We start from the raw sequence: 72,089 nt of genomic DNA, 5'->3' as shown, positions 1-72,089 counted from the left end.
CCGTTGATCATGTAGAGCATATCTTGTATCACTTTTGGTATTGGCTTTAAGCCTTTGGCCATGTAGAGCATGTCTCGTATTATTCTGGTATTTTATTTACGCCTTTGGCCATGTAGAGCATGTCTCGTATCACTTCTAGTATTGGCTTTATGCCTTTGGCCATGTAGAGCATGACTCGTATCACTTTTGGTATTGACATAGGGATAGGTATGGCTGAAAGCCTGTATATTTTAGCAAAATGATAATCCGAAATTGTATTTTTCTATACCACTTGGCTTGAAGTTTTATGATGTATATCATGTTGAAATTGTTGTATCTCATTGATTGTAAATCTTTGAATCAAATCATTGGTTGATATGGAAAGCCTGTCATATGATACACATATTCCTTCATTGTTATTTGTCCCTCTTTGTTTTTGCCATATTGTTATATACTTATATATATATGGCATAACATTATATTGTATCTATTGTTGAACTCACTAAGCGTCACCCGCTTATCCCTCTTAGTGTTTTACTATTGAAGGTGATAAGCATCCAATATAATCATGTACTATTGGAAGATTTAGAATAGTTAATATTATTACTTTTGTACTTAATGTTCCTATATATATATGGATTATAAGTTCCTGGGTAGTTATGTAATATATAGAACTTTGTAAAAACCTAAATAGTTGGTTTGTATCCAGACTTTTGTAATTAGACCACTGACGTAAATTATAATTATGAATATGCATGTAGCATGTTTGGAGTAAGATTGTAAAGTTTAGAGAAGGGATTCTCTCACCAAATGATGCCAAAAGGTGGTATGATTCTGGATCTAAAGAGCTTCACTCCTCCAAGATGGTCTCTACTTCCTTCCTTCTTCATCAAAAGCACAAAACACACACACTCAAGCTTAAAAATGCTTCATAAGATGGATTAGGGTTGCAAAAACATTTTAAGAGTATGGAGGGTGATGAGGTGAGGGAAAATGAGGCTATAATAGGGTTTAAATATGAGCTAAACCCTAAAAATTAGGGTTTGCATGCTTGGCACATACACCCTTCGTACTAGGGCGTGCCCTAGCACACTCAGCGTACGCACATACACATAGCGTAACTTAAGGAGCAAATGCAATATAATTCAATTTTAGGGTTAATAATGAAATTACCTCAAACAGGATGTTATAGAGAGTGCTAAGAGCTCAACATAGAGGTCCTCCTTCGCTCGTCTTTTGTACTCGCACCAAGATGAGATTCAACAACACTTGAAACTACTCCTAGTTCCCGAACACAATGAACATGAAGCATAAAAACAAATATGTGGTGGGATATACCACACCTTGGCTGGTGGAGGTGGGTTTCGAGAGGCTCAGGTTGTTGACGAATTATGAGTGTTTTCCAACCCCGGCAAAGTCATCCAAACACGTCTATTTATATAGATGAGATTAGGGTTTCATGAAAGTGCTTGCTTAGTCACAAAACAACTATATTTCACTTTAAACCCTTAAAGATCACTAGTTTCTATTAATTTATTAATCTCTAAAAATCAACAAACTAAATACTATGTATTTTTCTCTTGTCAGTTATTGTTTAAATCGTTCTGGCATGCAATCCAAAATAAACATACTATTAATAGTAATATTACAAACTAGTTGTGACTGTGGGCACGATCTATCTTCCAATAGACGCAAGACTAAGGAGTCACACAAATAGTGGTTCCCAACAAACATACCAACATGTTAAATATTCAAACAAGAAATAGGTTCTTGATAAACTTGCGAACATGTGGAACTTGAGCTACTGGTTCTAACCTTCCAACGATAATGACAAAGTGTAAAAAACGATCAAAGGGAGGCACGAACGAATGTTTTGACAACTTAATTGTTTTGGGTTTGGTTATAAGATGTTTATATGAATAAATATTATTTATATAATTATTAATTTAAATAAACTATATATATATATATATATATATATATATATATATATATATATATATATATATATATATATATATATAAAAGGAATAAGCTAATAAAAAGTTAAAATAAAATAAAAGGGAAAAGAAGATTAGAAAACCATAAGAGTTTTAGAAACCAAAGGACAATATTTATCAAAGAAAATTACCATGGATTGAAATTTGACTTTTCGTAAACCAAGAGACCATTTATGTAATTTTGTATAATAAATTTTTGTTATTGAAAAAGGAGAGTTGTAGATACTCTTATAATAGAACGGTGAAAATGTAAAATCAAATAAGCAATGAAGAACAAACGATTTTCCTTATCTTGTTTTCCCACCATAGAACACCACCAACATCAATCCACTCATTTTCACATGTTCTCCAATGGCAACTTTCCACCCCCAACATCCTACTTGAAATTTTCACAAAAATGGCAGCGACGGCCTGCTCTTACCATTCAGCACTCCTACCTTCTTCACCCAATTTCCGCCACCACCATCGCCACCCGCCAGTAAAAACCAGAGTTTCGACTTCAAACAAGGGATTGACACGCACAAAGTACCAAAAAGGAACTATAAAATGTGCACGAGAGTTTTCAGACTTCGTCGGAGGAGATCTTCTAAAGCCTGATCTTGGAAAATGGCTATCAGATGTCGAAGAGCACAAAGCCATTGCTATATATCCTCCACATGAGGGAGGCTACGAAGGCCGGTATCTTAATCGGCTTCGGTACCAAGGCTACCGGTTCTTGGACCTATCAGCTCGTGGTCTAGGCGACCCAGAGACGACATTAACCAAGATTCACCCAGTTTGTCCTGTGAGTTCTTCGTTTTGCACCTCATTATCTCTTCACTTTCATGGTTGTCGATAAAAAAAGGTAAAAACTCTTTGAAATACACAGGCTCATATTGGAAAGCAGCCGATTGCAAGGTGGTATTTTCCACCGGAGGTTGATTATCGGCTATCTTTGCTTCCTCCAGATGCTAAAGGTTTGGTGGTCTGGATCCTAGAAGCGAAGGTTAGTTTAAACACAACTTAACTTGAACTTTTGTGTTAATTATTATAATTTTTCTTCAAGATCCAACACATGAAGTCATGAACACAATCCAAAATTGTTTTTCTCGTTGCAGGTTCTCTCAAAAGCAGAACTGCAATTTCTTGCACTGCTCCCTACACTCCGGCCCAAAGTTAGGGTCATCGCAGAATGTGGTAACTGGTATGCTATTTTGAAAATCTTTAGCTTTAAGGTCTCATGATCATTTTACTACTGAGCTATGGGGCATAGAACCAAGTTTCTAAGCTTCGTTCCATAATTATCTAACTGAGGCGGCATTTACAGGAGAAAATTCGTGTGGACACCGCTCAAGGACATTGCAGGATTAACAGCAAATGAAGCTTTATGATCTAGCTTTATGTACGAAATCAAACTATTTTACAAGCCCAAAAAGTCAGTGTTCTTGATGAACACCATGTGTATACACAGAAATTTATGAACATGAAAGTTTATTTACGTAGTCAATGATTCATTCTTGATGCATGTAATTATGGCATTGTATCTTAAGTATTTCAATTGGAATCTGGAAATGTCTTTCTCAAATTTAAATCAATGTGAATCATTACATTTATACATGAAAGAGGGAAAGCTAAACTACTAACCAACATAACAACTTCAAGCTAACAAACAACTTAAGAGACATAAACATCCTTTATCTCTAAATTACAATAACACCCTATAATATTCCCCCTCAAGATGGAGACATTCTTGTGACCCATCTCGATGACAAAAGGTTGAAGCTTGGTACTTGGTAAAGGCTTTGTAAACTTGTCTGCAAGTTGTAATGATGATCGAATTGGAAGTAATTTGATTGTTTTTTCAACCACTTTTTCACGAACAAAATGACAATCCATTTGTATGTATTTTGTTTGTTCATGGAAGGTTAAATTGGTGGCAATTGGAGAGCAAATTCATTATCACATAAGAGCAAAGTTGGTGCTTTGATGTCAATATTGAAGTCCTTTAAAAGTTGTTGTGACCACACCAATTCAGATGTTGTACTAGCTATTGCCTGTATTCAACCACTGCTGATGACCTTGACACTGTGGGCTTCTTCTTTGACTTCCAAGATACTAATGAATCACCCAAGAAAATACAAAACCAGTGACTAATCTCCGAGAATCTCGACACTTTGCCCGATCTGAGTTACAAAAACCTTCTAATTGAAACTTTGAACTTGCAGGAAAGAATACCTTGACCTAGTGACTGATTTAAGTATCTTAGTAAGTGACATGCATCATTGAAATGTACAACTTTAGAATTCGACATAAATTGTTACAATTTTTGAACTACAAAAGATATATCAGGCCTTGTGATGTTTAAGTAGAGCATTCTACCAGTCAACCTCTTATACTACCTCCTATATATACTAGGTTGATCATGACAATCTTCTCCCATGTCAGCATTCAAAGAGCTTCGTGGTTTTATTGGAGTATTTTTCGGTTTATCTGCCAAATGCATCTTCAATTAATTGCATTGTGTAGTGAAACCATAATTACCTCCTTTGATTGTGCAATTTCCAATCCTAAGAAACATCCCAATGATCGTAAGTCCTTTAATTTGAACTTTTCTTTCAATTGTTCTTTTAGGACAAAAATACTTTTTTGTGAAGCATCGGTGATGATTATATTACCTACATACACTAGAAGGGTAATGACGTATGTACCCAATTATCGAGGTATGTACCTCCAAACCAGAATAATGATGTATGGTATTTCGAACGATTTACGTCGAGGCTATTAAACCGGACTAGGAGAGGGAAGCAAGGTCAGGAGATCAAATTCAGACAAAGGAGCAATCGTTGGATACAAGCAATAGATGCACATCTAATAATTATAACAAACTTCTACTGTACTTTAGTCTACCAATGATTCACCACTAACTAACGGACATGACCAACGACATCTCCTTAGTAAAATTCTTGTTCGGTCGGTAAGGAAAGCATTCATGAGGATTAGACCCTCATCTCCACAGTACATTTCACGTCGTCGTTTCCCGAGGTAAGTCGAACAATAAACAGAACCCTAGTAGGGTGAAGATACGTTACTGATACTTGTGACCTACACTCATACAATCTGTAACACCCCGTTTTGAAAAGTACTTTGGTTGTGGTTTCAGAGGCCCAGGGTATAAGCGATTCGGTGTTTTATGGGTCTCGGGTTTTTATTCTAAAGGTTTTAAGGCTTGGGTGTGTGGTTAGGAGTGTAGGGCTTCTCGCTACCTTTTCGTGGGTATAAAGTTCGTCGGAAATGGACTTTGAATGAAGGAATTATAGCACTTCGAAGTTGTTAGCAAAATTGATCCCTAAATGGAAAAGTTTGCATTTCAACCCATGCATGCATGGTAACAGGCAGGTGGGTACGTCCAACGTAAGCTGCAGTACGCCTAGCGTAGGGGTGTAAAGTGGATGTGGGTATTGGAGGCGTACGCCCAACGTATGAGAAGTACGCCCATGGTACGCTCAGAGTTTCTTGATGACAAAAGGTTGAAGCTTGGTACTTAGTAAAGGCTTTGTAAACTTGTCTGCAAGTTGTAATGATGATCGAATTGGAAGTTATTTGATTGTTTTATCAACCACTTTTTCACAAACAAAATGAGAATCCATTTGTATGTATTTTGTTCGTTCATGGAAGGTTAAATTGGTGGCAATTTGGAGAGAAACATCATTATCACATAAGAAAAAAGTTTCTTTGATGTCAATATTGAAGTCCTTTAAAAGTTGTTGTGATCACACCAATTCTAATGTTGTAATACCATGCATGTATTCAACCTATGCTGATGAGCTTGACACTGTTGGATTCTTCTTTGACTTCCAAGATACTAATGAATCACCCAAGAAAATACAAAAACCAGTGACTAATCTTCGAGAATCTCGACACTTTGCCCGATCTGAGTTACAAAAATCTTTTAATTGAAACTTTGAACTTGCAGGAAAGAATACCTTGACCTGGTGACTGATTTAAGTATCTTAGTAAGTGACATGCATCATTGAAATGTACAACTTTAGAATTGGATATAAACTGTTAAAATTTTTGAACTACAAAAGATATATCAGGCCTTGTACTCTACCAGTCAACCTCCTATACTACCTCATATATATAATATTTTGATCATGGCAATCTTCTCCCATGTTAGCATTCAAAGAGCTTCGTGGATTTATTGGAGTATTTTTTTGGTTTATCTGCCGAATGCATCTTCAATTAATTAGATTGTGTAGTGAAACCATAATTACCTCCTTTGATTGTGCAATTTCCAATCCTAAGAAACATCCCAATGATCCTAAGTCCTTTAATTTGAACTTTTCTTTCAATTGTTCTTTTAGGACAAAAATACCCTTTTGTGAAGCATTAGTGATGATTATATTACCTACATACACTAGAAGGGTAATGACGTATGTACCTAATTATCGAGGTATGTACCTCTGAACGAGAATAATGATGTATGGTATTTCGAACCATTTACGTTGAGGCTATTAAACCGGACCAGGAGAGGGAAGCAAGGTCGGGAGATCAAATTCAAACAAAGGAGCAATCGTCGGATACAAGCAATAGATGAACATCTAATAATTATAACAAAGTTCTACTATACTTTAGTCTATGTTACACCCCAAAATCGAGAACAACGGAAACATTCTGGGGCAGAGGACGTCATGTAATGTATCACAACAATGTAAAGTAGTAAACAAGCAACAACATCATCCATTGCATTAATAGTATAATTTTAAATACATGTGTGTTCTTTCATATCATAAACAACATAATGAATGTTCAAAATAAAAGACGAGTCTCGACTTCTCCGTCTTCACAAAACCTGGTCGTCGTAACTGTCTATTTGTGACCTGAGAATACCAGTTATTTTGAAAGCGAGTATCATCAATAAAGGTGCTGAATTCATAAGTATTAATGTGTCTTTGATATGTAAAACTCTAAAGTATAGACTTGTAAACATTTGGAGAAAGTTTGTATAAGTATGTAAATGGCTGTAAATAATTGTAAACGTTTGAAAACCCTAGAAAATCCCATATTTACTACTAGTATAAAAAGTAATCTTCTACCAAGACCTAACTGTTTTGAAAGTAGCCATCTACCAAGACCCGATTGTTTTGAAAGTAGCCTTCTACCAAGACCCGACTGTACCACTATTATTATTCAAATCTAATCTACCTCATCGATTATGTGAATATGACACATGGTAAAGGTATTAATAATATATTAACTGGAGTTTTATCCTTTTGTAATTGTCGTATATACAATGTAAGTACTGTAGTATTTATAATAAGTGACTACTTTTGTACTAATTTGCCTTAATTGAGGGTTAAGGTATAATGTGATGGCTAGATCCCATACTAAACGATCCCCTGTCAAGAGCTTTTGGGAACCAAAGCGACCCCTGCAAGATTGCAAGTTGTGAACATCCACATTATTATGATCATGTAAACCCAATATAGCTATTACAATGCATTAGTGATTCATTGGTATAGTTAGATCCTGTAATTGTTCCATGCTATAGCACCTTGTTATGTATGTTTTGTTATCGTGAATTGTAATCGTATTTATGTAAGCGTATTCATGTAAGCGTATCTATGTAAAGTATTCATGTAAGCGTATCTATGTAAACGTATTCATGTAAGCGTATTCATGTAAGCGTATCGATGTAAACATAATCATGTAGGCGTATTCATGTAAGCGTATCTATGTAAATGTATTCATGTAACATGTAATGTATTAGTATAGACTCATGAATGAACTAACTCTTGTGTGATTCCTTGTACTTGGAATGGTAAGTAGTATCTCCTAACTATACCTATTATAGTTACTTAGTAATGTACATGTATAACCGAAAGTACGCCTTTGCTACCCTAAGGTACTGAACTGACTGAGGGAACTTTTATGTCTATATATGTATACATGATATATAACTAATATTTAGACGACATTCAGACAAGCAACCGATGTCGTAAGGCCACATCCCAACGAGGAAAAGGAATAAAGCGAGCTAACCGTCCTAAGTCCTTTAAACATTATTTATATAACTATACATATCTAGGAATGAAGTTGACAATATAAAAGCATAAAATAATTTTTGTAAAACCTTTAAAAAGTTTAATACTAAGAAACGATGACTTGATGTCAGTTTATAAAACAATTTGAAAGTATTTTGTTTGAGAAGACAATTTAAGTATAAGGAGAACCTTTGTTTGAAACATATTTGTAACAGAGTTTGAAAGAAAACATATAGTATGTAAGACAGTTTGATAAAGAGTTTGAACATGTAAAAAAACATTTAAGAAAGTAATTTGAAGAAATCTGTTTGGTAAAACAGTTAACTTATAGTAAATCCATTTGCATGCTAGTTATTAATCACATGTGATTGACATAATAACTAGCATGATTCAACTTGTATCCCACCCCCCCCCCCAATAAAGCATCTATAAACATATACAAAACATTAAAAAGGTTAATTAAGGGGTATGAACTCACTTGCAGTGAGTGGATTGGATGGAAGTGTCGGACAAGTGTTCGGTGTCAAGTGAAGACTTAAACACACACAATGATCCTAATAACATATGAAGACATATGTATATGTATAATTAGTGATTATAACACTAAATATACATGTATAAACATCCTAATGTGAGGAAAAAACTTTGGTCAAAGTTTCAGGAGGCTATTGGGTTGCAACAAAGAAGTGCAAGGCCTTATAAGGGAGTTTATGGTCAATGGACTATACCTTTTGGAGTTTACGGCCCAAGGGAGTTTACTCCTGGCCATAAAATCTCCATTAGGTCACCAAATGAGGCTTAAAACTATTATGACTTACGTGGTTAAGTGTTCCAAGGCTTAAACAAGAGGTTGGGTGGGTTTAAGGTCCAAGAATGGCCTTGTATGGTGTTTACGACCTGGGGACCACTTCCCCATGAGTTTACGGCCGTAAACTCATGTTATGAAGTACCATTTCGTGTATTGAAGTCCCTAGTTCAATGGTGTAAGGTTCTATGCTAGGTTCCAAGGCTTACTAAGGTGCTAGGGTGTTGTTTTCACCCTTAAAAGGGGTTTACGGCCCAAGAACATGTCTTGGCCGTAAACTCCTTGAATCATGTGATTATTTATGTTTTCTAAGCCGTAAAAATGTTAAACCTAGTGTGCAATGAGTTAGAACAAGAGTACTTACGATCTAGGAGCTTGAATGGTCAATTTTGGCCAAGAACACTCGTGTGTGTTCTTGGTGAAACTTGAAGATCTACAAAATGGAATGATTTCACGGATGAAATCATGTAAGATTACTAGTTCATGTAAGATATCAACTAGTTAGAACAATAAACTTATGAGATTTGAAGATCAGGGATGAAGATCGGGATGATAGTTGAGAGGATTTCAGCCAAGGGAAAGGGAGGAATGAAACAAATGGCCAGAATTTGACCTTATAGGAAGAGTTTATAGCCCACATGGAGTTTACAAGGTGTTTTAGACAAGGTGTTATAGCCCAATAAACTTATCCGTAAGCTCCCATGTGGTGGCCGTGAAATCCTATTCAAGGTGTTTTAGACTTGTTCTTTGAGCTATAGATTCAGCAGATAAACCCCGACACTTATTCCTTAAGTGTACAAGGCTCAGAACGCTCAAATAAACTCCTAATTGTGCTAAAAGATAACAACAATGAGTTTAACTTTTAATGAAGTGTTTGACTGAACTGGATGGAAAATTTCGGGTTCTCACATCATCCCCCCGTTAGAGGGAATTTCATCCCAAAATTAGAATTTAGGTAAAGGAGTAGGCATGAATAATCGAGCAAGGAGGTGGGGATACTTCCTAATCGATTAGTTCTCGCACGCACAAATGAATCCGGGTCCTCGGTTGGTATCCCAACGAACCTTCACTAATGGGATGCGACGTTGCATCGTCCGCTTGACCTCTCAGTTGTTGGTCACTACGGTTCTTCCACGAATGCAAGGCTCTCGTTAATCTCAATCTCGTCAAGTAGGATTACGAGATTCCTGATGGAAAGGTACGTTTTCAAGTTCAAGACATGAAAGGTAAAATGTACGTTACTGAGTTCGTAGTGTTGGTTGGGTTTGTGAGTTACAGGGCCGATTCGGGCAAGAATCCTGGAGGTCCTAACTATCTTGGATTTAGCTTACCACACTTTCTGAAGCGTATCAAGCCTTTCCAGTGTGAGACTTCCAAAAGGATTTGGTCTCTCACTTGGAATTCCAAAGGTTTCTTTTTCTTATTTCACTTCCCAGTCAAGGGCCACTCCCTTCTGCGTCAAAGTCGTAAGAGGTTTCGTAATTCGTGTGGAGTTCTAAATGAACTACGATAGTAGGTCAGCGAGACCTAGAATTTGGCGAATCCCCGTCAGCGTATTTGGTGCTGACAAATTCTCAACGGTTTTTATTATTGGAAGGGTCCTCAAGAATTCCTACATTACTGGTAATGTGTCTTAGGAATCTGACTCTTCAAATATAAGACTCATATTTAAAGAACCTTGCGCAACACTTCCCTGATCATAATGTTTCCATGCTTTGTCGTAGAGGCTCCTTTTGATTCCCTTCTTACTACAAGAGTAGGTAAGTAAGTCATTTATAAGGACAATGACGAACTGACCCAAGTAAGAATGGTGTACCCTATCCATTAAGTTCATGAATACCACAGGCGTATTGGTCATATCCGAAGAATATCACTACGGACTCGTAGAGTCCGCATCAAGTTTGGAAGATTGCCCTCGGGACATCCTTCACTAACACTCGTAACTGGTGCTATTCGGATCTTAGGTCCATTTTTGGAATGCACTTCGTTCCTTTCGGTTGGTCAACCAATTCATCTATGCGAGGCAGAAGGTAATGATTTCTAATGGAAGTCCTGTCGAGGTCTACACCACGAGGACTTCCCAAGGTGTTACCCATCCTAGTAGTTCTCTTGCCCAAGCACATTTAATAGCGGAGTTTTGATGGGATCCAGTTCATTAGTGCTGGTATGATCGCACCTGCTGAAGTCTGTCTTCTTGAAGAATAAGACCGGAGCTCTCAAAGGTGAGGAGCTTGGTCTTCTCATTCTACTGTTGAGTAGCCGTTAAGCTGTCCGGACGATTCTTGTATCTCCGTTGGTGTGAGATTGTAGGGAGATCGGGTTACAGGAGTCGTATTGGGTTCTAAGTTTTGGTCACATGACGATGCGATCACTTGTAATCTTGGGCAGTCTCCGTCCTGAAGTTCATGTTAGAAGTCATACATGGTTCATCAATCATAGCCTCGTGTATACGAGTCATATTTAATTAAGATTGAAAAGGTAGTCAAATAAATGATTCTTCTTTAACATCACATCCCAACGAGGAAAAGAGTTAAAGTGGAATCATCAATTCTAAACCTGTAGAACCTTGATTATATACCACCCCTATGTATACATTCTTCAGCGATAGATCAACCGTATGGATCTTTGGATTGAACTTGACGTACTGTATGAGTGGTACTTCGGGGAGGTTTGTTGAGGTTTCTTCGGAAAGGATAAGAAATATGAGGTACTCTATGCATGAGTACTTCGGAGTTCTGGGATGACGACTTCGCTAGAAAGGCGATTTCGGAGAAAGAGATGTGCGCACAAAAATGGTATTGTGCGTATCAAATTGACTCAAGTTGTATGATAATATTGGACACACTTGAAAGTAAAGACACTAGATTTGAACATAAAGGTGTCACAGACAAAACATAACGGTGCAACTTTTAACAGAGTTACAATACTTTAGAGTAACTACAGGCATACCGCTGCGAACAAAGTATACTACAAAAGGCAAGTATACGCAGTACGAAGGTCCCTTAACTGATGGGATCCCGCAAAAGATAAGACTCGAGTTGCACTAGTTTTAAACATGTTTTATGGGTCTTTTAGAATGAAACGCCTTAATTACATTAACGTGAGTCCGGAGTAGTCTCTCCTGCGGTAGTGATCCTTAGTATCTTCCCGTCTGCGTTGGAGTTCTTTCTTATCGGGCAATCTTTCTTGAAGTGTCCTATCTCACCGCATTAGTGACATGTCAGGCTAGTACTAGCATTGGTGGTGGGAGTGAGGTGTCGAGTAGAGTTATATGGACACGGGTGTTTCCTTTGTTCATCCACTTTGAAAATTTCCTTTTATGGGGTCCGGTCTTTCCACTACTAACGTGTGCAGGACTGATCCCGATGTTAGGGACTTGAGAAATGGGTCGTGCCGGTGCTCCACAACTATGGGTATGGTGCCCTACTTTGTGGCAATTGCAACATTGCATTTCATGACAAGCCCCATTATGATGAAAACTACACTTGTTACACTTCGAAAGTTTTACCTCGTATGGTCTGATCGGTGCTGAAATGGCAGGAGTTGCCACTTGTTGCCGTTGCAGGGCAAGTCTTTAGGATCGCTTGCGCTCCTTTCGGATTTGGCGATTTCGTTTCCTCTTCTCGGTTTTACGGCTTTTTAAGTCCGTGACTGTTGTCATTTGTTGGCTTCCCAGATTGGTACTACAATCGGAATTGTCGACTTCTTTGCCAGTCTTGTTCGCGTTGTCAGAGTTGTTGTGTGCAAGGAAAGCTGTCACAGCAGCTGCTACCGCGGCTTGTAATGTAGCGGCGTTGATATGAAGGATAGGGGTTTCATTGCTCGGTTGGCTTTTTCTGGATGACGACATGATTCTATAACACAAAAGGATAGGAGTTCGTGAGCTATTACAGTTGAACCTATGTTATTTTGATTCTTACAAGATATGAGGTATTATACATGAAAACTTTGCTTATACACGTTATGACAAAATCAAGACTAGGCGGATGGCAAAATGTGTGATTCTACTATAGTTTCACATCCTAACGAGGAAAATAAACTAAATTAGAATTCACACATTTTATCTTCTACCAGGTCTTCGTTATATATAACTCGGGAATGTATAAGCGAGGAATGTCATAATAATAACGTTCTTGCGAATCCTTTTTAACGAACTAGAATTCCTAGTAAAGGCTAGCATTGACCCTAGATGTACTTTGATCGTTCAATTAAAGAGTAAGAGTATGTTCTCGAAGCTTTGACCTACATCCCTATGATGCAGTCCTAGTACGAAATAGGTGTATGTTCACGAAGGTGTGACCTACGTCCCTATTGTTGGGTTTTCAGCATTCTAACACTCCTAAGTGTACATGCAACCCTAAATACCTTGGATCTATGTTTTCTCTATTATACATGCAAATATGAACATCCAAGGCATTATCCTAATCTAGCATACAAAACAATGACTGTAGCAAGATAGATTACATACCTCATTGATGTAGAAAGTCTTCATGAAGATTGAGTGCCTAGTGCCCCAAGTGTGACACCTCAAATGTTTCACACAACACCAAATACACTTGGAATAACTTGAGATAATTCTACACTTCATGAAAATTGGCTAGCCCTCTCTAGAATGATACTAGTGGCCGATTTTGTCAAAAATAAGATCTTTAAATAGTGTTACAATTAGGGTAAATCCTAATTGTCATGACTTTCCATTTCCTTGGATCCATGGGTTCAAATACATCATGGAGCATCATATGGGTTTTGGCCCAACTAGATAATCCATGGAGCATTAGCCCACTATACAAGTATGGATGATTTACACAATCAACCCATATATTTAATTAGTCTTCTTTTGATCACTTAATTAATCCTAGATTAATTCTTGATCAATACTAATTAAATAATCTTATTATTCTTATTATTAATATACTAGAGCTTATAATATATTAATAACCATAAGTGTCTTATTTCTCTCATTATAGTCTTATCCAAATGCATGATGCCATGCAACCCAAATGGACCATGTCGGGTCGGGTCAAGTCTTACCAATTATAGTTATGGACTTAGACATTAATCCAACAGTCTCCCACTTGGATAAGTCTAAAACTAATATTGCGTATGACTTCAGGAACCGACTGGCAATCGTAGCTCTCAAAAGCTTTTGTCAAACTCTTGACCCTGTAGATGAACTCTGACCTTTGTCAATGACTTGTCCATTAGATAAGGGGTCATTATTCCTCCATTCTAGATATCATATGGACTGAGACATGGATTATAATCATTCTCTCTGTCCATTTTTTGTTTCCTGATTTCCGATTTATGACGACTGACTAATTGAACAAATCAAATCAGTCCTGGCCTGGCAGAGCACTTCCATTTTTCACCATCAAATCATCGAGGGGCCCACAAATATCGCTTTTATCCCGAAGGTAGAAGGAGTGGATAAACTTTGACTCATATGGCTTGTTCTACTACTTGTTGAATCATACACAAAGGCACGTTTTATAACACCGAGTTACCGAATGCGTTTTCGTGCAATCAATGTACGACCAACTCATAGTAACAACTCATATCTCTAGGTTTGAAGAATATTAGCTATTATCATCTCATGATCACTCGTGATAAAATCCATGAAGTGATTCCAATGAGCGCGGGTTGAATCCAATACTCAGAACTTATGAGCACTCATGAGTGTTGTAGCCCTTTGTCCAACACCTTAGACCTCTACAAGCCAACCCATGACAGTCTTAATTCATATCTACTTCCAACATATGACCGACTGTGGATGGTTTGAATAACTTAGTCATTCCGGAAGAATAACCTAGTTTATTCGGGAAGTCAAAACATGCAAAGTGAAACACAATAATAATTGAATCCAATATGGTATCAAAACCTGTGAACATAAATAAAACACCTTTTATTTATCACCATATGATTACACATTATTCATTGTATACTGTTTCAGCTATCAACTTTATTCTTGAATTTAAAACAATAGTTATCCCATGCCCCAAGCATGTATACTATGTTTTCTAAACACTAGTCATGCCATACACCAAGTATGCATACTATGTTTGTCTATGATCTTTACTTTGTGAACTAGATCAATTGAACATACCTTCAATGATTCTCTTTTCACACTCCCAAATCCTTACTGCAAATGCAAGAATTCCAAATCCACGCCATTTACTGAAATCTGTTAGATTCTAAACTTATATGCATTGATCCTCTTGTAATGATTATGCACAAATTCACAAAGACTTGGCAACAATCATTACAGAGCATTCCAAAGGAGATCAGCTCCTTGGAAACATCCTTCTTGCATTAAGTTTCCTTAATCTTACACAGATTGAAATTTCTGACTTTGAAACATTTCCATATGCATTTTGACTATCACTTCTGAACAAGAGTTGCCTCCTTGCAGATTATGTCAATATGGTCCTTCCAGAATTATCACTATACTTCCAATTGTCCTTGAGCAACCAATCTTTGGTAAACCTTAGATTGTCCTCGATAATTGTTTAATCCTTTTAGTCATATCCAGTTCTAAACCATTTCCCTTCTTAATGCCCCAGGCATTTGGAAATTTTTAGAAAGGATGAATATAGCACATGTAATCGATCCTATATCGGAAGCATATGGGACACGATTCATGACGTCTCACATAAAGACTAAACCAGTCTTTTGCTATAACATTTCCATTTCTATTTGCCAAGTTCTCATAATTCAGATTATGAAAAGGGATGCCATAATCATAATCGAATTTTAGAACGCAAATAATGGACCCATATACATAATTTCCTTATGTTGATCCATTCCAACATGAAATGCATATATATTTCCTTGACTAAATGATTAAAGCCTCACGATCTAAGCTTATAGATTTGAGATGAAGTATAATTTCCTCTCCCTTAATTATAGCAAAACAACTTTTTCCCAATTGAAACTTTTTGTTTTCTATAATTAACATTGCTAACTTGCAACCTTTATCATAATTATCATGCTCCCACTGACATGATGATTATTAGCATAACACTTATGCTCCTACTAGCTCTGACATGTTCTCAGAAATCAACTGACTTTCTTACCAAAGTTCAGATTTCTGATACCAGATTGTTTTGATAAAACTTTATCAAAATCATACACATTCCCTTAGATAGCACACTTGTGTGTTTACACAATTATGAAGAGGGATTCCGTAATCATAATGGTTAGACCTTTTTGCCACTTCTCACAAGTCCAGGTTAGTGTGCCGGTAAACCACACACGCTCCACTAACGACTTTGAGAATGCAAATATCACAATTGCTATCTAGCTAAAATCTACTTAGTGAAAGTGTTTCCTCACCATCATTTTCATGAATCGGAGAGAAACCGTATGACACTTATATTTAATGGTGTATGTGTTCTTATCCATGTGAATTATCAAAACCATAGTCACAAGACAAGGATAATGACAAATCCAAACTTATATGGACTGAACTCAATCTTAATTTCTTGCCACTTGGCAGCTCAAGGGCCTGCCATTGCTTCCAAGTTGTTGTGCAACCAATTGAGAACTCTAAGAACTCATATGCAAAGCCAACTTTAATTGGAATGGGCACAAAATATGTCAACATGATAGGTTATAAACCTTAAGTCGTGTGCTAGTGAAGAACTTTAGGTTTTGTTCTTGATTAGTTCTTGAGACTTTCAAGACCATTAAGACTCCCACTGTCCTCTTGACCTATAAGACTCCCTTGTCAAACATCCAAGAGATAGTGAGGATTCTAATCAAGATAAACACTTCACACCGTTGGCCTTAGTTGGTCTTTGTTTTATCCAAAACATCACAACTTACCAATTTTAAATGTACAAGACTAGAAAACTTTTACTCTTACATTTGACAAGTGTTTTAAACCTTCTTTAAGACATGTCACTCAGTTTACAATTTTAGAGTATAACTCCAAGACTTGTATTGGAACGAAGTATGACTCATCTTCTTGATTTAACCACTTCAACAATTCATCACTCCTCTTCTTAACTATCAAAATCCACTTAGAGGATGAATTGTGATAAGGTCTCTAAATCATTAAGATGATCATAAAGCTGATACTAAAGTAGTCTCCCATCTTTTCAGATTTGAGAAACTTTAATCTTTCTGCCTAAGTTGATTCTTCTTATTCGCTCTGCCATACGTTGGAACCTCTTTCCAATATCTCAGAATTACACTTAAGCTTGTAAGTATAACCATATATATTGAGATATAGTAAATTAGTGCTTGTGTTTATTCAAGTGTATTACCTAAGACACACTCCTCACAATCATTGTTTAGCATTCTAAGTTTAAGTCTAGAAATAAACCCATATTCCTAGTTCGCTTAAACTAATGCTTTGATACCAACTGTGACATCCCCATTTTCACAGCCAGAAAAGACCAATTTTGTTTATGCTTAATAAAAATCAGAGTATCTCTTTCAATAAAAACGTTGCGGAATTTGTTCCTAGAAAGACATGATAATTTCATTATCAGAGCTGTCACACCCCCAAATCGGAACAGCGGAAACGTTTGGGGGGGAGGACGTCATGTTCAGTATCATAACCATAGTGAAGAAAGTAAACACAACCATCATAAATATAATTCAAAAGTTTACATCGTTGAAAAATACATGTTTCCAAATAAATTACATATGATGTCAAAATAGTTCAAAAGAAATCTACGCCTTAGCGTCATGCCTTCAAAAAAGTCTTATGATTTCCTGTATTACTGATTAACTGAGAATACAAGTTGTTTTTGCAAGATTATCATCATTAAAGCTCGTAAGTTCATAAGCAATTTATGAATGAAAAATGCATGTTGTTCTTTAAAGTTTGTTATAAGTTTGTTATAAGTTTGTTTCCAGAAAATCCAATATTTTCTAAAAGGTTTAGTGTAGTCTTAATTGAACCAAGACTTAATGTATGTAAGTAAATCATCATACTTATATGTGGTTTTATATTTAAATAAAACTCCTTTTCGTGAAATCATTAAATTCCTGTGAACGGTGTGCTTGTTAACTTTCCCATGTGAGTTGTTATAACCATACTATGACTCGAGGATCTCGTACTCGACGTTCTTCACGCGTTGGAATGTTATGACACTTGTCACCCCAGACCTGTTGGTCTAGCTGTTGCAAGCAGCTCAGGTGCGGGTTGTCAAACCCAATATAGATCTATATACAACTATCACGCTCTCCCTACAAGAGATTGTAGCTATAACTACAAGACTTTTCTGTAGTACTAAATAGTACTCCGAAGATGAATGTCTCACAAATTTATTCATTAACATGTTCACGTAGATTGTAACAAAATACTCATTTTGTAAATCGATAGTATTATCATCTGAGGTGTCCAAACTATACCTATTATAGTTTTATAAGAATTTTTTATGTTGTAAATGAAACCTTGATAAGCATGACATTGTATTTCAATAGAATGATATTGAAAATGCTAAATATAAAATCTTACACACCTTGCTCAACATATTACAAGGTGTGAATAACACTTATCTTGTTTTGATAGTTTAATTCTTAACTGTCACTTTTTTAGATTTTTTATAGAAAAATTATCGTAAATCGAATACTAAATCTGTAAACTCGAAGAGTTTGGAAAAAGAGTCTACTATGCTCAAAAATTTTCTTATAATTTTTGGTGGTCTCAAACCATTGTGAAAATGTTCGTTTTCACAACCTGGTCCGATTTCGTTGCTGCGGTGATAGGCCGTTTTGTAAAAATAACCAAAAATTGTAGAAAACTCGTTTGAAGATGTGCAAGTATTCATTTTAAAGGTATAAACCATTTGTCTATTGAAAAATTTTGAAAAATACTAAGTTTAAGTTGGGTAAAACAGTTCGTGAACAGATCACAACATTTCTGTTGTAAGCTGTCAAGTTAAGTTTCAAATATATTTTTGTGTTTTAACTTTTAGTGACTTTTAGTGATTCTTGGAAGAGTGGAAGGTCAAGACGAGGAGTATCAAGTCAAGATCACTTGATGAGCACGTAAAATCTTGGGTGATCCTAAGAACGATTCTTTGGCATTAGAATGTGTGTAGACGATTCAAGGATGTTATGAAAACATGGAATGACACTTGATTTTAGAGGAAATACTTACCAAAAACTGAAGTAATAGCTCAAGAACACTTCTAAAAGTGGCTGGAAGTTGGGAGAAAATAAGATCCTTTGTGTGGTAAGAAAGGTGTAAGAGTGTGGGAATGATCAAGTAAATCAAGAAATCCTCCAGGAATTTATTTATATAGGGAGTTGTTGGAGCAAGTTGTGAGTTTGTGGTGATATGTGCATTGGTTTATGTGATGTGGATAAGGTGGCAAGTGAGAGGGTGACACATGGAAGGCAAGTGGGCACACTTGACCCACTTATGGGGTAATTATCCTCTTAATATAAAATAATTATTTTAAATTAATAAATCCTTGAGAAATAAATAAAATATGAGGCCTGGGAGTTTGAAATAGTAAAATATGAATTTGGTGAAAAAATCCCATCAAAAACGTCAAAAACGGGCTTAGGAGGTGAAAGTAGTCGAAATTGGGACATTAGGGATGGAACCTGCGAGGTTCGGCTCTAAGGAGCTAAGAACCGAGAGGGAACCGAGAGTAGGAGGAGAAAACCAAAAGTCCGAAATGGGGGATGCGAGGGTCTCGGATGGGGGGGAGGTTCAATCCTCGCTGTTGGCTTCGATCCTCACTGCTGGTTTCAGTCCTCGCTGTTGGCTTCTGACACTTTCTGTTCTGACACTTTCGTCTCCTAAGAGGAGTTTTGGCTCCAAAGAGAAGTTTCAGCTCCTAAGAGGAGTTTCGGCCCTAAATGGCTATTTCTCAATATAACTCCCTGTTTTGCGAGATTTTTGGCTACGTTAAGGGTCGGGATGATCCGGATGACTATAAAAAGTTGAGAGAGATTTTGAGAGAGATTTGGGAGAGATTTGGGACCGATTTGAGAGAGATTCTTTTTTAGCCATTTCTATCGAATAATCTTGCAAAGCAAGGTCCGTGGACCCCGTTATACTTTGTTTATGATTATTTTAAGTCTCTAAAAGGGTCCTTAGTCGTGTTTTGATGCGTTTAACTCCCGTGTTAGGGTTTCAAATTGATAAACACATAGATTTACCGAGACACTTGAATTTTTGACATACAAATGTACGTTTTCATAAAAAAACTTTTAGTCATACAAGTATTACACAAATTGACTGGTTTGACTTGTTCACTTGACTTTGACTTGTTGACTTTGACTTTGACTTGAATATTCCGGTTGTCACATTATCCCCCCGTTGGAAGGAATTTCATCCCAAAATTTGCATTTTTGTGAGGGACCTTAGGGGTTGGGGAATAGACGTGGATACTTTTGCTTCATTTGATCCTCACGTTCCCTTGTAAATTTGGGTCCTCGCTTGGCATTCCAACGGACTTTTACGATGGGGATGCGGCTTTGTTTCGTCGATTTGACTTCTCGATCGATGATTTCAACAGGTTCCTCTATGAAGTGGAGGTTCTCATTGATCTCAATGTCTTCCAAAGGAATGAAAAGGGTCTCATCAGACAAACATTTCTTTAAGTTCGACACATGAAAGGTAGGGTGCACGTTGCTGAGTACCTGTGGTAATCGAAGCTTGTATGCCACCGGGCCAATCCTAGCGAGGCTTTCGAATGGCCCCATGTACCTTGGATTTAACTTCCCATGTTTTCCAAAACATATTAATCCCTTCCAATATGATACTTTCAGTAGTACTCGATCTCCAATTTGGAACTCCAAAGGCTTCCGTCTTTTATCGGCGTAGCTCTTTTGTCGGTCTTGTGAAGCCTTCATTTGTTCTCGAATTTGGACGATCTTTTCTGTTGTTTCCCTTATGATCTTCGGGCCAGTGAGTGTGCTGTTAGGAACTTGTCCTTTTGCTAGTTGCGTATCGCCCACCTCAGCCCAGTACATGGGTGATCATCATTTACGGCCATAGAGGGCTTCGAACGGAGCAACTTTGATGGTAGTGTGATAACCATTATTGTATGAGAATTCGATAAGGGCTAGGTGGGTATCCCACGCTTTCCCAAAGTCCATCACACAAGATCTTAGCGTGTCCTCTAACGTTTCAATGGTCATTTCACTCTGCCCATCAGTCTGTGGGTGGTAGGCTGTACTCATGTCCAACCTAGTTCCCATAGCTTTCTGCAGTGACTGCCAGAATCGTGACGTGAACCGACTATGTCTATCGGAGATAATGGATATCGGCACCCCGTGAAGTCGCATAACTTCTTCAATGTAGATCCTCGTTAGTTTCTCCATTTTTTCAGTTTCCTTTATTGGCAGGAAGTGAGCGGATTTGGTTAATCTATCGACGATTACCCAAATGGTGTCAAGTCCACCCGTTGTCTTAGGTAGCTTGGTAATGAAGTCCATTGTAATTCGCTCCCACTTCCATTCGGGTATCACCGGTTGTTGAAGTAGTCCCTCGGGCTTCTGATACTCTACCTTAACCTTTACGCAAGTCAGACACTTACCTACGAAGGTAGTTATTTCGGCTTTCATGTTCCGCCACCAATACAGCTTCTTGAGGTCTAAATAGATCTTGTCTGAGGCGGGATGCACTGAGTAACGAGTTTTGTGAGCTTCATTCTTGACAACGTCCCTGAATCCACCAAAATTTGGTGTCCAGATCCTGTTCATGAGACAACGAACTCCGTCATCCCTGACTTCAAGATTTTTGTCCATTCCTCTCAACGCTTCGCCTGCCATGTTCTCTAGTTTTAAGGCTTCTTCTTGTGTCTCCTTGAATTGCATGGATAGGTGTTAATGGATGGTCATGGTTAGTGCCTTTACTCGGCAGACAGAGTATTCCTTTCTGCTTAAAGCGTCTGCCACCACATTGGCTTTTCCTGGGCGATAACTGTTGGGTTTTGAGCAATCTAACACTTCCTAAGTGTTCATGCAACCCTAATAAACCTTGGATCTATGTTTGTCTAAATACATGAAAAAAAATTTTTTTTCCACGGTTCATAACCTATCTAACATGGCATGGGGTACTTTTAAACATAAAAGAATTATATGAGATTACATACCTTTTGATGATGAGTTTGATTCCTAAGGAGTTTGAGGGCCAAGCACCAATAGTGTAAATGCCTCAAATGGAATCACAAATCACCACAAACTCTTGGAAAACTTTGAGATAGTGTATACACACTTATAAAATCGGCCACACACATACACATACACACTAGTGATACTAGTGTCTACTCTTAGAGCCGTATTTCTTGCATCATATGCTTCTTTATATAGTGTGGATGGTTAGGGTGAAACCCTAATAACCCATGACCTTTCCTTTTCCAAGGATCCATGGGTTAAAAGCTCCATGGATCATCCATGGACTTCCATACAATCCTAGCCCATTAACAAATGAGTGTTAGCCCACACCATATAAAACCAATAGCCCACAATCTAATTAGTCTTCCTTTTAATCTCTAAATTAGTTCATAATTAATTTAAGACTAAGACTAATTAAATAACATGACTTCATATTAATATATTATAACTTATAATATATTAATAATCATATGTGTATAACTCTCATAAAACTATCCATAAATAGTTTGGATGAAATGCAACCCAAATGGACCATGCCGGGTCGGGTCAAGTATATACCAAATAAGTTATGGACTTAGACACCTTATCCAATAGACTCCCACTTGGATAAGTCTAATAACTATATTTGTGTATGTTACTTCAGGAACCAACCAGCAATCGTAGCTCTCGAAAACTCTGTTGAACTATGAAGCGCCATTTTAGATAAGTGATCATATAATCCTCTGTTCTCATGATATCAGCCGGATAAATACATGGAACAACGTCATACTTATTGTCCAGCAGTTTGTTTCCCTATTTTCCGATTTGTTTGACAAAGAACATAATCGAACACATCAATTTAGTTCTGACCGGCCGGTACATAGGTCACAACAAAATCATCGAGGGGGCCAGATATCGCTTCTATTTCTAGAAGGAACAGATAAACTTTGACTCATATACTTGTTTTACTACTTGTTGAATTGTACACAAAGGCACGTTTTATAACATCAAGTTACTGATGCGTTTACGTGCAATCAATGCACAACCAACTCATAGGTAACAACTCATATCTCTAGGTTTGAAGATTTATATGATATTACTGTCTCACGATCACTCGAGATAAATTCCATGAAGTGACACAAGTGAGCGTGGGTTTAATCCAATACTCATAACTTATGAGCACTCATGAATGTTGTAGCAACCATTGCTATGACTAAACCCATTTAGCCATCTACAAACCCGATTCATGATAGTCTTGATTCATACCTACTTCCAACATATGAACGACTATGGAGTGTTTAAATAACTTAGTCATTCGGAAAGAATAACCTAGCTATTTTGGAAGTCAAAACATGCAAAGTGAAACACAATAATAATTGAATCCAATATGGTCTCAGAACCCTTTTGAATATAAATAGAACCACCTTTTATTTATCACCATATTGATTACACATTATTCATTGTATAATGTTTCAAACAATCAACTTAAGACTTGAATAAAAACAATAGTCGTCCCATGCTCCTAGCATGTACACTTTGTTTTCTAAACAATAGTTATGCCATACTCCAAGTATGCACACTACGTTTGTCTATGATCCTTACATTGTGATGTAGATCAATTGAACATGATTCCAATGATACTCATTTCACAATCCCAAATCCTTATTGTAAATGTGAGAATCCCCGATTCCTATCATTTACCAAAAAAAAAATATGTTAGATTTTAAACTTTTATGCAATGTTCCTCTTGTAATGATTATTCACAAAGTCACCAAAACCTTGTCACCAGTCATTACAGAGTATTCCAAAGAAGGTCAACTTCTATGGAACGGAAGTCTCATATTCACAGTACATTGCTTTGAACATCCTTCTTGCATTAAGGTTTTCTAATCTTACATAGATCCAATAACTTCCACCTATGGAGACATTTCCATAGTTCCATTTTGACTATCACTTCCGAACAAGAGTTACTTCTTTTCAAAACATGTCAATACGGTCCTTTCCGACAACTTACATCATACTTCCAACTTTCCCTGAGCAACCAATCTTTGGCGAACCTCAGATTTGTCCTCAACAATTGCTTAATCACTTTAGTCATATCCAGTTCTAGACTTTTCCCTTCTAAATGCCCTGAGCATTTGGAAAATTTAGAAATGATGAATATTATAGCACATGAAATCGATCCTATATCCGAAGCATATGGGACACGATTCATGATGTCTCACATAAAGACATGATACTAGACCAGTCTTTTGCTACAATACTTTTTATTTGCCATGTTTTCAAAATTTAACTATGAAGAGGGATGCCGTAGTCATAATTGAATTTTGAGAATGCAATATATATAGAATTTCCTTAAGTCGAACCATTCGGACATAAAATTCATATATATTTCCTTGACTAAAGATGATTAAAATCTCAATCTAAGCTTTAGAATTGAAATGAAGTATAATTTCCTCTCCCTTAATTATAGCAAAACAACTTTTCAACCCCTGCAACTTCACAAATTGAAACTTTGTTTTCTATAATTAACATTGCTAACTTGCAACACTAAACGTAATAATCATGCTCCCACTAACATGATGATTATCAGCATAACACTTATGCTCCCACTAGCTCTGACATATTTCCAGAAATCTGCTGGACTTCTGAAATTTAGATTCATACACCCTTTCTTAGATAGCTCACATGTGTGTCTAAACAATTTTCAGAACTATGAAAAGGGATGCCGTAATCATAGTCTCAATTCCTTAGACCTTTGCCATTTCTCACAAGTCCATGTTATTGTGCCGGTTAACCACACACGCTCCACTAACGACTTTTGAAAATGCAAATAACACAATTCCTATCTACGTAATATCTACTTAGTGAAAACGTTTCCTCACCATCATTTTCATGAATCGGAGAGAAACCTTATGACACTTAGATTTTATAGTGTATGAGTTCCTATCCATGTGAATTTGTCAAAACCATAATCACAAGATAAGGTTAGTGACAAATTCAGCCTTACATGGATTAAACTTGTTCAATCTTAGTTTCTTGTCACCTTGGTAGCACAAGGCCCAATAATGCTTCCAAGTTGAACTCTGATAACTCACATGAAAATTCAACTTATTTGAAGTAGGTACAGAAATAAGAATTATGTCAACACAATAGGTTGCAAACCTTAAGTCGCGTGCTAGTGATAAATTACAAGTTTTACTCTTGATTAAATCTTGAAACTCTTTCAGGATCTTTAAGGCTCCCACTGTCCCCATGACATATAAGTTTCCCCAGTCAAGAACCATTCCTTGACAAAACAAATATTCATGGGATAGTGCGGATTCTTATCAAGACTAACACTTCACACAATTGGTCTTAGTTGGTCTTTGTCTCATCCAAGACATCACAACTTACCAATCTCAAATGTACAAGAGTAGAAAACATTTTACTCATACATTTGACTAGTGTTAATAAATCTTCCTTTATGTCACTCAAGGTTACAATCTTGGAGTATGACTCTAAGAATTGTTTTGGAACGAAGTATGACCCATCTTCTTGATTTTAACCAATCCAACAATTCATGACCTCTCTTCTTAGCCATAACAATGCACTAAGACGTCCTTAGAGTATGAATTTGTGATATGGTTTCATAATCATTAAGATGATCATGAAATATGATACTAAAGTACTCTCCCATCCTTTCAGATTTGAGAAACTTTTATCTTTCTGCCTAATTTGATTCTTCTCATTTGTTTTTTCATACATTGTAACCTTTCCAATGTTATAGAATTATACTTAACCTCATAAGTATAATCATATTTACTAATCTTTAGTAAATCATGACAAATCAATATTTGTGGTGGACCTTGACCAGCGCACACCCAGTGTACCTAATTCCTTAGTCCTTCAATTGACTCACATATAAATGTGATCAAAGAATTAGTCTTAATTTTCAAAGATGAAAATTCTCATTCATCATACAATACAACTTGTATGATTCCAAGTTTCTGTCCAATTGAAACTTGGGTGATGAAAAACTTTCTTCATTTGGTAAATTCAAACACTACCACAAATGAAAGAATCAAATCCACTTTCCAATATTGTTATTACTGGAAACATATAAGCAACAATTTTCCATAGATGCCATTGTAAGGATATTTTTAAAATAAATAAAATTAAAACCCCTTTTTTTCTTTTATTTTAAAACTTTGCGGAAAAACTTATCCTTACAATCCATATGAAAACCTTGTTGTTATCTATTCCTAAGCAATACATTATAACTCTTAAGCAACAACTCAAAATTCTGATTACCGAACCATGTGATCGAAACCCACTTTCGCAATCAGAATCAACATATACTTACTTTAAGCTTCCTATCTTTTCTTTGATTCTTAAAACATCATCATGTGACCCATTCACATTATGTAATAAGAATCTCCAAATAGGAACTTAATACAGTTAGACAGTGGCCTTTACCCGAAGTAGAGTCAAACCTCTTGACTTGATCAACCTTATGACCTTTCAGGTGAATAAGGCAGCTTCGCAACCAATGCCCCTTCCTTTGGCAACAAAACATATAGACCCTTTGGTAATGGCACATGAGACTATCTCAGACTTAGCCTTTCTCTTTACCATTTGGTCAACCGAGTTGACTATGGCCGATCCCTTTCCATTGGGAAGATAAATGCTTTTCTAGATATCCAATGCTACCATTGCCAATGTCCATTTAAGATTTGGGAAGTTGATCTCTAATAAAATTTGCTTTACTAGTGTTCCAAATCATTGCTGATTCCGCAACACAAGCAAATAGATAAGATCATTAAGGCTCGTGTCATAGTCTGTCTCATAGTAGTCCCAAAGAGACTCACTATGTTACTAAGAAAGTGATTGAACATCCAACTTTCACGAGACTTTGACACCCAACTCTCCCGGCTTGTCAATATGTGACTTTATCTCCAAGATGTGAGCACCCATAGACTATGCTTGCCAATAGGGATTGAGTGACTTTAAACTTTTGAAGAACTTCTGGGTGAGGGAGAATAATTGGAGGAGGTGGAGGAAGTGAAGGATGATGTTGAGGGAAACTATCTTCAAGAGATTTGGGAAGATCATAGTTGTCTGAACCAGACATCTATAATGGGAGAAAATCAAGTTAGTTGATTCAAAATCCTTAATATAACACCCAATATGAAATATTAAGGCTAGGATCCAACACAATATTTTATAACTTGGAAGATGGATGTCGTAATCCAAGCTATAGAATAATTGAAGGTAGGCGAATGACGATTCACTAATTTCCACCGTGAAAAGCGAAATAATTTATTAGGTTTTAATTGGATTTGAAATTCCTAGATCTTTTGAGATTCATTGAACTTTTCAATGGCATGTTTCAATCTCGAGTGTGCCCTCTCAAATTTTGTGACTGGGATGCCGAGGATCACAAAACAAGGTGTGAATAACCATACCAATTCACTTGGTACCCTTAATATTATCACCTAATCAATGTGTCGGTTAACCACACACGCTCCATTCATCTATGACAAACATTAAGTCACCCTTCGTGATCCTTACTAGTCCAAGTTAGTGTGCCGGTTAACCACACACGCTCCACTAACGACTTGGTAAGGTACAAAGTGTGAATTCCATGGGATAGCACCAAATTCATATTTTTCCTAAAGTAACTAAGATTGGGAATTAAATAAATAAAAAATATTTAGTTACTTTATAATAATCATTATACTTTTAATGAGAATTTAAAGTCATTGTCCTACCCGTTCGGCTAACGACCCTCCACCGATCAAGCAAGCGGTGGGTGAGAGTGGACACCCATTAAGTCGCCATTTTATAGGCAACAACCTTATACCCACCTTATAGATCGGCGTCGTGAATGAGGCCTACTAACGGTAAAACGACTTGTTCTTATACATATATATAATAATTAACCATTAATGTTATAAATAGTATAAGTGCTGAATTTTAACTTTTAAAATTCTAAGTGCTTGGAATTAAAGTTTATTAAAGTGTGTGAAACTTTTCCAAATTCCAAAACTTGAGGGCAAGTTTTGTAACTCTTCAAAACTTTTCATTTCATAACTTATGAATTAAATGTTCATAAAAATGAAGACTCTTCATTTTCATGTAACTTACGTGTTTTAAGTATGTGTTAAAGAAAAGTGACCTTTGGAAATCCATAACTTGAGGACAAATTATGGACTCCATTAAAACACATAAATGATCAAGAATTAATCCTAAACAATTCAGCAAATAATTCCTATCATCTTCTAAATTCATAAGAACATGAACATGATTATCAAAGTTTCAAGAATTATATGAACACATACAAAGCATGAAATTTTGATATATGCTATTGTAAATTGATTAGAACAACCATTACACCAATTAAAATAAGTTTTAAAACATCAAAACAGTTTACGGTAAAGTTTCTAGTCCATTTCCAGCAGTAAAAGTCGAAAATCTGCATTCTGAACCTTCTACTCGCCGAGTGCACGAACCTACTCGGCGAGTAGGATGAATTTTGCCTTGGACTCGGCGAGTCCCCCCATGGACTCGGTGAGTCCATCATGCAGACAGCAAAAATTTCAACCTTTTCCACTATTTTGCATCAAGTATCAAACAAGCAAGCCTAGGCTCTGATACCACTGTTGGGTTTTGAGCAATCTAACACTTCCTAAGTGTGCATGCAACCCTAATAAACCTTGGATCTATGTTCGTCTAAATACATGCAAAATAATAATTTTTCCAAGGTTCATAACCTATCTAACATGGCATGGGGTACTTTTAAACATAAAAGAATTATATGAGATTACATACCTTTTGATGATGAGTTTGATTCCTAAGGAGTTTGAAGGCCAAGCACCAATAGTGTGAATGCCTCAAATGGAATCACAAACCACCACAAACTCTTGGAAAACTTTGAGAGAGTGTATACACACTTATAAAATTGGCCACACACATACACACACACTAGTGACACTAGTGTCTACTCTTAGAGCCATATTTCTTGCATCATATGCTTCTTTATATAGTGTGCATGGTTAGGGTGAAACCCTAATAACCCATGACCTTTCCTTTTCCAAGGATCCATGGGTTAAAAGCTCCATGGATCATCCATGGACTTCCATACAAGCCTAGCCCATTAACAAATGAGTGTTAGCCCACACCATATAAAACCAATAGCCCACAATCTAATTAGTCTTCCTTTTAATCTCTAAATTAATTCATAATTAATTTAAGACTAAGACTAATTAAATAACATGACTTCATATTAATATATTATAACTTATAATATATTAATAATCATATGTGTATAACTCTCATAAAATTATCCATAAATAGTTTGGATGAAATGCAACCCAAATGGACCATGCCGGGTCGGGTCAAGTATATACCAAATAAGTTATGGACTTAGACACCTTATCAAACAATAACGAACCTCGCATTCGTAATCATTTAGCAATTCTACCCATCGTCTTTGCATCATGTTGAGTTCTCTTGGGTTGAGGATGTGATGAAGGCTTTTATGATCGGTGAAGATAGTGCACTTGGTGCCTTGGATATTTTTAGGGCGAAAACTACCGCTCCTAGTTCGAGATCGTGTGTCGTATAGTTTACCTCGTGTGTTTTCAGCTGTCTTGAGGCGTAGGCAATGACCTTTCCTCGTTGCATCAACACACATCCAAGACCTTGGTTTGATGCATCGGAATAAACCACAAAGTCCTATGTTCCCTCTGGTAGGGACAATATTGGAGCACTACATAGGGCTCGTTTCAGTGTTTGGAACACACCCTCCTACTTATCCCTCCAGGTGAAGGTTACTCCTTTTTGAGTCAAGGTGGTGAGTAGTTTTGCAATTTTGGAGAAGTTTTGGATGAATCTTCGATAGTAACCGGCGAGTCCTAAAAATTGACGGATTTTGGTGGGTGTTCTTGGCGCTACCCAGCTTTCATTTGCATTGATCTTTGAAGGGTCCACATGTATTCCTTCATTGCTGACTACATGTCCGAGGAAATCCACTTCTCAAATCTAGAGCTCGCACTTTGAGAATTTCGCGTACAATTTCTCTGCCCTCAGTATTTCCAGGACTTGACTTAAATGTTGGCTGTGTTCTTCCTCACTTCGGGAGTAGACTAGTATATCGTCGATGAAAACAATCACGAATTTGTCTAAGTAAGGTCGGCACACCCTATTCATCAGGTCCATAAACACCACGGGTGTATTTGTTAAGCCGAAAGGCATCACTACAAACTCTTCGTGACCATAGCATGTTCTGAAGGCTGTCTTGGGAATATTCTCTTCTTGAACTCGTAGTTGATGGTATCCAGATCTAAGGTCAATCTTTGAGAAGAAACTTGCTCCTTGTAGCTGGTCGAAGAGGTCATCGATTCGAGGCAAAGGGTACCTGTTTTTTATGGTGATTTTGTTTAATTCGCAATAGTCAATGCACATACAGAATGATCCATCCTTCTTTTTAACGAACAGAACCGGTGCTCCCCTAGGCGAGAAGCTTGGTCAAATGAGGCCTTTGCTAAGTACTTCGTTCAATTGATGGACAATTCCTGCATCTCAGCTGGGGCTAGACATTATGGCGGTTTGGCTACAGGAGTAGCTCCAGGCATTAGTGGAACAACCCGAAGTTGTTCATCGCCGAAAACCCATTCTACCCGTATAACTCGCCGTATATCGAAACGTTCCGATGTCGTTTTTGGGTTTAATTAGTTAAACTTATATGTTTATTATAATCCAATGAGTGTCCAAACCTTTTAGGAACTCATGAATCTAGCCCAAAAACACTTATTTCAAAAAGTTAGAAACGTCCCCGCCGGGTGATGAAAACTTAATCGGGTGCGACCTAAAGCCCCGTTTAATGTTGGTATCGGGTAGAATTCCACCGTGTCCAAGTTTTGGGAACTATTTAAGTGTGTTTAAACATTCATTTGAAGCTTTTTCTTCCTCTCTCTACTCTCTCTCTAACCTCTCTCCTAAATCCAAGTTTAAGGGTCCAAAACTCAATTTTAAGGCTTCAAATCTTTAAGGTACCTTCCTAAACTCATTGTATAGCATCTTTGACCTTCAAATTCGAGATTAAATCATGAATTAAGACCTTTTATATGAGTTTACGGCCCTGGAAGGAGCTTAGGCCGTACACTCATAATAAGAGGCTTTTTATGCCTTTAAACCCCTCCTAAACAATTTTGGGACTTAGATATGGCTTAATGACTTTATGGAATGGACCTAGAATGCCTTAAACTATAATTTGGGGACTTGTATATGAGTTTACGGCCAAGGATGGTGTTTAGGCCATAAACTCATAATTAAAGGGTTTTTAAGCCCTTAAACCCTTCCTAAACCTCAACAAGACATGGTTATGACTTCTAGAATAATTGCTTTAGCCTTGGAACACTTTAAACATAATTTTTGAGGGATTTATATGAGTTTACGGCCAAGGCATGTGCTTGGGCCGTAAACTCCTTGAAACATGGTGTAAACTCATTTTAAGGTGTTAGAAAGCCACTTTAACACCCCTAAAGCCTTGGAATAATTTTTAGAAGTGCATATAAACAAGTTATTGGCCTTAAAACACAAGGAAATCCCTCTCTAGGAGAGTTTACGGCCATGAGGGGGGTCTCATGGACCGTAAACTCCAAAAACTCCTCAAAAGTCCCATAAAAATTAATGTTAGGCCTTGAAACAATTTTAGAAATCACATGTGATTTGTTTGGAACCAATAACACAATTTTTCATGGGTTTATAGGAGTTTACGGCCATGGGTCCTATGCTAGGTCGTAAACTCCCTTAAGTATGTCATTTGGTATTTAAAAATTATTCCAAGCCCTTAAACCAAGCCTAGAAATTATCCCCTAAGTGTTTCAAGCCATTTTGTGCCATAAATCACCCCACCATGAGTTTACGGCCGTAAACTCATGAGGAGGGGGTCATTAGGGCCGTAAACTCCCTAAGGAGTTTACTTTTGGAGTCCCATTTCAATATCCTAGCTATATGTGTCCCCAAATGTCACCCGGGTCCCTCCAATCACTTGTATCGGGGTGTTTTCGCGACAAGAAGTAATTGTCCTTATCAAATAATCAATCTAAGTCCTAATTAGATACAAATGTGTATCTTTACATTATACTTAGGAACCTCATGCATTTGCAAGCCCCGGACCAACGTTTAGCATCCGAAATCATCACATTTCTCGTCCGGTGAGTTCATACCCCTACGCCTTTTCTGTGTTTTTCAATGTTTTCAGGGGGGAATACAAGAAAACTATAACTGTTTTCAAATCATAATATTGATATGTTTCAAATATTATCTGGCAAACTTATAAACAATTTTACTCCTTATGTATTATGCTGAGCATAAGGAATGATTTATCAATTACAACTAAATGGATTTTAGTTAAGAAAATAACGAAACTAATCAAATTATTATGGGAATAATTTGGGGTTCTGTAGTTCTCTTTCTATCATATATTGATACCTATATAAAGTTATTAGATAAACTATGTTTGATTCAGTTTATCTCCGTATCATTTGAATGTATTGCCAGATAGTTTCATTGTATGTATCTATTTTCACTGTATTATGTTTCATAATCTTTGTATGTTTGGTATCGTATGTGAACCCTGTGAATAATTTAGTACTAGTTTGTGAGATAGTCACTACCCTTTATGGATGATCAGTAAATCCTCCCTGGAAGTGTAACCAAAGTCTCTTGGAGGGAGAGCGAGGAATTTGTGAATAGATCTATTCGGGACTAACAATCCCACACCTTAACTGCTAGCTACAGTTAGGCGGGCACGCCTAGGGTGACATATTCTGGATATCATTCGACGTCTGACAAGCGTAAAGGAGGCCTCATTGTCGTATCAGCATGGTTACCCGACTCACAATATGTATTAATATAATTTTATTCACAGCCTTGGTTTTAGAATCTATATCTAGTTCGGGATAGTGATCCCATGGTTTAATCAAACTATCATGTATCTAGTCCGGGATGGTAGTCCCATGGTTTTCAGTCTATCAAACTTGTATCTGGTACGGGATGTTATTCCCATGGTTTTCAGTATGTATATATCTTATATCTAGTCTGGGATGATAGTCCCATGATTTCAATCTATATCTTGTACGGGATAGTAATCCCATCGTTTTGAAACTATATCTAGTATGAGATGATAATCCCATGACTTTATCCAACTATCTTATATCTAGTTCGGGATAGTGATCCCATGGTTTTATCAAACAATCTTATATCTAGTTCGGGATAGTAGTCCCATGGTTTTCAATCTATATTTCCTAGTATATCAAACTATCTTGTAACTAGTTCGGGATGTTAGTCCCAAGATTATCAAACTACTTTCTATCTACAGTTCGTGTATATTATGGTATTTCATATCTAATTCGGGATATTAATCCCGTGATTCTCAATATATAGTTTTGTGTATTAAACTATACTCTGTGTTATTCAATCAATCTTGCATTTAGTACAATATGGGATTTTCCTGGGGTTAACATATAACGCGTAACTGAACTGTAACGAAAGATAACGAAACTGTTCGACATAATAAAATATGGGATTTTCTTGGATAACAAACCTTTTCAGAAAACTAAAGGAAACCGATATATTTTCATAAAACAAAACCGCTTATGAACTCACCAGCTTTAGGCTGATTTTCAAACTGCTTGTATTCTCAGGTCCACATTAGACAGGTACCCGGTGATCTCTTTTGGTGAAGACGGAGTGCGTGGAAGACTCGTCTCATTTTGTTCATATGATATATGTATAACTTTTGTACAATTTACTTTTGAAACAAATGTAAACTTTCATATATATATATGTAATGTAATGGTTGTTTACTGTGATTACTATGTACATTGGATTTGATACACAACGTGGTGTCCACCCCGGAAATGTTTCCGCCTTTGATTTTCGGGGTGTGACAGATTGGTATCAGAGCCCTTGTTTATAGTGAACGGAGTATACCAAACCTTACATGGTATAAAACTATAAACATTAAAGGGCCTAAGTGCTCTGAACTAAAAGTATCTTCAAACTATAAGTATTTTCAAAAGTATACAAGTATACCGAACCGTCGAAATCCGTAACTACAAGTAGAACAAAACATAAGTAAATGGGTGTTGTACACTGCGGTTAAACCTGGGCAGTTATGTAGTTGTGTCTAGGATCAATATAGCCTGGCCAACTATATTCATTCGAGACACGGCCAACATGTGCTTGGGAGTGATTGTGGTACGCAGCATGCCTAAAACTTACCTAAAATCCCAAACAACGACTCGTCGCTGCAGCGAACAATGAAATACTATGGGAGTATTTCTTGAGTCGATCCTTTGTAAAAATCCTCGTATACGCATTGTTTCTTGATCATTCCTCTAGCGATAAAATGTTCTGTCTTGATAACTCTTTCCTGCTTTATCGCTTAGTATGATGCTATATCTGTCTTGATGAGATATCCTCTGTTCCATATCTCTTGATTCAATTCAGAGGACTTATGATCCTCTCTTTCCTGGTCTTTTTAGATCAAGATGCCTCCAAGAAAGAGACCCAGCTCAAAGAACAACAGCAATCCTCCTCCGCCACCACCTCCTCCTCAATTTGATCTTGCATCGCTTCATACAGTTCTGACTGCTGCAATGGTAGCAGCCATGTCGCAAATGAACCCTGGTAACTCAGGAAGTGGTCCTCAACCCCAAAACCCAGAAGATAGCTAGGGACACCAAAAAGGGGGTTCCTATAAAGACTTCATGAACGCGAAGCCTACATCCTTTGATGGCACTGGAGGTGTCATTTCCCTCACTCGATGGTTCAAGAAAATCGAATCAATCTTTGAAATATGCGCCTGTTCGGAGTCTGACAAAGTAAAATTCGCCGCCTGCACTTTCCTTGACAAAGCCCTAACTTGGTGGAACGGCCGAGTCAAATCCTTAAATCTACCTGTAGCGAATGCTATGGGATGGGAAGCTATGAGGGAGCTTCTTCTCGCAGAGTATTGACCTCGGGGTGAAATTTAGAAGCTAGAACACGAACTCTGGAACCTTAAGATGAAGGGTTCCGACATAGCTGCTTATACCTCCAGATTCGATGATCTGGTGTTACTCTGTCTGGGAATGGTTACCCCGGAGAGTAAAAAGATTGAGAGGTTCATCTGGGGGTTGACCCAGCCAACAAAAGGAAATGTCTTGGCTGCGAAGCCAGACACTTATGACAGTGCTAAATGTCTTGCGAAAATCTTGATCGATCACGAAGACAACTCTGAAGAGGAAGCTACTACCCCCGAGCCAGTCACCAGTGGAGGCGGAAGCAAAAAGAAATCTTGGAACAAGCGGAAGGCCCAGAGTACGCAAGGGTCTTCTAAGAAACAGCAAACGGTAGCAATCCATGCTGCTACTACCCCTGTTGCTGTTTCGGCTGTCGATTCCACAGCCCAAACTCCCGCCAGTGGATACACTGGTACCTTCCTTGGTGTAGTAAGTGCAGCTACCATCACCGCATTCCTGGTCCATGTCGCGAAAGGTTCTGCGACAACTGTGGCAATAACGCCACCTTGCTCGAACCTGCAGAAAACCAGCCAAATCAACGAACCAATCATCCGGAGTAGGAATCAGTCCAGCCTGCTACAATTGTGGCGAAGCAGGGCACTTCAAAAGGAATTGATCCAAAGTAGCTACAACCACTGATCCCTCTGGTTGTCGCAGGTATACTTCTCTTTGATAATTCTTATACCTGCAAATCTTTTCGATTCTAGTACTAAAAGGGAAACCGGTTATCTATTTATTCGAACATTTTCTAAGCTCAATACTTCGTATGTAATCGAAATGTGTATCATCGAGACGACTAACCAGTGAAATAGAGAACACTAACTTCATACCTATAGATTAAATCCTCAGTCCAGAGGACTATTCTGTTCCATTCGATTTAAAAGGGGGAAACTTTTCAAGAAAATACTTTGATGCTATGATTGACATGAAATGACCGAGTCTCATTCATGTTGTTATCTTTAGTTTCGAAAGGGTCGCTCGTCTAGATCTTTTCCCAACCTGGTTCTCGTGACCTTTGGCATCAAACATTCATATCATTCCATGCTTTAAAACTCAAAAGTTCTTCCTCGATATGAATTACCACACATCCCTCGTTTCTGTGATCATTGAGAAACGGGAAGTTAGCAGCCCTTTCTTCTAAATGTCTATCCCGAAGGATTCCCGGGAATTTCTTTCGAACATCTAGTTTAGTCCCACATCAGACCCTTCAAGATCTTCGTAGAAATCGATTCTGCAATCTTCAGATTTCGGATGCCTTCAGAGCTTGGTAACATCTATCCAGTACATCACGTCTCGAATCCTTAGAAACATCTACCCAACGAAACCCTAGTGATTCCTTTGAGGAAATCGAATTCGTTCAGGGTTAAAACCTCCATGGGAGAATCAATTAAGATCATAGATTGAGAGAGTCAAAGTACGAAACAAAGACACGTCCCGATAGTGGGAATTTGCTAGAACGCCCAACAGAGACCTGATTCCACTTGAGAAAGTGAAGATCCAAGGCAACAAATCCATTTGTGTCTCATTCCAAATTCATGATCTATATCTTACTCTTTGAATTTCAGGACGAAATTCCCTATAACGGGGGGATAATGTAACAACCCGAAGTTGTTCATCGCCGAAAACCCATTCTACCAGTATAACTCGTCGTATATCGAAACATTCCGATGTCGTTTTTGGGTTTAATTAGTTAAACTTATATGTTTATTATAATCCAATGAGTGTCCAAACCTTTTAGGAACTCATGAATCTAGCCCAAAAACACTTATTTCAAAAAGTTAGAAACGTCCCCGCCGGGTGATGAAAACTTAATCGGGTGCGACCTAAAGCCCCGTTTAATGTCGGTATCGGGTAGAATTCCACCGTGTCCAAGTTTTGGGAACTATTTAAGCGTGTTTAAACATTCATTTGAAGCTTTTTCTTCCTCTCTCTACTCTCTCTCTAACCTCTCTCCTAAATCCAAGTTTAAGGGTCCAAAACTCAATTTTAAGGCATCAAATCTTTAAGGTACCTTCCTAAACTCATTGTATAGCATCTTTGACCTTCAAATTCGAGATTAAATTATGAATTAAGACCTTGTATATGAGTTTACGGCCCTGGAAGGAGCTTAGGCCGTAAAATCATAATAAGAGGCTTTTTATGCCGAAGGATTCCCGGGAATTTCTTTCGAACATCTAGTTTAGTCCCACATCAGACCCTTCGAGATCTTCGTAGAAATCGATTCTGCAATCTTCAGATTTCGGATGCCTTCAGAGCTTGGTAACATCTATCCAGTACATCACGTCTCGAATCCTTAGAAACATCTACCCAACGAAACCCTAGTGATTCCTTTGAGGAAATCGAAGTCGTTCAGGGTTAAAACCTCCATGGGAGAATCAATTAAGATCATAGATTGAGAGAGTCAAAGTACGAAACAAAGACACGTCCTGATAGTGGGAATTTGCTAGAACGCCCAACAGAGACCTGATTCCACTTGAGAAAGTGAAGATCCAAGGCAACAAATCCATTTGTGTCTCATTCCAAATTCATGATCTATATCTTACTCTTTGAATTTCAGGACGAAATTCTCTATAACGGGGGGATAATGTAACAAACCGAAGTTGTTCATCGCCGAAAACCCATTCTACCAGTATAACTCGTCGTATATCGAAACATTCCGATGTCGTTTTTGGGTTTAATTAGTTAAACTTATATGTTTATTATAATCCAATGAGTGTCCAAACCTTTTAGGAACTCATGAATCTAGCCCAAAAACACTTATTTCAAAAAGTTAGAAACGTCCCCGCCGGGTGATGAAAACTTAATCGGGTGCGACCTAAAGCCCCGTTTAATGTCGGTATCGGGTAGAATTCCACCGTGTCCAAGTTTTGGGAACTATTTAAGCGTGTTTAAACATTCATTTGAAGCTTTTTCTTCCTCTCTCTACTCTCTCTCTAACCTCTCTCCTAAATCCAAGTTTAAGGGTCCAAAACTCAATTTTAAGGCTTCAAATCTTTAAGGTACCTTCCTAAACTCATTGTATAGCATCTTTGACCTTCAAATTCGAGATTAAATTATGAATTAAGACCTTGTATATGAGTTTACGGCCCTGGAAGGAGCTTAGGCCGTAAAATCATAATAAGAGGCTTTTTATGCCTTTAAACCCCTCCTAAACAATTTTGGGACTTAGATATGGCTTAATGACTTTATGGAATGGACCTAGAATGCCTTAAACTATAATTTGGGGACTTGTATATGAGTTTATGGCCAAGGATGGTGTTTAGGCTGTAAACTCATAATTAAAGGGTTTTTAAGCCCTTAAACCCTTCCTAAATCTCAACAAGACATGGTTATGACTTCTAGAATAATTGCTTTAGCCTTGGAACACTTTAAACATAATTTTTGAGGGATTTATATGAGTTTACGGCCAAGGCATGTGCTTGGGCCGTAAACTCCTTGAAACATGGTGTAAACTCATTTTAAGGTGTTAGAAAGCCACTTTAACACCCCTAAAGCCTTGGAATAATTTTTAGAAGTGCATATAAACATGTTTTTGGCCTTAAAACACAAGGAAATCCATCTCTAGGAGAGTCTACGGCCATGAGGGGGGTCTCATGGGCCGTAAACTCCAAAACTCCTCAAAAGTCCCATAAAAATTCATGTTAGGCCTTGAAACAATTTTAGCAATCACATGTGATTTGTTTGGAACCAATAACACAATTTTTCATGGGTTTATAGCAGTTTACGGCCATGAGTCCTATGCTAGGCCGTAAACTCCCTTAAGTATGTCATTTGGTGTTTAAAAATTATTCCAAGCCCTTAAACCAAGCCTACGTTGTCCCTTCAAGTGCAGCTCACTCTCCAACTCACGCCGCCTAGTGGCCTCCTGTAGATCCAGAAGAGTATCACATCGCTGCATGGCAACAAACTGCGGATGTCCGTCTTGAGCATGCTCAGATAACGAGTCATCTGAGCCTGCTCAGAAGCAAACTCTGGGCAGAACATCTCCCTCTTAGTGAACATGCGGTGATCTCCGACACCGACTCCCCATCTTGTCTCAAACTCAAAAACTCCTATGACAATTGTTCCCGCTCAACCCATGGAATGTATTGGGCACTGAACATATCCTTGAACTTCTCCCAAGTAATAGCAGCTCTCTGATCATCAGTGTATGACCCGGTCATCAATCTCCACTAGTCCTTGGCCCCGTACCTAAGCAGGTTCAGAGCACACCCGACCTTCTGGTCAGTAGGACATGAGCAAATAAAGAAACACCCCTCCACATCTGAAATCCACCTCATAGCCTTGATGGGGTCCGGAGTCCCATCAAAAGTTAGGGGCTTCGTGTTATCGAAGTCCCGGTACTGGAAGCCCTGAGTGGCTCCTACTCCCCCCCCCCATGAAGATGATACAGCCGATGTGGCTGCAGTGGCAGCCGTCTCCACAAGGGTTGTGTATCCCTCATCGAAGTACTCCATCATATCGGTCTTGATAGACCCAAACAACTTCGGAATCTGACCCCGAATAATCTCGACCACCTCCTCATGAATGATCTCCCTGACGTGATCCTCTGACAACATCGGCCCCTCCTGGCTGATAATCTCCGGCGCGACTGAGGCCTCCTGATCGCCTTGCCCTGATCCTGATCAGGATCCATTCACAAAACGCCCCGTAACCACCATATTAAAAATATAACAGGAAGATATCAGATAGTCCGCAAAATAACTGGGACCCAACTCCCAACTAAACCATAGGGGTTGTGACTTCCTTGCTACGCGTATGGGTCATGTGCTTCCAGTAGTACAGGGCCATACTACCTTCCACACCTACTAATATTTTTCTCAAGTATCATCACAACACCCTAACACTATACATGCTTATGGTGTTCGCTCGACCTCACTCATCCATGAGACTTACACCAACCCCCGTAGCAATAGTGTATACTAACCATACATAACGTTGGACCCTATAGAATTTCAAATATCAGATCCTACCTTAAGCCCTAATCAATAAGAACAGAACATAAGGCCAAATAAAACATTCTCAGGTTATAAGATCTTAATTATGAACAACCATAATCCATACACAAGCAACTACAAGAATGATATCAATCTCATATAAGGAACCGCTAGGTTAGCAGACATCATATAACCATGCAATTCTTATCATGAAATTCCTAAGAATCCCTAGCCTAGTACTAGCATGTTGTTCTAACATATTGCATAGTCAAATAACTATATGGTAGTTTGGGGTTTACTTACTGGCTCCAGCTAATCGTACATTCTGCATTCTCCTTTACTTAATTTGAAAACCATTTTTTAAAAATTGTTTTGAAAACCTTTCCTCGATTTGTGACTGGATTCACACGAATGATCCTCCAATTCACTCAAACCAAGGCTCTGATACCAACTTGTAACACCCAAAAAATTAAAGCCAAATTTAAACTTTTCCAAAACACTTAATACCATTCAACATTACATAATTTTTTTTCAAAATAATAACTATCAGAGTATCCCAGTATCAAATCATAAAAATCATAATAGCAGGAGGAGTGGTACGATCAGGCCTTCAGCTTCCCTCGATCACCAAAAGTACCTGAAACAACAAACTGAAACTGTAAGCCCAAAAGCTTAGTGAGCTACCCAAAATACCAATGCCATACCAATATAATCATAACGTATAACCAATACATAACAGCATGCATAACGAGCCTTCAGCTTGACTAGACCGCCTCACAAGGCCTACGGCCTATCTAGACCGCTACTGAGCCTTCGGTATGACTGGACCGCCTCGCAAGGCCTACAACCTATCCAGATCGCTCACCAGGTATGTTGGCCTACAGCAAGAAGCTGGACCGCCTCAACCTAACCGCCAATCAAACAAACATGCACACATAAGTTTCATACGCTAACTCATTTCATGTAACAGTCAAACCAATCTAACAGATTACTAATCATAGCAACATCCCAATAATCGGGATACAGACATAACCAGTCACTAACAAAACATCATCCTATTACCAGGACCCTGATCTAACCAGGTCACTACGCATAAGCATATCACCATCCTACTTACCAGATGTAAACAATAAACATATCATGCCATAACCGGATACAAACTGTAAAGGGTCGACATTGGTGCCTTAAACCCTATTGATATAGTGATGATAACTCACCTCGCTAGTAGTGCTGAAATACTGCAAATCTCTAACTATTGTTTCACCGGGAATCCCAAACTATTACACAATAAACACCCAAAATTATTACCCAAAATAACCTTCTTGACTAAAAGTCCACACAATTCATTAAGTCCATTTATGCTATTGGGTCAAGGCCCAAATACCCAATCCTTGACTTAAAAGTCCATATAAAAGCCCATTATTGGCCCAATTTACAAAATTGGGCCCAACCCCATGATCCACTATCGCTACCTGACCCAAATTACTTAATTCACCAAGTCCAACAAAGGCCCAATTCCATTTAGTCCATAAACAACCCAAAACCCGAAGCCTAATTGTCAAAACCCAAACAGAGGACGTACGCGGGGCGTACTCCTCTGGTACGTGGGGCATACTCCTCTGGTACGTGGGGCGTACTCATCCAACGTTGACCACCATTGGGGCGGTTGACCCAGTACGCTGGGCGTACTAGATTTACGCTGGGCGTACTGGATGATTTGCCAAAATCTCATTAAGTGTTTAATGGCTTAAGAACTTAAGCCCAAACTTCAGATCCAAAGACCTAACATGTCTAGGATCCATAAAGGAAGGGATCATTGAGGTGACCCCAGTGATTTTCGGGTTGATCAAGGAAGGGATCATTGAGGTGATGGAGAAGCGCCTCAGGGCGTTCAGGAGTGACATGGCATCTGCCCAGGCAGGGAAACACAAAATCTCCTTCACGGGCTTCAGGGGATGTGGTGGTCTAAACTTCCACAGGGTGAAGGACCCCATTGTTGCTAGGAGATGGATTACAAACATCGATTCCGTACAGTTGATGAGCTTTTGCCTGGAGAGGTCAAAGATCCGGTATGCTGCAGGTTGTTTGACAAACAGAGCTAGAGATTGGTGGGAGTCAGTTGGTGACTCACTGCGATCCCCAACCATTGAGGTTATGACTTGGTCGGATTTTGTGGCCAGGTTTAGGGCTGAGTTTGCGCCATCTATGGAGCTTCAGCAATTGGCTAGGGAGTTTCTTGACATGAAACAGACTACTGAGTCAGTATCAGAAATTACCGCCATGTTTAGAGAGAGGACCTTACTGGTGCCACAATATATCGGGGATGAGGAGATGAGGAAGACTCGGTACCATGACATGTTTAGGGATGACATTCGGAAACATGTCAGTTACTTGGCCTACATGACATTGAATGAGATAATCACGAGGGCGAGGGAGGGGGAGATTGATATAGAGAACCTCAGGAAGAGGACGGCAGGGACTGGGCAGGTTATTGGGGTTTCAGGGAAGAATCCCAAGGGATCCGACACTAGGTTGAAGGGCCAACAGGGTCGAGGCCACCATGGGTAGTGTGGCAAGACCCATGAGGGAGTTTGTAGATTGGGATCATCGGGCTGATACAAGTGCGAAAAGACTGGATACTTTAGCACGGATTATACTGCCCCTACCCCCACATTCCAGACATCAGACTTGATTTGCTACGATTGCAATCAAAAGGGCCATAAAAGGCCGATTGCCCGAGACTAGTACCATCAGTGCCAGCTGCAGCGCCAGCTCCCTCGACCCTGCGGATCATAGATGGCCGACAGAGCAAGTCAGATTCTTTAATAGTGAAGAGCCGAGCCTTCCAGCTGACCACCTAGGAGGCGCGTGCCGCACTAGATGTGGTGACAGGTATGATTTCTTCTCCCTAATTTTTATTAAATGTCAGTTATGATATTTATGTGTATGTTTTATGTGTTGTTTAGGATCGTTCCATGTGAACGTTATCCAATTTCATGTGTTATTCAATTTAGGGGCTGGCCGATCATTTGTCTCTCTTGCACTTAGCACGAGGTTTCCTGAGTCTTCGGGCGTGTTGGATTTCCCTCTAGAGGTCGATATTGATGATAACAGACCTGTACGAGCATCAACAATTTTCTGAGATTGTGTTTTAAGGTTGTATGAGGAGTGCTACCTAGTAGATTTGGTTCCCATTCTGTTGCGTGGGAACAAGGTTATCATAGGCATGGACTGGTTGAGCCCTAATGAGGCGGTGATCGACTGTGCATACCAGCTGCTACGTGTTAGGACCCCAAATGGGGGAGAGCTAGTGATTCAGGCCGAGAGGCCACATCGTGGACCAACTTTATTCTCAGCAACGAGGGCTAGGTGCTACCCTCAGCTGGGTTGCTCCTTCCAACTGTTTAGTAGCAAATATTTTTTATCATCTGACATTTGTGCTACCCTCAGTTGGGTTGATCCAATTTAATTTTTTATTTTCTTTTTCATTAAAATTAAATAGAAAAAATAAAAATATATATCAAAAGGGCATTGCAGTCATTTCAGTTTACCGAGGGACCAAAAACGCAACGAAACTACCTCAAAAGGACCATGAATCCAAAAAAGTCGTGGTTTGGACTAAAATCCCAAAAAAATGCATACCACAGGGACCATTTTTGCAATTTTGTCTTTTCTTTATACCAATTTTGCTTTCTTTTTAAGCAAGAAGTTGGGCACTTCTTGTAAATGTTTATTGGTTGATGGCAATGAGGATCAAATAATTGTATTTAAATAGTTATAGATGCTCCTTAAACACAATAATTCAAATGCAGTTGAGAGTAATTGCATTTTCTCTTATATTAGCGAAAAGTGTGATTTGTTTTTTGCTTTGTGGTTATGTTTTGAAGTGATGAAAGATTTTTAAAAGCATCGATCTAGAAAATAGCTACAGAAATTAAGAAACTTTCTTAACCAAAGAAAACCATTGGCATACAAGAAGTAACAGAACGACCAGGCGAACCGGTGTCAAATGCAATTGCTAGTAATTGCATGTTCTCTCATATTTCTATCTTTAAGTGACAATGTAATGTGTTTTTTGCTTTCTAGTTAACCTGTGAAAGTGGCAAAAGACTATTAACAGCATCCATCTTGAAAATAGTAGCAAAAATAAAAACAACTTAAACCAAAGGAAATCATAGGCATACCAGAAATTAAATCATAGGCGTGTCTCTTTGTTTTTTGATTTCCTTTGGAATAGACATTATACATTAAATAAGCTAAATTTTAAACAATATGAGCTTTATAAAGAATGGTATTGTACTTTAAAAAAAATGTATGGTACCAAACTAAGTCCATAATAGCATTATACTTTAAAAAGCTTAAAGAATGGACTTACACCTATAATTATCGAGTAAAGCAGTAAAGATCACCACGAAAATAATAAAAATGATAATAACAATAATTCCATTAAGTCAATTCGGGATTTCTTATGTTTCCATTTATAAAGTAAGTTCCTGTTGTCTTTCTTAATCGCTAACTTAATCGTCTTTTCCTCTGTAGCATCTAATCACTTGGATATGTATTTCTTTGGATTGACCGGTGAGGTGTTTCATAGAGAAGATGGTTTTAATGAATTTGTCTGGGTTTTTCACAATATTTTTCCAATTACCAATACCCATATTTCAAATAGACATTTTATCGAACAGAAGGTGTGCGTCCTCACTTTCTTCAAAATTTTGTAATAATAGTCTTTCTAATTCAAGCCATAAGAAAAGGAGAAACCATAAAAGAAATACTTTAGTAAGCGAGGACTACCATTAACGAATACCCAACATCAAAGCCAGTAATATTTATAACCCATAAAAGATCATATTGTTTTTTCAACTTAGAGCAAAGACAGTTAAAATTAACATACAAAATTTACAGTCGAGGAGAATTCAAAAAACAGAGAGACACGCCGATTTTTTGCGGACCAGGAGCATGATTGAAGAAGTATTTCAGAAATCACTAAAATTAACATTTGAAGAACTTTTGTCGATATTTTTGCACAAATTTAGAAAGATTCATGATCTTATTATACAAATATAATTGCTTACCTTGTGCGTTTTTTGCCAATTAGGAGCATGATTGAAGAAGTATTTCTGAAATCACAAAAATTTACATTTGAAGAAACTGTTGTCGATATTTTTGCACAAATTCAGAAAGATATGTGAACTTATTTCACAAATTGCTTCTTGTGTGTGTATGATAGAGAGAAAGGGATTGCAACTGATATACCTTATATGAATCGGGAGAGTTGGAGTCAAGAGAAGGGTTTTTCACAAAAACAAAACACTATGGCCAAAAATCCATGAAAATCGCACCACAATCACACATATTGTCGGTTTTGTAATGAGGGGAGAAGAGAGAGGAACAGAAGATGGAGATGGCGGTGGAGACGGTGGTGGAGCAAAGAATGTTCGGACGTTGTAATGTAGTGGTTGCGGAAGAAACGCGCCTGGAATGCGTCGACGGATTCTCCAAGTTGTCAGCACTCTTGTGGAATCAAGACGTTGTAAGGGTTGCAGGAATGGCACGTATAGAGGGAAAACAGGGACCAAATCTTTAATACCAACAAAATAGTGTGGTTGAAATCTAAATTGGTATTGTTCATAAATGAGATGCTAATAATCATTTAATTTCTAGTTTCATAATTTATTTGAAACTAAATGTAGATTTTATTTGGGCCTCCAATCAAGGCTAAGGGACTTTTAGTAGCAGAAACCGAAACATCAAGGAGCTAAATGTACATCTACATTAAATTTAACTCCGAATAAGATGGTTACATTTATGGTTTTCATGCGTCGTATTATTATGGGGTTAGTTTCTCCATTCTGCTCTCTGTTCAATTCCTCCGATTACAAATTTTACGTTCGCCGGAGAAAACGGTCATCATCGGAACACCTTAAACACATTCTGAATTGAAGATACAGTAAGCACAATCTGTGAAATTTTTTCTTTCATTATTCAAAATTTTGCAATATGTTACGATGATCGTGATTTTATTTATAATATAGGAAAATATGGTAGATCCGGCCGTCGAAGACAAGATAGTGGCGGCGACGGAGAATAGATTTGACGAATTACCGGTGGAACAAAAGCGCAAGCTTAATATGGATGAGGAGGAGACACAATCTGGTTCGGGAAGGCGCCACCTCTTTGGTCGCCGGAAACCTTTGCACGCTGCTCTCGGTTCTGGAAAAAGTAAATCTCCTCAATCTGAAATCTGAATTTAGTTTTAGATCAAATCGTATCTTTAATCTGTTGTCGATGACAATGGAATTTCTTTTACATATGACATACCTATTTCTTGATAAAAATCATGAAAATATGTAATGGATTCAATTCAGAATTTCAGATATCTTGATCGGCTTAAGTCTCTATTTTCAGCTGCTGATATTTTACTCTGGCGACAAAAGCAAATGTCTGGTGCCATTTTGGTCTCTGCAACTGTCATATGGCTTCTCTTTGAGCGGATAGGCTATCATCTTGTTCCATTTTTGTGTCACTTTCTAATACTTGCTCTTGCGATATTGTTCTTGTGGTCTAATCTTTCTTCCTTCGTTAACAAGTGAGTAGCATTTTTAAAATCAAGTATAAAAGGGTCTTTTGTTTAAGTTAATCTTGTACATGAATATTTTAACGCTTTTTCTTTTAATAGGTCTCCTCCAAACTTCCCTGACATTAGATTGTCACAAGAACTGTGTGATTGTGTTGCTCTCTTGCTGAAAGATCAGGTCAATCAGGGGTGCTTATACTTGAGGCAAATGACCACAGGGAAGGATCTAAAGAGATTAATGAGTGTATGTATCTATCTAACCACTTTTGAGGTTCCTTATGATTAACATGGATGAATTTTATGCTACTTTTAACTACAAAATTATCAACTTGTGGGCATGCAGGTCATTTTAACCTTATGGATTGTCTCTGTCATTGGTGGCTGGTTTGAGTTTTTGACCCTTGTATACATATGTGAGTTAATTGCTTTCACATCCTTAAAGTTGCGTTAGTTACATAAGACTTTAAGGTAACAGGTTGGACAGGATTGGATGGGATTAGATAGGCTTTCTAAGTATGTTTTTGTTGATAAGAATGTCAAACTTATTATAAAATGCATGTCATGTACTATAAATGTATTATATAGCAAACGTTTCTAATACTAAATACTGACAACGGTGAGTTGTCAGTGTTTGTGCTGTTTTTGACAGCACCATTATTGTACGAGAGGAACGAAGATCTTGTTGATGCTTATGGTGAAAAGGCAGGAGAAGAAATCATGGCAGCTCTTCAAAAACTCCCGCTGCCTTTTTTCAAGAACACCAAACAAAACTGATTCAAAAGCAGCGATTATCGACTGGTTTCATTTTTTTTAAATCTATTTTTAAGAAATATTTCTTTAATTAGGAGTTGACGTACTCATTTCATCCACGTGTCTTTTGGCTATACTTTTTGCTATCTGTATTTATTAGATTCAAGCCTCTGATGATATTCCACACCAACTAACTAGAATTGTCTGGTTTGGCAATGTATTTGTAGAACGTATGTTTTCGTATGGTAGTTGGTATGGTTTACCTTTTTTTAATTATTTAGTTTTTTATCTTCTTATTAATTAATGTTTCTACGTTTGAAATTTGTTATTACTATCATTTATGTAATTGATATGTTTGGAATCATATTAATTGTATCATTAGTTTTCAATTTCAGTCTGAATATTTGTGTTCGACTCTATAACCTAGAAATTTTGGGATAACTAATGTAACACCCAAACAACAAAAACATATCCAAAGTTTTCAATTTCAGAAAAAGAAATACATATAAACATTCACAAAACTGGATGCATCCTCAAATCATACATACTAAACATGCACAAGGAGCACGAACAGGGTTCTCCAATACAAAAAGTTTAGCAACTTCTAATCTTCTAAATCTCTTAACTTGGTTGCTCAACTACTCCTTTTCCCTTGTTATTACGTCATGTTCCTCACACTCTTCGATATAGTAACGATACGTATATAGCTTAACGAGCTACCATGAAAATAAATTATTATATAGCTACATTCAACAATAACACATGAAGGTATAAAGACTAAGGACATTCTTAAGATGTAATATGTGATGCAATGAAATGTGACCCATGTTAGTCGGTATATTTTCCGTGAAAAGACACCTGTAAATAAAGGAGATGGTTAACCATTTAGTGAAAGTGGTGGCATCTTAACAATGATATGGGACGTGGAGAATACGAACTTGACCACCTGCAATTTGTTCATGACAAAGTGAATATCAAACTCAATGTATTTCGTCTATTGTCCGTTAGTGTTGAACCGGGTTAGCCTAAATATAGATGACACTAACATTGTTACGGTAGACAACAATGACAGTATGGATCAGGGCTTGGAGTTCTTGAAAGAGATTGTGAAGCCAATCGTTTTTGGAAACTAATTTAGCTACAACGTGATATTCTGCTTCGAAAGTTTATCTAAAGACAATGTGTTAAAGTTTAGAAGACTGTGAAATAGGGTTGTCACCAAGGAATACAGATACATCCAAATGTAGATCGACGTGTGACAGTTTCACATCTAAGCGAGCAGTAAGAGTCGTGGTCAGTAACACATTTAATTATAGGTTATGATTAATAGTGTTGTGTATGTAGCCATAATTCATTTAAGTGTGTGTAGGTGCGACTCTAGAATGTCATGTATATACATGCACACTTGTTATACAACATATGAGATATATGGTCTACTACATGTCGAGAATTATAGTGCCCCTGAAAGGCTATGGTGCAGAGAAGGAATACAAATAAGATGATCATTGGTAACTATTTTAAGTGCAAATCCACCCGGGGTCTTGTCAAGATTACAATCTAGCATATGGGTGATGGGTTTTGATACAAAATATAATATATTTTTTCATAAAAACTAGCAACGGATGCTCTAAAAATAACTAGTTTATTTTGGAGTTTATAACAAAACCAAACCATATATGATTCATGTATAGAGGTTAGAATGATATTAAAAACAATCATAGAGTGTTTTAGAATGAAAAACTTTGGAGCCTTTAAACCCACTTGATTTTTGGGTGTTAATGAAGATAGAAAAATCAAAGAGTATGATTTTCTCTACAAGTATCCAACATAAATATTAAGGCACTTAGAATGCTAGTTTCCTCTTGTATTCTTTAGTGTCTTAAGTCTGTAAGCACTTAACTCAAATAAGCACTAAATGAGACAACTTAAGGAAGCTTTATTCACCAAAACTTAGCTTCAAAAGAGAGAGGGATGAAGAGAAATAGAAGCTATGATTTTCATCACTTCATAAGACAAAAATAACCAACTTTTCTCATGCATAAGACCTTCTTATATACTCCTATACAAGCAAAAGGATACACCTTATTGTATTTAAAAGTAATATACTAAATGAGATGCATTGGGAACAAAGTATGGAGGTTGAAAAGCAACCTCCATACCCTATAGAAAAGTTACGACCATATGGCCAAGGAAGAAGACAAAACTTGTTTCTTGGTTCTTTTAGCTTAAAGACTAAAGAACTAATAAGTGCAAGGTTAACCAAAGTGTCCAAAATTTTGTACATGACTTATTAAGTCATACCATATAATATAATAACTAGTTTGTCTTCTCTTTGATTATTATTTTCATAAAACAATAATTTTTCTCTATTTAAATACAAGAACTGATATTATTTAATAATAAACATATTAATAATAAATATAAAAAATGTGCCAACTTGATAAATGTGTGACCTTATAAGATCATATGTTATTAACAATATCACTCAATAATGATTCTTGGACATAAAGATTCAACAATCACCCACTTGCATAAGATTCATTACAGGCTAAGATAGAAAGTAGTTGATGTCTAGCAATGGGATTCTACCCCTAACAACATATGAAGGGTGTCATCTTATCAACAACCAATTCTAGGAGCTCTAAGCTACAATTGTTACTAAAGGTGTGGTATCGGTTATTCCTTTTTCTCAGACATCATATTGAACATGAGATATGGATCACCATCAATCTCATTTACTGTTCAACTTTAGTAAGGTCTGAGCACTACTAGAAAACAGCCTGTTAATGACATGCAATCCATGACACACATTAATTTATGACAGGCTTTTTTGCGCATCCTAAAAATAAAGTCAGTTTTCTAAAATTTGAAGGATATAGGACACGCATTTTTGCGTGCCCTAAAACTATTGTCCAACAAAAAAACACGGAGGGCACTTATCATAAAAAGTTTGTCATGTAAAGGTGTCATTTTATATTTTTGTTAAGAAGGCGCATTCTCCATTTTTTTAATAGCTGATGGGGGAAATGAAATCTCAAAAAATTAAACACCCCGCTTGATGCATCTCCTTCTTCTCCTTCTAAAATCCTCTGCCAAAGAACCCTAAAGAATTGTGAAGCTACATGTCAATCCTTCTTCCAGTTTAAATAATTTCTTATAAAAACAATCGCATGGACTATTGATTTTAGGGCTTTTTTTTTAAGAACATACAAAACACTATCATTCAAAACGATTTTCCACTCCACACGAGTGCTTTGTAATTAACGACCTGATCAGCCTCACTAATAACCTCTATCTCACCTCACCTCGTCGGCGAGCTTAGGCTCACCTCTACACACATGCGACTACAACTCCTTAAATCACACTAAACCCTACCCTTTCTCTCTATTCAGGATCCATTAATGGCGGCAAAGAAGATCAACAATGAAGACGAACTGTTTGATTTCTCCTTAAAACTGGTATAACTTCTCCTAAATCCGAGTTCACTCTTCACTCTCTGAGTTTATTTTCTCCCTAATTGATGCATCTACCTTCTCTTCTCTCCCCCTCCACCAGGTTTTCTCTCATATCTCTCCTCCATAGATGAAGATTGTCGAAGATGTGAAGGGAGTAACCGAAGGAAACCCTAAAACTGGTACAACTTCTCCTAAATCCGACTTCGCTCTTCACTCTCTGAGTTTTTTTCATTCCATTACCTTTATAAGACTATCTTTCATTTCATTTCAATCTTTTTATTCCTTCTTCATAATTTGTGATCGTTCTTTGTTTGAAGATACCTTCCTTTTTCTTAGCTCTTTTGATTTGATTGTTTGCAATTTCAGTCAATTGTGCTTGTTTTTAGCTGTAGGATTGTTTTTGTAGTTTGATGCAAGATTAATCGTTACTTTGACATTGGCGATAAAGGAGACAACTTTGAAGTTAACTGGATTGAATTTTTTCTAAAATTTGACATCAAGTTCTTTTTAAATGCTAATTTCCTAAACAAATATATTTCATTTCACTATTTCTATCTCTAATTGAACTCCAGGATCAGTCCGTTCTAATTTTAAGTGTCTATAATAATCAAAAGGGCATCTCTAATTTGTCTAATCAGAGGATCTAGGGAATAGGGATAGAGTTTGAAAAAATCTTGGTATTTTAAATGCTAGCTTCCTAAAAAAATATATTATAGACAAAGAAGAAAAAATGTCCGTGGAAGTATCAGTCCCCTTTGTTAATTTCATTAAAAAAATTAGTGGATTTTCAAAAATGTTTGTGGAAGTATCAGTTCCCCTTGTCAATATCCTTAAGCTTTTCTTTCTTTTTTGTTTAGGTCTTGAAGAGAGAAATAGATGTTCAACAACTCTGGTGGTATGGCTACTGTTTATTCAAAGCACTTTCTAGTCTTCATAAACAGGTAACTATTTTAATCAAAGAAAATTTTCCCATATCAAAAATAATTTTTTCCGATTTTGTCCTTGGGAAGTAGTTCACATATGATTTCAACCCTGGAAATTTCCTTTTCTCTCCCAGGATTCCAAGGGCTATCTCATAGATTTCAACCTTGCAACTGTAAGTTATTTATTTATAAAACTTTCTTTAGTAATATGATATTTTATTAGTAACCAATGCACAAAATGTCTTTTTAATAGGATTTGCATCAGAAATTCGGATCCACAGGTTAGTCCGAATTTACATTCTTTCTAACAATTTACTTTTCTACTTCATTTGAGAAAATTTACAGATTTAAAGTATCTTTTTATTTTTTTCACAGAAAAATCCAAGTCTAATAACGATTCGAGTTATAGTCTTCCTCCTACAAAGAGTAGAAAATACATAAGCTCCAAAGCTTTAAAACCAGTGACACACATAAAAAAGAAGAGTGATCAAATAAAGATGAAAAGCCAAGGTGCAGATGGTTTTGGAATAAACTCTAAAAAAGACACAAAAAGTAACAGTGTTCCATCAACAGAAAGGCTTAGGGAACCTATTCCCTCCACAAAGAGTAAAGAACTTCTCAACTTAGTACATGAAGCATTACAGGGCCCCGATCATCAACTAATAACTTCAAAAAGAAAACGTATTGATGCCCCTCCAACAAAACTAGATAACAAAAAGCTCATATATGAATGACACTGTGAGGGTGTTGGAAGGCCCACTAGAGGTTTTGTAACAGCCTGGAATTTCCAGGTATTTATTTTGGATTTATTTATGGAAATTGTGAGTGGACTCGGCGAGTTGGAGCCCAGACTTGCCGAGTAGGATTGCGGATTTGGGCACGGGTTCACGTCCGGACTCGACGAGTCCAAGAGTGGACTCGACGAGTCCACGCTGTGTGGTGAAACCCTAATTTTCGGGGTTTGCAGCCTATTTAAAGGGCTTTATGGCCGTCATTTGTGCTCACCCAACCCTTAGAGAGAAACCCTTGTGTGCTTGAACGTTTTGAGAGAGAAAGGAAGCATTCTTGACCCTTGTGTGTGTCATTTAGAAAAGAAAGAGAAGATTCTAGGCAAGAGGAAGCAAAGGAGGTTGCTATTCTGTGGATTTGAAGCTTAGATCATCAATCTAGAGGTATGATTTCGGATTACTTTCTGTTTTGTGATGTATAATGGGATCTAGGGTTTCTTATGGACATTTATGGGATGAATTGATGCCAAATAGTTCCCTTCTTGTGTTGAGGCTTTCGATTTGGATCCATAGAGGTCCAGAGAGCCTCATTCATCAAGCTTTATGTATAGCAATGGAGTTTATGACCTTGGGTTGTAGTATTTGAGACAAAAACATCATTTATGGTCATATAGAGATTGTATGTGCATCAAGATAATGACTTTACGTGCTAAATAAGCTTGGAAGGACTGGATCTATGGGTTAATGGACTGGATCTAACCTTATGAGCAAGTTTGAGTCATTGCATGGCACGGACTCGCTGAGTTCGAAGAACATACTCGGCGAGTAGTATGAATGTTGCCCGACCACACAGCAAGTGGTCTTGCCGAGTTGGGGAGGGTTGACTCAGTGAGTCAAGGGGAAATCAGAGTGGACAGGTGGTCTGAGTCAAGCTGGACTCGCCGAGTTGTTCTTGAGACTCGGCGAGTTGAGTCGTGGTGGCCCCACAACTCATGCCAGGTGGAACTCGTCGAGTTAGGAGGATACTCGATGTGTCAAGGGAGGATTTCAGGGAAATCAGTGTATACGCTCAGACTCGCCGAGTCGCTATAGTGCACTCGCCGAGTCTAGTCAAAGTTGACCGTTGACCGTTGACCAATGTTGACCTAAGTTGACTTGTTAAAGAGTAGTCAACCTTAGTTGGGAAAGTGTTAATTAGTGATGTATTGTGATTTAGGAGGACTTTAGCTCGGGGGATCGAGCACTAGTGATTTTAGGGTTCACGACTTACCGAGACACGAGGTGAGTCTTCTCACTATACTATACCTTGAGTAGGTAACCAGAGTTATGTGATAGAGTATTGTATGCTATGAATGTTATGTGTTGTACTGCATTATTTCTATGTGATTTATGATGTGCATGTTTATAGAGTTAGAACCTGAGGGTTCACAGAGTTTGGGTGCACGGACCCACAGAGTTATAGCCTCGAGTGGCTAATATGTGTTATATGTGGTATTTTGGGGAAGTCACTAAGCCTTGTGCTTACAGTGTTTGATGTTATTGTTTCAGGTACTAGTGATGACCGCGGGAAGGCGCCGGCTTGATCCGTACCCACACACGGAGTTTATACATTTGTGATCTTGGGATTTTGTATTTACTTGAATTGGATAATTAAATATGGTTGTTTTATGAATATTAAATGAATTATGTTTTATGAAAAATTTGAAAAAATTGTTTTGAAATTTACGGTGTTACAGGTTTGTTCTTATTTTAAAAGTTTTAAGTTTGTTATCATCAGACTTAGACTTGAAATGTATTATATTACGTATGAAGCATCTGATGGTTTACAACTTAGATATATCTCGATATTCATATATCACAGTCAAGCTTAATATTCTAATGCTGAAAGGTTTTTATCATGCATTAATTGTGTATAGAAAGTAGAAACATAAACATAAGTTTACAACTTACATATATCTCTTATGTATTTATCTAATGACTTGAGTATTTTGTATATGTAGGAGTTATGGGGCACCTTTTCCTGCAGTAGGCTCATCGGGTTGTTCAGATCTTAATCTACTTTCTTTAAATCTTTCTGTAATATGATAATTGATTTCTTGTATAGCTTCAACCAGAATTGATTCTGCAAAACCTTTTAGTTCCATGGATAATGATGCCAATAAAGGTATGGATTGATCTGGGGTGCAGCTGCTGCTAGTGAAAAGAAAGAAGTTGTTGGTGGGTGGGAAGCGATTTCAAGTGGTGCTAAAACTGAAAATTCAGATGACTGCTTTCAACCCTTTGTAGGGAAAACCTCTTAATAACAATGTACAATTAGATCCCCTTAATAACAATGTATTACAATATTTTGACATGATGTTATGGGATGAAATTGATTATTTTGGTATATATTTGTTTCCATATTTTGGTATTATGCGTAAATGAGTGTCTTAAAGGCACGAAAATGCATATCGTAAATGGTTGTTGAAGTTTATGACACGCAAATGCGTGTCATTTTCATTTATGAAAAGGTCTTTAATGATATGCAATGCATGTCCTAAACGCATGTCATAAGGTTATGAGATGCAAATGTGTGTCGTCTTCCTTTATGATAGGGCCTTCCTTGACACGCAATATGTTTCGTAAATGCGTGTCGTAAATGTGTGTCGTAAATAGACAACGCGTAAAAGCGTGTCATATTTCATTATGACATGGTCTTCCTTGACACGCATTTGTGTATCGTCTGAGCGTTTTATGATATGCATTGCGTGTCATAAAATGTTGTTTTTGTAGTAGTGTAGATGTCTAACTCTCAACTAATAAGAAGAACAAATATCATCTTGACTACATATGTTGATCATTATAGGCCCTTATGACAGCCTTTTACAGAACAACGTTAAACCATGTCAAAGAAAAATAATTCCTACACTTCAAGTCCAAAATATGTATCTCAGGTATAAGAATATAAAGATACATCCTTGATCAAAACATCAATCATGACCAGGATCCATAAAGTGATTTTGATGCGGATTAAGGTCCAATACTTATTCTCGTAATCAAGTACCTATGAAGTTGGTAGCAACTTTTCCTATTCTCATCTCCATGAGAATCAATCAATCCACTTATATTAGTCTTACCACATAGATGCTCCCATAACTATGAATGCTTATGAACATTTAGAATAACCTAGTTATTCAAGGATTAAACATGCTAATATAGAACACAATAATTATTTAATGAAAGACTATATTGTAACGCTTGTTTCAGGTATCAATTATTTCTCTAACAATTTAGGGTTTTGGACTGGGACTTGACAAGTTGGGGAGCTCCAACTCGTCGAGTAGGGACCATTTTGGACGCGGTATGAAGGGTCTACTTGACGAGTTGGAAGGCCCCGACTCGACGAGTAGACATTGGAAAGAAAGAACCCTAATTTATCGAGATTTGCACCGTGTATAAAGAACTTATGGATCTTGTGTGGCTTCCCTCATCGTCTTTACAGCCTAGAGAAACCCTAATTTGAGCCTTGTACCTTTTTGAGTGTGTATGTGTGTGTAAGAGAGAGAGAGAGAGAGAGAGAGCTTTGGAGAGTGATTTATATGTGGTTGTGAAGGAATTTGGAGCTTGAAGAGGTTGGAGCAAAGGGAGAGGCTCTATATCCGACATCTACTCTGTGTTAGCATCCATTTGGAGGTAAAAAGTATTTATCTTGGCTTTCCATTTCTTAGATCTTCCCTTATGCAAGAATATGGTCATTTCTAGTGCAAAATGGAGTCACTCTCGGGTTTGAGTTTATTATGAGGACATGGTCTCAAATCTGGACTCCTCATGGCCTCTTTGGACATAAAGTTGCCATCTTTATTAAGATATGGCGCTCCCTCATGCCCTAAATCCCTTATTAAGCTTCATATGAGTGTTTTAACCCCTTGGATTCCATGCATGGATGTAAAGTTAGCAACTTTACGTGGTATCTTAACCCTAGGGGGTTCCCACGACAGGTAGTTAAGACCATGAGGGGGTTCCCATGGCAGAAAGTTAAGACCATGTGGGGGTTCTCATGGTAGTGGGTTAAGACCACGTGGGGGTTTCAATGGCACCCAGTGTAAGACCTTGGATGGTTTCCATGGCATCCTTATATTTTTATATGAATGTCTTATATAGCTTATATCGTTGATATGGTTTATGTGATTATGTGGATTATGTGGGGTATGTTATGGGGAACTCACTAAGTGTTAGCTTATAGTTCGTTGATTGTTTCAGGTACTTCAGGAGATAAGGGCAAGGGCCCGGATTGATGGCACGGCATGCACTCTCTGGCATTTTAGTTGGGACACTATGATGTTTTTGGATAATTTAATTGATATTATGGATTTTTGAAAAAAAAATGTGGTTGAAATACTATGTCTTTTGAGAATGATTTGTTATTTAAAAATGAAATTTTTTATTGAAAATTTGCAATGTTACAAGTTGGTATTAGAGCCTTGGTTTGAGGGATTCGGGCATAGTCTCGGGTGTGTTAGAACTCAAATTAAGGAAAAAGTAAAATGGTTTTCAAAAATCAAAAGTTAAAACTTCTTAAGATCGGAAAAGGGAGAGTACAATGCGCGTAATCGGCTGAGTTCAAGTAAGTGGTTCCCCTATATGATTAGCCATGCTGTATTCATATTTGGATTATGATAGTCTGATAGATTTTGCTATGTGTATACTTTAAACATTATATACAGTTACAATCTTATAGCCTTAGAATGATTGATTTGGCTTTATTTGTTGTTCCTTGTTTGGTTGTGGTCCTAGGGTAGAGTTTGTTATTCAAAAGTCTATTTGATCCTGTTCTGTGTATAATTTGTATGCATAGGGCAGCCTTTTATGTCGGTTGTGATTCTAGTTTGATGGGGTTGAATAAATCTTAGGACATGCTAGGATTTGAGTTATGCAGTAGCTTGTGAAATATGTTTTCTTTTGTGATGAATTAGAGTTATCAGGTAGTTCCTTAGGGAAGGTACATGTAGGTGTAAAAGGTAGTAATGGGCCCAAACTGCTGAAAGCACAAGACCTGTACCCGAACTAATGCTAGATCTGGAAGCTCTGAGGAGAAATGGTGTGGAAGGATCCCGATTTTAGATATCTTGATCATTTTGTTTTGTGATATTTCTGATCAGGATGGTTATGATGTGTCACAAAGCTGGGGGATCAGGTTCGGGCTACGATACCAAGCCTATTGATGAAAGGTTGCGTGAGATTATTGCAGCCGAGTTTACAAGAAGCATCCTTGAGGCTACCCCATTGATTTTTAGGACATTCAAGGAAGGGATAATGGAGATCATGGAGGAGCGGCTCATGTATTTCTGAGTCGAGATTGCTACGGGTCAGGTCGGGGCCTGAACTCCCTTATTCCGGGAGTTCAAGGCGTGCGGAGTGCCTGAGTTCTTCAGAGTTAGGGACCCCATAGCTAGTCGATGCTGGGTAGCAGACATGGAGAATGCCCAGCACATGAACTTTTTCCCCGAGGTAGGAATGTTGGGATTTTCCGCGTGTATGTTGAGGGACCGAGCAAGCGATTGGTGGGAAGAAGTGACTAGCCAGGTGGGATCAGCCGGTGTGTCTGACATCTCATAGGAGGAGTTTGTGAGGAATTTTTATTTAGAGTTTACACCACCTATGGAGGTGAAATGGTTAGTGAGGGAGTTCCAAGAGCTCCATCAGACCACCGAGACTGTGGCGGAGATCACCGCCAAGTTTCAGAAAAGATCATTGTTGATCCTGGAGTATGCTGTGATGAGGATATGAGGAGGACAAGGTATCATTCCATGTTGAGGGATGATATTCGCGAGTTTGTGAGTTTTATAAGGTGCAAAACCCTGAATGTGATGGTAGAGAAGGCCCGCGAACGGGATATGGATTTGGAGTTCCACACCAAGCGGAAGCGACAGTAGGCTCAGGCAGCGGTAGGTCAGGCTAAAAAGCCTAAGACCTTTGATTCTTCTAGTAGGGGCCAGCAGGGCCGTCGCCGATGTGCCAAATATGGGACATCGCACAGTGGGGGTTGCCAGGTAACGGGCCCGGTATGTTATATGTGTGGCCAGCTAGGCCATGTGAGTAGGGATTGCCCAAAAAAGGGATTGATTTATTTCCACTACAACCAGACCGGCCAAAAAAAGGCCGATTTTCTGAGGTTTCATAGAGGCGGAGGAGCGATGGTGGCGTCTATGCCCGCTATGATGAGGATCACGGATGGCCGCCCTGACAAGGCGAATACTCTTGTGGTGAAGAGTCACACATTTTAGTTGACCATAGAGGAGGCTCAAACAGCACCATACGTCATGGCTGGTACATAATTTATTATCCCTGCTTGATTTTTATTTTCCTGTTATGCGTATAATTATACATGTGAACTAGCATAGTGTAACAACCCGAAAATTTCCGTATCATTTCTTGTAACTCTTTCGTAGTACAATTCGCGCAACCAATCGTCGTTTCCAAATTCGATTTCCGATCTTCTATCTAATTAAGTCATTACTGGTACACATTTAAAATGACTTAATGGGTGTCTTAATACATTTAGAAAACATTTTAACACCCAATTTTAGTGATCGGAATAATTCTAGAATTTTACCGTATCGGGCTACGACAACTCAATCGGGTACGACCAAAAGCCTCGTCTAACGCCGGTATCGGGTAGAATTCCACTGTGTCCAAAACTTAAACACTATATAAACGTGTTTAAGACTCCATTTGAAGCCTTTGGCCAATTTACCATTAAACATTTCCAACCTCTCTCCTCATCCAAGTTTAAGGGATCAAAACTCAAATTTAAGGCTTCAAATCTCTAAGGTACTTTCCCTAGCTTGTATTGTAACCTTCTTAGCCTTCAAATTCAAGTTCAAAGCATGATTTAAGACTACATTCATGAGTTTACGGCCATGGAACCTTCATGGGCCGTAAACTCATATAGCAAGGGTTTTTAAGCCCTAAAACCCCTCTTAAGCAATGTTGGACATTAGTAATGGCTTAATGACTTAATGGAAGGGACTTATAACAATTAAAACATTGATTTTAAGGGACAAAAGTGAGTTTACGGCCAAGACACATTCTTGGGCCGTAAACTCATGTTTAAGGGGTTTTTGAGCCAAATAACCCTTCCAAATCATAGTTGGGACTTAGATATGATCTTAAGGCTTGCTAATCTAGACTTGGAACACTTTAAACATGATTTTTGGGGGACAAAAGAGAGTTTACAGACAAGACATATTCTTGGGCCGTAAACTCCTCTTAATTGGGGATTTAGTGCCTTAAATCATGTCCAAATGCCTTGAAACTCAACCAATGGCCTTGTGGTAAAATCTAGAGGCATCTAAAAATAGTTTAAGGGTTTTAAACACATCAAAAATGTCACTTATAAGAGTTTACGGCCTAGGAACATACCCTTGGCCGTAAACTCATAAAATGTTGTTAATGATGCATCAAATACACTCAAATGGCTTGTATAAATTTCTAGAATCACATGTATGTGTGTGTTCTATGGTTGTAAACTCTTTAAAATGTTTACTCTTGGGGAGTAAACTCAAGTCCCAAGTCCCTAGTACCATTACACGTCCGAAGATGTCACCCGGGTCACTCCAAACGCTCGTTTTGAGGTGTTTAACCTCATTGGAGTGTAAGGTTCCATATGATTAGTGAATGTATCTCTAATTGTATATATATGGACATTATATCATTTTACATAGGGACATCGCGAGTAATCAAACCCCGAACCAACGTCTAGTATTCAAAACCGACACGTTTCTGAGTCCGGTGAGCTCATACCCCTACTCTTTTTCACTGTTTTCACTGTTTTCAGGGGGAACACACAAGCAAAGTACATGGGAATTCTTGTACTCAAAACATGTTTTCAAATGTGTGTTTCATATTTCATATGCTTTTATAACTGATTACCACAACTGATAACAGATTGAACATGCAGATCACGTAACCTGTATTTGTGAAATAAATCTTTAAACTGTTATGTTTTACATATATTTCACAAATGGATTTCCCTATTTTATCAATTAAAAGCATAACATTAAACATTTGAATAATACATGTACACTGTTTTGTCCTCGGTAACACTCCACACATATACGCGAGTGGAGGACTATTATATTATTACTAGTAAATTTGTTAATCCTGTATGATTGGAGACACGTCCTCGGCGAACACTCCACCAAGATACGCGAGTGGAGGACTACACCCATAACCAGAATCTCTGGTATTTAGAGAGCGTGAGTTGAGTGTATAGATCTATACGGGGCTGACTACCCCACACCTGGCTGCTAGCTACAGCCGAACCGAAATGGTTCAAGGGTGACGAAAGTCATAAGTATGTGGACGACTTATTGCCACATGTGGACTACTTATTGCCACAGGTTTTAGTCTATTGTATGGTTATGGAACTCGCAATTAGGATAAAAGAGATTTACTTATAGTAATAATGAACCACTTTATACATCTTTTACATCTTTCACGTATTGTAACTAACATTCAGGAAAGTACGGGACTTTCCTAGGGAAAACATGGAAACCAATCACGATTATGTCTTTTACATCTTTGACATCGTTTACATTAGAAATCAATATGCAGGAAAGCATGGGGTTTTTCTAGGTAACACTTACATAACTAGAAAGAGTAACAAACCGGATAACATTACATCTTTTACAATTGGTAACATACAATAAGGAAAGTATGGGACTTTCCTGGTAACACATGATAAGTAATCAGAACAGTTTAACAAGTCAAATAACCAACTATACATTTTCACATGAGTAGACATGTTTTCAGTGTACAAACTTACTATACTTTACATTTGTTAAACAATAACCAACTATTAAGAAAATATGGGATTTTCTTGGTGCATATAACATTTCAGAAACAAAAAGGAAACATCGAAACATTTTCACAAACAAAAACCGCTTATGAACTCACCAGCTTTATTCTGATTTTCAAACTGCTTGTGTTCTCAGGTCAACGTTAGAACAGGTACTCGAAGATCCTTTTTTCTTGAAGACGGTGTACATGAAGATCCGTTTCTTTTGTTTATATATATATATATATATATATATATATTGTATCACAACTGTACAAACTTTACTTTTGAAACAACTGTAAAACTTTATTATGTAATGTATGGTTGCTTTACTTTACATACTATGTGCATTGGATTTGATACTCAACGTGGTAGTCAACCCCGAAAATGTTTTCCGCCTTCGGTTTTCGGGGTGTGACACATAGGGACCTTTTTGGTCAATGGTATGTCAGCACATGTTCTTTTGATTCGGGAGCTACCTGATCATTTGTGTCTCTTGCACTCAGCAATAAGTCTAGGGATGCTCTGGGAATCTTAGACTCCCCGCTGGAAGTTGAGATTGCTAATGACCGCATTGTAAGTGTTGTGAGGTTATATCAGGGTTGTGTCATGAATGTGATTGGGGAGAGGTTCCGGGTTGATTTGGTTTCGATTTCGTTGTGAGGGTTTAAGGTGAGTATCGAGATAGATTGGTTGGGGGCCAATAGGGCCATGATAGATTGTGAGCTCCAGTTGGTGAGATTTAGAACCCTAAGTGGAGGAGAACTAGTTATTCATGGGGATAGGGCATCATAGGGGCCAACTCACTTTTCGGCTGCGAGGGATACGACACTTCTACATCGGGATTGTTTAGGATTTTTGGCATACATCTCTGATACGAGGGTGGAGTCCACGACAGACTTGGGTAGTGTACCGGTTGTATGACATTTTTGGGATGTCTTCCCCAAAAAATTACCAGGGGTTCCTCTGGAGAGGCATGAAGAGTTTCGCATTGATTTAGTGTCAGGTGCTACTCCGATAGCCAAGGCATCGTACCAGATAGCTCCGCCCGAGATGCAGGAGTTGTCTATTGTAACGATCCAATTTTCAAAGTAAAATTTTCATTTTAAAATAAGCAAACATAATGTCTTACGTTAAGAAATTTAGTTATAATTGTTTTCAAAACATAAGTCAAATACAACTTTTATTCCAAACATCAGAGTGTCCCAAAAATGTCAGCGAGAGAGTGCACTCCGCACCATCACACCTTGCCCTTGCCATTGGGGTCTGAAGTACCTGAAACCTATAAACAAACATGTAAGCACGAAGCGTAGTGAGTTCCCCAGAGCATACCCCACACACAAACCACATAACATGCTAGCTATAAAGGGTACCTCTACCACGTAACTAGGGCTGTAAACGAACTGAACGTTCGACAAACCGTTCGTGAACTGTTCGGCGGGAAGTTCGTTTATGTTCGTTTATTTAATAAATGAACGAACATGAACAAAAATTATTGTTCGTTTAGTTAAATGAACGAACACAAACAATGGTCTCGTTCGTTCATTTATGTTCGTGAACGTTCGTTTATGATGTTCATTTACGTTCGTTTATGTTCGTTCGTTTAAGTTCATTTATATTCATCTATATTCAATTATTTTTTATTATATTGCTATATTATATGTTCGTTTATGTTCATATATGTTCAATTGTGTTTTTTTTATCTTTGTTCGTTTATGTTTGTTCGTTTATGTTCGTTTAGCATGTTCACGAACATAAATGAACGAACATGAACAAAGTAATTTGTTAAACGAACGAACATGAACAAGAAAATCTCGTTCGTTTATCCGTTCGTTTTTGTTTGTTGTTCAGCTAACTTAAACGAACGAACATGAACAAGACCTTGTTCGTGTTCATTTGGTTCGTTTACAGCCCTACACGTAACATATATCAATTAGCTATGAAGCTACATCTACCTCATAATGCATATCGATTAGCTATAAAAGCTACCTCTACCACATAACACCTATCAATTAGCTATAAAGCTATCTCTACCATTAGCCACAAAGGCTATCTCTACCCTTAGCCATACATGCTATTGTTGGATTAGTGTCTAAGTCCATAACTATTTTGGTATGTAGTTGACCCGATGGTGCATGGTCCTTTTGGGTTGCCTTCACCAAAGCAACTTGATAGGATGAATTATGGAGAGAAAGGATTAAATATGATTTATTAATATATTATGGGAATAATATATTAAAGGAGAAATCATATTATTTAATTAATATTAGTCAAGAATTAATTGATAATTAATTTTGTGGCTAAAAGAGATTAATTAAACTTAAGGGATTGGAATTGTAATTATAAGATAATTGCAATTAGGCTATGGATTACCTTATATTATAAGGTTGGACGACTTCTATGGGGAAACCCATTAGAAATCGTCCAAGGCCTTTAAGAAAGGAATCCATGGGCTGCTTAGGGCTTAAGCAGTCAGATTAGGGCTTCCTATTTTAAATCCCTAATAGCCTACATGTATAAATAGTACCCTTAAGCCCCAAAAACGTGAGGAACTTGTTATCTAGTACCCTTAAGCCTCCTTCTCTTCTCACCTTCATCCTCTTGCTCTTAGTGTTTGTGAACCATTAGAGGAGTGACACTTGTGACTCTAAGCTTTCTAAAGTCATTACAAGAAGGAGTTGTGATTGTTATTGCTACATAATAATCTAGGTAATATCTTAAACCTATTATTATGTTAATATCGATTAACATATGCTAGAATTAGGTTTTATAGTCTTGGATAAATTGCATGTACAATAGAGAAACCTATATCCAATCATTAGGGTTTGTATGAGCACATAGGATGTTCTTATGACTAAAACTCATCAGTGGTTTCAGAGCCTAGATTGGTTTCTATTGTATTGATGCATTATGTAGCTAAAAATCATTTTCTGGCCTTCTGTTCGACCTAACTCGGCGAGTCACTACCTGGACTCAGCGAGTCAGCCCTACTCGGCGAGTTCCAGAGTGGGACTCGGCGAGTCGGAGCGTCAGACAGAGGGATTTTCGGATTTTGTTGCTGTTTTGCTTAAGGATAATTACCATATTCGTTTTAAACCTATAAAATACGAATTTTATTGTTTCTTAAAGAATATCCTTGCCAAAACACAAGATAATTACCAACTGATTAGATAATAACTTCCTTATATGATAAAAATTGAATTATTTGTATTAATTGGGTAACTTATTTTGTAAGAAATTGAAATTAGTTCAAATATAGATAATGATGAAATTAATTTTTTAATTTATATTATTTGTTATTTGATCCTTTTGTTATGAAAAGTTTCAATTTTTCCCTTTTAGGTTTTATAGTTCAAATTTGAACTCAAAAGTTTAGTTTTGGAATTTAAATTTATGAAACCCTAATGTTTTGAAATGTTTCAAAACTTGCCCTCAAGTTTTTGGAATTTAAAAGTTTAATTTAGAAATGTTAAATTCTAAAACCCTAGTAGTGTGTTGAAAAGTTCATATCACACCCTTATGGTTTTATTAATTAATTAAGGTGTATAATTAAAAAAGGTTTAATAAATCCATAAAAGTTTTGGTTTACATTTAATTGAATTAAAAGTATAATCGTTAAATTTGACCACCTAGTATTTTAAAAGTGTATAATACACCCTATAATATATATATATATATATATATATATATATATATATATATATATATATATATACGTATGAGTAAAAGTTAGTCTTACCATTAGTAGGCCTCATTCACGAAGCTGGTCTATAAGAGGTGTTTAAGGAAATTGCTTATAAAATGACGATTGAATGGGTATCCACTCTTATCCACCGCACTCTTGACTAGTGGAGGGTCGTTAGCCGAACAGGTAGGATAGGACAAAACCTTCCATTATAAGTATAATTAAGTACAAAAGTAACTAAATGTTTTACAAATTCCCAATCTTAGTTACTTAGGCAAAAGTGAATTGATGCAATTCCATGAAATTACACTTTGTGCCCTTGCGAAGACGTTAGTGGAGCATGTCTGGTTTACCGGCAAACTAAATGGTTCTAAGCAAAGGTAGCAAAGGGTGACTTAATGTTTGTCATGGTTCGGTGGATCGTGTGTGGTTTACCGACACATCGAATAGGTGATTGTAACATGTGAGGGCACCATGTAAGTTTGCATGGTTATTCACACCCACTTTGTGATCCTCGGCATCCCAGTCACAAACTAGAGGGGCATATCGAGATTTAAACATGCCATTGAAAATTTCAATGAATCTCAAAGTATCTAGGAGTTTTCATAGATTTAAAACTTAAATTTCTTTTTCGTTTTTCATGGTGGAAAATTAGTGAATCGTCATTCACTTACCTTCAAATATTCTACAACTAGATTACGGCATTCCTTTTCTAGGTTGTAGCGTATTGTGTTGGGTCCTAGCCTTAGTATCTCATTTGGGTGATTTACTAAGGACTCAATCAATCAACTAACTTGAATTTGGTTTCTCCCGGTTTGTAGATGTCAAAGTACGACAACTATGGTCTTCCCAAATCCCATGGAACAAGCTTTCCACATGAAGATGATACTCCACGATTCGATCGAGGAACAAGAAATCATGCTTCACTTCCTCCACCTCCTCCAATTATTCTCCCTAACCCACAAGTTTGAAGGCTTGAAATGTTCAAGCTCACTTAAGCCCTTTTGGCAAGTAAACATGAAGATGGAAAGTCAGTGTGTGTACACGTCCTAGGGATGAAGTCACACATTGATAGATTAAGAATGTTGGGATTCGTTGTCTGTGAGGAGATGGTTTTTGATTGGGTTCTTCAGTCACTTCCTAACTCGTATAGTGAGTTCGTAAGAGAGTACTATATGATGAACTGCGATGATCTCACCTATATGCTTATTGCTACTGAATCAGCAATGGTTTGGCGCAATAGAAAAGCAAAGTTGATTGGTGAATCTGCCTTCAAGACCTCTATGGATATAGACAATGGCAACGAAAGACATGCTATGATCAAAAAGTTTGATCATAAGAGAAAGGCAATGTCTAAAGTAGTTCCATGTCCTGTTCCAAAAGAGTCAATTGCTTTTATTGCCAAGAGAAGGGGCATTAGAGATGAAGCTGCCCTATTTACGTAAGAAATATAAGAGATGGGAGAGTCAAAACATATGGCTCTACTTTAGGTAAAATCCATTGACTAACTCTTTTAAGCTCCTATTCTAGATTCTTAATACATAATGTGATAAGATTATAATTGATGTTTTGTAGGATCGAAGAAAGGAGAAGAAGCTTAAGGGAAGAAGTGAGCAGAATCTAACCGTAAAGAAATGGATTTCGATCACATTACTTGAAGATTAGATTCTTGAGCTACTACTTAGAGTTAGAATTAGATTGCTAAGAAATATGTATTAGCATAGTTTTTCAATGAATTGCATTGTAAGGACAAAATTTTTCCGCAATAAAATAAATTTTGACTTTATATTATTTATTTATCCTTGCAATGACATGTATAAAAATAAAAAAAATTGATGTTTGAATATTTCTATTATTAGCAATAATGGATTTGATTCTTAATTATGGAAATGTCGAAAATTTACCAAATAAGGAGATTTTCTCATCGCCCAAGTTTCAATTGGATAGAGATTTGGAATCATACAACAAGAATTGTATGATGAATGAATAAACTTTTACATTTGGAAATTAGACTAATTCGTTGACAAAGTGTCAAGTGAAGGAAAGGAGATCGAGTACACAAAGTTGTGTATTGATCAAGTCCACCATAAGAGTAACAAAGATATTCGTCATGATTTACTAAAGGTTTAGTAAATATGATTATACTTATAAGACTAAGTGTAATTCTGAATTGATTGTAAAAGTTTAAATCAATAAGAAGAACGAATAAGAAGAATCGAGTAGGCAGAAAGATAAAAGTTTCTCCATTCTAAGAAGAAGGGAGAGTACCTTTTACGCTTTATGATAGGTCTTAATGATTAAGAACCATATCTCAATTGATCTTATAAATGAGTCTTAGTACAATTGTATGTCTAAGAAGAGGAATCAAGAATTGAAGAAATGGTTAAATCAAGAAGTTTATCATACTTCGTTCCAAAACAAGTCTTAGAGTTAAGATTGTGAAATTGAGTGAAAAGTATTAAGAAGGTTTATAGCATTCATCAAATGTGGAAATTTATGATGTCTTGGATAAGACAAAGACCAACTAGGACCTATTTATGAAGTGTTTTGATAAAAACTACACTAACTCTTGAATATTTGTCAATAAATGTTTATTGAAAAGAGAATCTTATATGTTGAACAGTCAGTGGGAGTTTTAATTGTCTTGAAAGGTTTCACGAACAAATCAAAATAAACCTTATCTAACATCAATAGCATACGACTTGAGGTTTACAACCTATCGTGTTGACACTATTTTGTTTATGTGTCGTTCCAATTGAGTTAATTATGCATGTGAGCCCTATGAGTTCTCATTTGAATGCATAAAAGGCAAGGACCTTAATCAATGAAAAGTACATTGATAGGAAAAGGGTGAGCTGCTTAACTTCTTGGAAGACATGGTGGGCAGCCGTGTTACAATAAGGCAAGAAATCAAGATTAACAAAGTTCGGTCCATATGGGTTTGAATTTGTCGTAAACCTTGGTTTTGACAAAGTCACATGGATAGGAACACATACACCGTTAAAATCTAAGTGTCATAAGATTTCCTCCCAAAAACTTGATGTGTGTAAAACCAACTAGTTTTAATCCTACTAACTTAGACACAAAATAAACACACGAAAGGCAGTGTACCTATCGATTAGTAATATAGTTCAAGCAAGTAGGGTATCGAACACAGGGAACGGTAAACAATTAAAATAAATGCTAATATTATCTAAATAAAACAAATAACAAAAAGGGGTTTTTCTCTAGTTTTACAAGACTAGAAACTTAATTAGAATAACCAACACACAAATTAACTAACTAGCAACTAAAACAATTAATTACCAACTAAATTCAATGGTAAAGAGGACTTCTGTTTAGGTTCGACTCATTTGTTCCCATGGATGATTTCAATGTATCGGATTAATTCTTCATTGGCTACCGACTAAGATGATTAGTTTCACGTTTGCTATTACTAATCCTTAGGAAACAAATTAACTCAAGCAGTGGCCAGTTGTCTAAATTAACGAATTTCCTAGTTATTGATTCGGGTTAAATAAGACTTGTAATGGTTAATTAAATTGACCCTTCAATTAACCTCTTGCTGATGTTCATAAAACAATCTCACACATTAACTTACTTATCTTCTAGTTAATTCTAGTTTCACATTCGTTATTCCTAGACATACAACTATGTGGTCACAATAAATCATATGAAATTAATAACTAAGAGATTTTCATACAACTTAATTACTAATTTATTAACAGAAGAATAGTTATTGTTAACACATAAGGTTCTTTAACAAGCTTAATAAAACATAATCACCAATTAAAATTAATCCTAATCAAATAATCAATCCATGTTCACAAATTCATCTACCTAAACAGAAGTTATGATTTTTTAGCTCATGATTACAGCAGAATCAAGCATAAAAACGAAATCAATTGGTAAAAACATAGTTCAAACAAGAGATTAGGTAAGAGTAAACTTGATTTTGACTTGATTCTCCTTAAAATTGAATGTAGGGTTGATTCCCTTGCTTCCCACGCTCCAACAACACCTTTAGTCGACAATTGGCCTCCAAGGGTTCATCTATATGCTAGGGTATCGATCTAAAAGTCCCTTTATATAGATTTTCACAAAACAGGGGCTACTCGGCGAGTCCATTGACCTACTCGGTGAGTCCATCACTTAAAACCCGTGTGAGGCAAGTCAGCGCGTCCAGAATCGCAAAACTTTTGACCAACTCGGCGAGTAATCGACCCTACTCGCCGAGTACGTTTCGAATCAGCATTTTCTCAAAACACGAAAGTCGTCCAAAATTGTGTCTACTTTTTAGAACATTTTGAATCTCGTCAATCGGAGTTACGGTTCATGAGATATGGCCAAAACACTGACGAGGGGTCAAGCTGTCCAGCAACATCCTTCTTTCTTCAAAATCCAATATCCAAGCCTCCAATCGCTAGTTTTGCTTCCTTTTCCTTCCGAGCATGTCATTATTGCTGAAAAATGAAATTATAAACTAATTAAGAACCTTTTGTTCATTAAATGAGATAAAATCAACATAAAGTATTAAGATAATGCATGAAGTTTACAACTAAATATGCCCATATCACTCCTCCATGAAGATGGATGTGAGGAAATGCTTTCACTAAGAGAGATTTTAAGTAGATAGTGATTGTGAAATTGTATTCTCGAATTCGATTATGATTACGGTATCCCTTTCCATGATTCGAATTGTGAGATTTGGAAATTAGTCTTAATATTTAGACACACATATGAGCTATATAAAGGAAAGGTGTATAAGCTTAGATGAAGGATTATCAAAGCATTAGGTATTAGAAACATGAAGTTAAGAAATTCAACTAGTATTGTTTTTCTGGAAGTTTAGCTGGTTTCTAAATACATGTCAAAGCTAGTGGGAGCATAAGTGTTATGTTTATAATAATCATCATGATAGTGGGAGCATAAATGTTATGATTATATGATTATTAAGGCAAGTATTGCAAGTTAGCAATATTAATTATAGAAAACAAGAGTCATACTTTGCAAAGTTGTGAGGGTTGAATAGTTGTTTTGCTATAACTAAGGGAGAAAATATTATGCTTCATTTCAAATAATATTATATTTCATTTAAAATCTAAAGGCTTAGGTTGTGGAATGTTAATAAATTTATTCAAGGATACATAGTGTATTCTTAAATTTTGATTATGATTACGGGATTCCTCTTCATAATTCGAATTGTGAGAACATAGTACATAGAATATTATGGCAGAAGATCGATAAAGTATCAAATCTTTATGTAAGACATTATAAATCGTGTCCCATACGCTTCGGGTATAGGATCGATTGCAAATGCTATAATATTTGACCATTCTAAAATTTTCCAAATGTCTAGCGCATTTAGAGGGAAAAAGGACAAGAATCGGTTTTGACTAAGATAATTAAACAACTATCAAAGGACAATCCAAAGTTCGCCGAGGATTGGTTGCTTGTGAGTAGTTGGAAGTATAGTATTAGATGGAGTATATCGACATTACTATGAATAGATAAGATTCTATTAAGAAAGAGTTGTCATATATGGAAACGTGTCCATATTGGGAATTGAATATTGAAAATCTATGTCTAGATTAGAAACCTTTATGCAAAAGGATGTTCAAAGGAATGTACTTTGAGTGAGAGACATCATATCTAAGGAATTGTATTGTAACAATCTCCGATAGAGACTTTGTAATTTCATTGGCAATAGTCATTGTGACTTTAGTGCAGCGACATTACGAAAGGATCATTGCATAAAACATTAGAATGTAACATATTCTATAAGTGGCAAGAATTTGATATTCTATCACTTGTGGAAAGGATTAGGAGTTGTGAAATGAGTATGATTGGAAATGTGTTCATTTGATCTATTTCACAAAGTAAGAACCATAGGTAAACATTGTGTGCATGCTAAGAACATGGGACAAGTGTTGTAATAATTCAAGTAAAAAGTTGATTACCCAAAACAACAAATAATGAGTAATCGATATGGTGATGAATAAAAGGTGTTTTATTTATACTCAAAGGTTTAAGGCCATATGGGATTAGTATTATTCTTGTGTTTCACTTTGCATGTTTTGACTTCTTGAATAATTTAATTGGTTAAGAACAGTCAAATTATTCAAACGGGCCACAGTCGTTCATATGTTGGAAGTAGGTATGAATGAAGACTGTCGTGAATTGGTGTGTGGATTGTCTAAAGAGTATTAGACATAAGCAAATGTTTGCTGCAACGTTCATGAGTGCTTATAATTTGAGCATTGGATTAAACACACGCTCACTTGGATCACTTTATGGATTTTATCACGAGTGATTGGTGAGACGATAACATCTTATATTCTTGAAACCGAGATGTGTGAGTTGTATCTTGCGAGTCGGTTGCACACTGATAATGTGTAAACGCACCAGTAACTCAGTGTTATAAAACATATTGTTGCGTGTGATTCGGTAAGTGAGTGCAAGCGAACATTGAGTCAAAGTTTATCCGTTCCTTTTATCCAAAGTAGGATAAAAGCGATATCTTTGGGCCCCTCGATGATTTAGTGATGACAAACGTAAATGCTCAGCTAGGCTAGGGCTAATTTGATTTGTTCAATTAGTCAGTCGTCATAAATCGGAAGTTGAAAAATGGTACAGAGAGAATGATTAGAAATCATGTCTTATACGATATCTAGAATGGAGGAATATATGATCCCTTATCTAAAGGACACGCGTATCTGATAGGAACAGAGTTGACAGCGGCTTTGGAAAGCTACGATTTCAGATCAGGATCTGAAGTCATACGCAGAATAGTTATTAGAATTATCCAAGTGGGAGACTGTTCGATTAGTGTCTAAGTCCATAACTATTTTGGTATGCACTTGACTCGATAGTGCATGGTCCTTTTGGGTTGCCTTCACCAAAGCAACTTGATAGGATGAATTATTGAGAGAAAGGATTAAATATGATTTATTAATATACTATGGGAATAATATATTAAAGGAGAAATCATATTGTTTAATTAATATTAGTCAAGAATAAATTGATAATTAATTTTGTGGCTAAAAGAGATTAATTAAACTTAAAGGATTGGAATTGTAATTATAAGACAATTGCAATTGGGCTATGGATTACCTTATATTATAAGGTTGGACGAATTCTATGGGGAAACCCATTAGAAATCGTCCAAGGCCTTTAAGAAAGGAATCCATGGGCTGCTTAGGGCTTAAGCAGTCAGATTAGGGTTTCCTGGTTTAAATCCCTAATAGCCTACATGTATAAATAGTACCCTTAAGCCCCAAAAACGT

At 37.2% G+C, this 72,089-nt stretch overlaps 2 protein-coding genes and 1 long non-coding RNA gene across 4 annotated transcripts; 2 read left to right on the top strand and 1 right to left on the bottom strand.

Moving 5' to 3' along the window:
* Window positions 1-2,275: 2,275 nt before the first annotated feature.
* NDHN (NADH dehydrogenase-like complex N) lies at window positions 2,276-3,549 on the top strand. The gene is made up of 4 exons (XM_078972005.1): window positions 2,276-2,763; window positions 2,848-2,964; window positions 3,077-3,162; window positions 3,286-3,549. Exons 1-4 carry the CDS (start codon window positions 2,377-2,379, stop codon window positions 3,347-3,349), a joined length of 654 nt encoding a protein of 217 aa, XP_078828131.1. The 5' UTR covers window positions 2,276-2,376; the 3' UTR covers window positions 3,350-3,549.
* A 36,787-nt stretch (window positions 3,550-40,336) lies between these two features.
* LOC145011771 (uncharacterized) lies at window positions 40,337-45,500 on the bottom strand. Of its 2 annotated transcripts, XR_013664247.1 has the most exons (3): window positions 45,124-45,500; window positions 44,943-44,987; window positions 40,337-40,504 (listed from the first exon to the last, which is right to left on the bottom strand). It is a non-coding gene; the product is annotated as an uncharacterized LOC145011771 (long non-coding RNA). The 2 variants fall into 2 exon arrangements; XR_013664246.1 differs by lacking the exon at window positions 40,337-40,504 and having other exon boundaries at window positions 44,672-44,987.
* A 201-nt stretch (window positions 45,501-45,701) lies between these two features.
* LOC145012385 (reticulon-like protein B5) lies at window positions 45,702-47,494 on the top strand. Its single transcript, XM_078971183.1, has 6 exons — window positions 45,702-45,817; window positions 45,903-46,089; window positions 46,276-46,456; window positions 46,547-46,688; window positions 46,788-46,857; window positions 47,073-47,494. Exons 2-6 carry the CDS (start codon window positions 45,909-45,911, stop codon window positions 47,216-47,218), a joined length of 720 nt encoding a protein of 239 aa, XP_078827309.1. The 5' UTR covers window positions 45,702-45,817; window positions 45,903-45,908; the 3' UTR covers window positions 47,219-47,494.
* The last annotated feature ends 24,595 nt before the right edge of the window (window positions 47,495-72,089 follow it).

Source organism: Lactuca saligna, chromosome 8, assembly GCF_052625555.1.
Source record: "Lactuca saligna cultivar CGN05327 chromosome 8, ASM5262555v1, whole genome shotgun sequence".
NCBI classification, from domain to species: domain Eukaryota; kingdom Viridiplantae; phylum Streptophyta; class Magnoliopsida; order Asterales; family Asteraceae; genus Lactuca; species Lactuca saligna.
This window is presented reverse-complemented; position numbering and strand designations above follow the sequence as displayed.

What these genes read in the sequence shown, in the direction of transcription:
- NDHN (XM_078972005.1), top strand. Translation starts at nt 2,377, where the DNA reads ATGGCAGCGACGGCCTGCTCTTACCATTCAGCACTCCTACCTTCTTCA. An exon ending in AGATTCACCCAGTTTGTCCT is followed by an intron (nt 2,764 to 2,847) that starts GTGAGTTCTTCG and finishes TGAAATACACAG; the next exon opens with GCTCATATTGGAAAGCAGCC. An exon ending in TCTGGATCCTAGAAGCGAAG is followed by an intron (nt 2,965 to 3,076) that starts GTTAGTTTAAAC and finishes TTCTCGTTGCAG; the next exon opens with GTTCTCTCAAAAGCAGAACT.
- LOC145012385 (XM_078971183.1), top strand. Translation starts at nt 45,909, where the DNA reads ATGGTAGATCCGGCCGTCGAAGACAAGATAGTGGCGGCGACGGAGAAT. An exon ending in TGCTCTCGGTTCTGGAAAAA is followed by an intron (nt 46,090 to 46,275) that starts GTAAATCTCCTC and finishes CTCTATTTTCAG; the next exon opens with CTGCTGATATTTTACTCTGG. An exon ending in CTTTCTTCCTTCGTTAACAA is followed by an intron (nt 46,457 to 46,546) that starts GTGAGTAGCATT and finishes TTCTTTTAATAG; the next exon opens with GTCTCCTCCAAACTTCCCTG.